This window comes from Callorhinchus milii, unplaced genomic scaffold (genome assembly GCF_018977255.1).
Source record: "Callorhinchus milii isolate IMCB2004 unplaced genomic scaffold, IMCB_Cmil_1.0 Scaffold17, whole genome shotgun sequence".
NCBI lineage: Eukaryota > Metazoa > Chordata > Chondrichthyes > Chimaeriformes > Callorhinchidae > Callorhinchus > Callorhinchus milii.
In genome coordinates this window covers 10,424,528-10,496,616 of record NW_024704758.1, presented here as the reverse complement: position 1 = coordinate 10,496,616, position 72,089 = coordinate 10,424,528, and the positions used below count along the sequence as shown (strand labels likewise).

The 72,089-nt window shown below is 39.2% G+C and overlaps 2 protein-coding genes across 4 annotated transcripts in view; both read right to left on the bottom strand.

Annotated features, from left to right (window-relative positions):
* Window positions 1–10,057, bottom strand: part of alkbh3 (alkB homolog 3, alpha-ketoglutarate dependent dioxygenase) — a 14,277-nt gene extending 4,220 nt beyond the window's left edge. Inside the window, exons 1-8 of one of the 3 annotated variants that reach the window (XM_042341536.1) lie at window positions 9,976–10,057; window positions 8,804–8,922; window positions 8,021–8,118; window positions 5,164–5,198; window positions 2,234–2,281; window positions 898–1,001; window positions 339–427; window positions 29–238 (exon numbers count right to left, since the gene is read on the bottom strand). In XM_042341536.1, coding sequence (XP_042197470.1) covers window positions 29–238; window positions 339–427; window positions 898–1,001; window positions 2,234–2,281; window positions 5,164–5,198; window positions 8,021–8,118; window positions 8,804–8,882 — 663 coding nt within the window. In that variant the 5' untranslated portion in view covers window positions 8,883–8,922; window positions 9,976–10,057. Of the gene's footprint in view, window positions 1–28; window positions 239–338; window positions 428–897; window positions 1,002–2,233; window positions 2,282–5,163; window positions 5,199–8,020; window positions 8,119–8,803; window positions 8,923–9,013; window positions 9,233–9,497; window positions 9,565–9,975 lie in introns of those variants that run through there. The other 2 variants (XM_042341535.1, XM_007887652.2) reach the window with 2 other exon arrangements.
* Window positions 10,058–13,308: 3,251 nt separating this feature from the next.
* On the bottom strand, window positions 13,309–51,518 carry hsd17b12a (hydroxysteroid (17-beta) dehydrogenase 12a). Its single transcript, XM_007887650.2, has 11 exons — window positions 51,274–51,518; window positions 39,713–39,759; window positions 38,462–38,537; window positions 33,876–33,986; window positions 33,420–33,484; window positions 32,467–32,511; window positions 20,675–20,709; window positions 19,648–19,729; window positions 17,617–17,682; window positions 15,222–15,371; window positions 13,309–14,573 (listed from the first exon to the last, which is right to left on the bottom strand). Exons 1-11 carry the CDS (start codon window positions 51,446–51,448, stop codon window positions 14,466–14,468), a joined length of 960 nt encoding a protein of 319 aa, XP_007885841.1. The 5' UTR covers window positions 51,449–51,518; the 3' UTR covers window positions 13,309–14,465.
* Between the last annotated feature and the right edge of the window lie 20,571 nt (window positions 51,519–72,089).

Here is a 72,089-nt window from a genome sequence, read left to right as displayed (position 1 = left end):
AAAAAAAGGTATGAAACACAGTACTTACTGGAGGTGGTTTCTTTCTGAGCTCAAAATTCCTGGTTTCCCCGAAGCTGAGCGATGCAATAATGGGATTCGTTCCCAACGATGGCTCATCATCGCTGTGCCAATCGATGCTGTCCTTGTCATTCCGGTACAGGTTACAAAGCAGGGAGTTAAAGGTGTGTCCAGTTACTTCCTCAATTCGGTCCTTCAACATGGTCAGGAGAGGGTGCCACTAAACAAAGCACAGGCCGCTTACAATGTCAGAATCGTGAGAAAATTCTACACATGAAAGATTAGCAGCATTGTGTTTCAAACAAGGCAAAATGACATACGTGAGGGTTTGGTTTCATGGTTGAACGGGAATACGTATAAGGGAGCTCTCCATACCAGGATGTGAGTCGTGGCTCCTGATATGATCCATCTGCATCATACACATTTATTAATTGAAAACAAATCCATTAGCAAAACAGCCATTATAGACGTAGATTTGTGTAAATTATTTTATATTATTTTATAGTTAGTATTCGTCAGTAAGAGAGGCAAACTGTGACTTGAATTAAGATAGAAAGGAAACGGAAAATAACAGTAAAGAAATGGCATTTAGTGTATAGATTTCATGAGCCACTGAGGCACAGAGAACTGGAAGGTACCAGGCTGAGCCCTGGTGGTTGGCAGAGTGACATTGTGGGAAGGCAGTTCTCAGAGCTAAGGAGGAGAAAAATAGGAAATATTTGTTTTGAACATTCATGGCGTCTCCTGATTTTACTTTCTTAGAATTGAATGCAAAGATATATTATTATTTATTATTAAGATATGGAATATTTACATCATAAATGTTGTACATTAAATAAAAACTGCATAAAGTCTCAGCTATCTCCAGATAAAACAAACCCCGTCTGCTGTTAGTTTTTTGTTCCCAGGGTATTTCCATGTGCAGTTGCTCAAACATCCAATCAGCTTCTTTTGGTTCAATGAAACCAGGTTTCAAACACAGCCTGTTAGGGGATGAAAAAGAAAGCTCAGAATAAGAGATGGAAAAATGGCTCATTTGTTTGTAAAGATGTAAACAATAGATTTTAGAATGACACTCCTAACAAGTATATCTCACAATCTATATTGTGATAGAGTATTTTCCTTTTTACTCCCTGAATAATCTATTCGGTTTCTTGAGAGATGGAGGAATGGACACTTTGCCTTTCTCACTGTAAGTATTCACCTTGTTACATTCATCTCAATTTAAAGCACAAAATTGTTCAGTTAAGTGTCAGCAGCAGTATTCTACCCAAAATCCAAAGTGTGATTTCCTATTTCAGGACAGAATGAAATAAGACTTCTGGAGTCAGTTGTTTGATTCTCAGAAAACTATTCAAGAAAAAAAATACTCCTGCGGTCAAAAAAATCTTTAAAATGAGGACTGTTTCTTTGATCATTTATGACAAAAATTACCCCCTGGTTGCTTACTGGTTAAATGAATTGCCCAGTGTGGTACAAAATCCAGCAAGTCCCATTGTTTATCCCTCGTCTGTGCCTAGTTTATCGATCTCAGCCAGCGGCATTCAGCTCATTTCAAATGACGTCAGTGCTTTTGTGAAATAGTTTGCAGAGAAAGGGAAGAAAGTCATCCAAGGTTTCTGTTCCTGAATGACATGTGCAGACATCATGCCAGTGAAGATTGGGTTTAAATCACATATGTTTCGTTTGTTTGAACATCGGGCTCAGCTTTTATTGCTGACATTCACTGTCCAGATAAAAACAAGGACAGCCACTTAAGCAAAGTGTTGTGGGCTGTGTGTAAAACTGTAGAGCAGCATGAGTTAGCGCTCACAAAGTACACAGTCACTACACTTTACAATGTGTCCTGTGAAGCACTTTGAGACTTCTCAAAGACGTGATAAGGTGCCATATCAAATGCAAGGATTATTATTATTAAATTCTTTAAAGGATGCATCAAGGAAACCTGACACAGCACAAAAAAGGTCAAGATAACAAACCATCATTTTCAGCAAGAACCCTGATTATTTTTTAGTACTGGATTCCTGCATCATCATCACTACATATTTTGGATGAAGTCATGGAAATTCTGAATTTAATGTTTCTGTATCTCCAGGTGCTAGTTATATATCAACAGAACCGTTAATCTTAAAAAAAGTTTGGAGTGAGATCTCCCAAATCAGTCAATCCAAAATAAGTTCACATGCAAACTGGAGAGAAAACCTTCATTCCTTACCTGGAAACACCCGTCTGCCTATTGCTGATGTCATATACACCTTCTTTGCTGAAAAATAAAGAGATTATTTGTTTTGACCGCTGAGCTAGAAACTTGCAAGAATGGTTGGATACACGTTGTGAAATAATGAGTTATGGAGAATAAACCAAGTGGTGACGGATACTTAAATTGAAAATGTCACAACTCCCAAAGTATTGCGTCAAGAATTATGACCCATTTATTTTATATAATTTACTGGTATCTCAATAACCTGTGTATTTTGTTCATACCACACATGAACTAGAACAGTTTTACATTATTTTCTGAAAAAAAATTATTTATCCCCTTCTTTTATGTTCTTCCTCCCACTCACTGTTCCCAAGAGTTGGCAAGCAACGTGAAGTCGATCCTCTGCTAATGCCAGTCTGTAAGAACCATTCATTTACATGTGCAATGCATGAGACAAAGGGCATTGTGTGAATCTCCCAAAATAATGCATATATTTTGCTTTTAACAGTATCCCTATCTCTGTTGTCTTTCAGTCAGGAGGGCAGAATATTTGGGCCTGCAAGTCTTTCACATCTGCATCAACACTGCTCTGTGCAGATTTCCCTGCCCATTTTCTCTTCCTCTCTGAAACATATTCAGTGACTATATTAGGAAATAGTAAAACTTGTTCACAAGACAGAACACTGCGTTTTGACATTTCTGACAGGTAATGAATGGATCCTTATTTGAGCAGTTTTTTGCAATAGGACTTTCCAATTATCTGAGTGGTGTGATTTCATACTCAAGTGTTGGTCCTCTCGGGAGACATGGTAACAAGTGACAGACAACTAATCACCTCTTCCAGTTTGCCATGGGCGGCAATCGAGTGATTTCCTGCACAAGCAAGCCATTTACTGATTGTAGCTTTCAAATTGCTGGCTCAGCTCGAAGGCCTAGAAGCGTGACACCAACAAAAACTGTGACCAAACAAGAATAGTGTCACAACAGCGACACTATTGCAAAGCGTGAGAGCTCTACTGCAAATCACCGTTGCAAGGCAGGGAAAAATACCTCCTGGAGAAGCATCCTCAGCCACTCTCCTGCACTTCCTAGTGGCCAAGTATAAAATAGCATACATACTGCAAAAGGCTTCATTACCTTCTTAACCCAAGATGGTGTGTGTTCAGGGTGGGAGGAATAACACAACAACTTTATTACAAAAGTAATAAAGAGGTTGTATGCTTTTTATTTCAATGCCAATAAGTTTACCGTTTCTCCTGACGGTAACAGAAGTGAACCGTGTGATAAGCTTACAAACTACTCAAGAAATGGATTGTAATATAAGAAGCTGAGAAAATAAAAGTCTTAACGTTAATGATTCACAAAGTACATTGGCCTATATGGTTAAAGCTCAGCAAAAGTTGACATTTAAAACTTAACAAAAGAGTTATGGAGCCAATATAGGTTCCTCTGTAATTATCTTGTCTAATGATATTCTGTTTCCCCCGCCTTGGACATGATTATACAGAACACAGTTTCATTGTATTTTTAAAAATATTTTAACGCCTTCTGTTCCACATAAAGCATCAGATCCCATTCAGAAGAGGGAAATAACCTGAACTATGAACGTTAGAACAGTGCTGGCTTGAAAAGCCCACTGTGGTGCGCAAAGCAGCCTGAGGGAACCTGCCTTTTAGCTTCCCTCTCTTACTGCAGAGAATCCTATCCCATTCTATGCTTTACTATTTCTAACAACAATGGCTGACATGAATAGCTCACCAATTTTATAGCGCTCTGCTTATTCAGACACAAAGCTATAGTTCTTTAAAATGCTACAGCAGTTGGTACAAGACCCAAATGTTTTTTGGTTCGAACGCTTTGGTAAGCTTTTAAAAAAGCAAAATCTGAAACTAATGAAGTGAAGGAAAAGCCAGCCACAAGTGAAGGGAGGACTTGAAGCAATGAGGCATAATATCTTGCCGTGATTTCCACATAAAACTGAAGACAGGAATAAATAGAAACCCAATTACACTGAACTTTGTCTTACTACATTGCCTTTCTTTGTGAAAATCCTCAACATTTCAGTGGTCTTCTCATCTCATTTGGTTCATGCATTCCTGTGATGTAATGTTTAAAAGGCACACAGCTATGAATGAGAAACCTGTAACAAACCATCTCAAAACATACTGAAGAAATCAAAGTTCATATATAGTCATCTGCACAGAGATATTATACAAACACACAGAGGTATAACAATTGAATCACAATTGTGTAAAATCCACATAAACCCTCCTCTTCGACAATGCCTTCAGCCACCCTCCCTTACCCCAACGCCCCACCACCCCCACTCTCTGACTGCCCAGGCCCTTGGGACGTCCTCCCGACGTGAAAGGTGCTATCCAAATGTAATTTTGTATTGTGTTTTACAAAGACATTAAAGACAATCACATCAAATTAAAACCAATCAATTTAATTTCTACTTTAGGTTGGGTGCATCTTTCTGAACGCAGCAGATTTGAAAGGAACAGGAACCTGACACTGATTAATCACAGGACAGTAATGTCACCTTAGGCGGTCAAATGGCATAACCTATGTGACTAATATGATTATCATCTAAACTTTGCGATGGTATCACTTTGCAATCAGAAACCCTTGTTTTCTACGCACAGGAGCACTAGAATTTGTTAACTGAAATGTATCCATTATTTTTCTGAAAGGAAACAGACCCACTTTCCAACTGCACACACAAAAGAGCCCTGTCTGCTTATTGAAGTGGGAGCAGAGGGAACAGGTGAAACCACCACCATGTATGTTTATATGGCATAGAGAAATCACACAGAATCATTTCAGGATCAATTTCAAGGAACAAATAAGAGATCATATTCTGGCGGAGCATAAACATTAGAACAGTGTTCAGGGCTGCTCTCACTAACACTGTGGCAAAATAACATTTATGTACTTACTCAATAATCCTTTCTTCTGGAATTTTACGCTGAACCTGCGAAAACAAGTAACATCATTTTTTTTATTTTCAGAGAATTAGAAAGCACCTTATGTTTTTTTNAATCACTTCACTTGCTAGCATTAAAAATGCATGACTTGTGTTTTGAAAAGCATGCATTTAATTTGCACGATTTGGAAATTGTAACCACAAAGTCATTATTAAAGTGCAACAACAATGTATCATCTTTTAAATAATCAGTGTCTATGTGGTATTCTTTGTTCTCGACAATTCGCTACCCTAAAATGGCTTTTAACTTCAAAGATTTGCAACAAAATACTTCTACAGTACTTCATACTGCCGAGCCTGCCAGCTGCGATGCTTCACACTGTCTTGAGAGTAGGGCCCAGAAACCCAATGTGTTGGTGTCTAAGCTTTCAGGAACCCAGTGCTTCACTGATCTTGAAGTTCGCAGGGCAGGTGTTGGGATAGTGAATGCCAAAGCATTATGTTCCAGCTCTCAGGCTAGAAAGACCAACTCTGACTGTGAAACAATTCATTTTGAGGTTAAAATCTGGAACCTTTTTGGAAGTACCGGGTGCAGCTTTACCAAATTTGTTGCAGCAATACAATCTGGAAGGAATAGAAGGAATCCAGGTTCAATTCCTCCACGCTACTGGAAGAATAATGTCATTAATGGAAGAACAATGTCACTGGGCTGCTGTCATTTAACCCTTACACAAACACTGCGCAGGCTGTCCATACACTCTTCGGAAGCAGCTGATGCATAGGCTGGTGTCAAAAAATATAGTCATTGAAACCTTCACAGAGATTAAAAAAAAGCAGGTTAAATTATTAGAGATGGTGTTTTTTTTAATGATCTTAATATTTGGCCACATCAACTGTAAATTGATACTACTCCCATTTGTTTTTGTTGTTTGTGTAATCACTTGAATTGAAATCGAGAGGGTGCCTCTCTTTCCTCCTCTCCCTTTGCTTTGAGGTGCTCTCTAGCACACTAGTGCAAGAGATCACGAAGGATTAAGAAATTAATTGTATTCCAGCTTCTTGCATAGGAAAAAGTAGAACACATACACTTGTAAACAGAAAACAAAACAAAGCTACCTGTCGCAGCTAAATTACCCGTCCCTGCCGCTCACTCCACAAAACAGAATTACATTCTCTCTCTTGAATCAGCGCAGACAAATCACCCACAGTCTGTGGCCCACACAATAACCTCTCCATTGCGTCACCACCACCCACACAGTCGCCCACACAGCACAGTTATTCACTTACATTTACCCGCGACCAAACTCACCCAGTCATTACCACAAAGCACTTAAACATCAATTAAACACATCACTGACACATGAATCTTGGTTTGCAGACAGCGCGTAGGAAGAAAAATATTTTTAAGACACAATGCGATTTTAAAGAATATTCATGAGGTCGCTATTAATCTGTTAAATTTTCTGCCTTGAAATATAATGTTATTATTAAAATAATCTGTCTACGTACATTTAAGGAAATAAATTCCTTTCATCAGGAAGAATGTGCTTCAGTGTCCAGATGGACTTTACTCAAATTCCATCACTAAATCCACTCCAAGCATAATCTAAATTAGAGACAGAATAGAACCATGCGATCCTAAACCACAAGAGAGACAGAAGTTCATCAGTGTAACTTCTGATCCAAAGAATGGCACCTGTAATGACACAGCGCTCCCTCACTATCACACTGGGCTACTAGCCTAAATTATGAAGCGTGGATGAGAGGGCTCCAACACAGCTGAATGGTATTTAAGTTAACAAAACACAAAATACTGCAGATGCTGGAAATCTGAAACAAAAACAGAGAGACTTCTCCGTCAGAAGGGTCGTAGACCCGAAACGTTGACTCACTTTCCTTTCTCCATAGATGCTGCCTGACCTGCTGAGTTTTGCCAGCTCTCTGTTTTTTAAGTTAATGGCTCTAAAAGTCTTTTATGGCAGAAATTAATCAAATTAATTCACAAGAGCAAAATAGTTCCACACCACTATAATTAGGGGGTAAAACAATGATTATATAGCTCGTTCTATGTGTCTACTATCTTCTCCCCAGAGAACAATGTGAGTATTCTTGGAATGACCCAATAAATATTTGAGAGCCAATCATCACTGGAAATTTATTGAATTAGCTGACAAATCTTGCGCCCACTGTAACCTTTGAATGCCTGAGCACACATCACAATCACAGTCATTCGTTATGTGAAGATGTCATAGCATTGGAATGTGTCAATATGTGGCTTGGATGTGACGTTCTTACGATGGAAACGTCATGACTTGTCCCAGGGTTTCTTCGCCCCAAAATGTCAACAGCACCTTTTAAAGTATTGCGTACTAAAATTACATTTTCTTAAGAACATTTGTTTGAAGCGAATATTTAAATCAGTTAAGCACAGCCCACAACAATAGATGCACTGGAAGCCACATCTCTCCATCTTCACTGGGAACAAACCACACACGAATATATTGCAACACTACACCCACCTTTTTTTCCCCTTCAGCTAACTACCTTAACTCAGTTCTGCCTGAAGTTAACTCTTATTCTTCTAAGAACAAAAGGGCCTTGTTATGCTCCCAGTTGAAATGAGGGATAAAAGCAGGAATATGTCTTACATGTAACTTCATACTGCACTGTATCTGTAACTTGTAGAATGTAAAGCTGAACTCTTATGTAATACACAAACTTCATCTGATTTACATGTACATTTGGGAATAGAATGAAATGTACCATACTCCCAACAAATTGCATCCGACTGTCTGCAAAGTTGGATTTGAGGTACGGAGCAAGTTAGGACTGCACACTGGGAAACACGAAAACAATGTATTTTATCTCACCTCTGTTGGATCTTGAAAAACAAATTTTCTTTCCACTATAGCCTGCTCCTTATGTAGCCAGCGTTCTCCAGCCACATTTTCTGAAGAATGTCTGCTGGCTGAAAGCAAGATTGAAAACTTGTCAAAAAATTGAGAAGATACTCGAATATATATTTATCACCTTTCCACTTTGAATACATGTATTGTTCCAATTGTAATTTTACTGTGTTCACTTCCTTCAATAAGAGTCTAATCACAACTGTACACCTCTCGCAAGGAAATAAAAACACAAATTTACGAGACTGAAAATATTTTTTTATTTGAAACAACCAAGTTTACTAAGAAGCCTGTGATGTAGTACCCAAAATGCCACCATACCCTCAGGATAGCTGTGCTGCAAGTGTAATGCAGCACTCTTCTATATTTCTGAGCCCTTGAGAGCACAGTCAGTATATTTTTCAAAATTAAACTAATAAACTTTTATTTTATTTGCCAGATATGAAAGCAGTTTTCAAGTCCTGTTGATTTCTGTTTTCTAAACATTAAATACAAAGTACAAAGTATACAATGGTAGAAACAAAGATATACAGTTTAATCAAAACTGTACCATTGAGCCAGAACTACAATAGTTTATTTTTCAGGAAAACAAAAACTGTAATGTATTCTACAAGACAAGCAGTCATTCAGCAGCCAAACAAGTCACCGTGACAATGTAAGCTCCTAATTTCCGGCCTCTCCAATAACCAAACCAATTTCTAGAAAAATATGCCCATTTGTTCAGCATTCTTGTTTAATATCTTTCACCTGCTTGTGGCACGCCCGGTTTCTTCATGGGGGCTGCCCACGACCCCTGCACTCGGGCTCGCCGTCTCTTATCGGCCATGAGCTTTATCAAGGTTTTAATTTTTCCAACTCCAGCAACACTGCAAAAAGGAAATGGGATGTGAATTTGAGCTGAAAGCTCTGCTCGACAAAGCCAATTCTGAGCCCATCATTGAGTGAGGTCTGTTATACCTTTTGGGGTCCAATAGACCTTTCAGAGTCCATTGGATCTTTTGGGGTCTGATAGATGGGACCTATAAATTTCTGTTTTCTAAATGTTAAGTATGTACTAAAAATATACAGTGGTAAAAACAAGATATACAGTGGCACTCGGTGATTTAATATGATACAATATAACTATATAATGTTTAACGAGACAGCAACTTGCAAAATTTATCTAAATCAACAAAATACATTTTAAAAAAAAATTATTTGGTCAACTCAATCCACGACTGTTTGTGTGTGGGGGTCATTGCTGGGCGCCATTGGCTGCCGCAGTTTCGTCCACAAAACAATAACGGTCGAGTCACCAGGAGGCGTGAGGAGGCGCGGTATCAAAACCCGAGGAATATTTGCAGACGGCGCGGAGGGTGGGAGCGGGGGGGGGGGGGGGGGGTGTCAAATTTCTCCAGACCTGTGGATTGCTGTTTCGAAAATAGTACAAAACAAAGTCTACCTTCAGTGACTCGGGGACCTTTTGTTGGGATTTTTTTGTGTGTGGTGGAAGGAGATGATGATGATGATGGGGTGGGGGGGGGTCATAAACAGATGATGATGGGGTGGGGGGGGGGGTCACCAACAGATGATGATGGGGTGGGGGGGAGGGTCACCAACAGATGATGATGATGGGGGGGGGGGTCATAAACAGATGATGATGGGGTGGGGGTCATAAACAGATGATGATGGGGTGGGGGGGGGTCAGAAACAGATGATGATGGGGTGGGGGGGGGGTCAGAAACAGATGATGATGATGGGGGGGCGCTACAAAAATGTTTCCATTGCTACTCGATCAGTCTCCGTGTGTGTGTGTGTGTGGCGGATTATTAACCGTTAACTCACGCCTCCCCGTTAAAAGAGACGGTTGTGTGTTGCGGGGGGTTGGGGGGGGTGGGGGGGGGAGGGAGAGGGGGGGGGAGAGAGAAAAAGGTTCACACTCAAAATTTCCTGACGGTTGACGCTCGTGTCGGACATGACGTTGATCAACTTCCGCCCGTGCCACCGCCTCTCCGGCCCCTCCCCACATAGCGGGGCTCCGCGCTCAGGTTCCGGCCGCCCGCGCACGCTCCCGCCCAAAGCCCATCGGACAGTAGCCCAAAAGTAGCCCAATGTTCATTCGTTGCCCTTATTGGTTCCTTATGGTGGTGGTGTGGGGGTGGGTGGTGTGGGGGGGAAGGGGTGAGGGGAGAGGGGGCTATGCAGCAGAGTTGCCCCATTTCAAGTCAGCGCTTTTGAAAGGAAAGCCCCGTAAAGGAAAATAAAAGTCGTCTTTCGTAAAAGGGAACCAAAGGACGTTTTGCACGTCGCGTTACCCTTTTTTGAAGGCCGTTGTTGACAATAATGTGGTTTTTTTTAAAAAAAATGGGTCGATCGTGTAAGGACGACTTTCGGAATCCTGGCGGAAATCCATTTGAGTGCGTTTTTTTTTTGAGAGCAGCGAATTGTCCTATTTGGTGATCACCGGAGGTTACGTTCAAGTCACATTCTCTGTTCTGCCTGTGACCTCGGATTGTTGGATGCTCTTGGAACACAAGTAGAATAATGCTCTGTTGAACACGAGTCTTCCCTCATCTCAATCTCGGACAGACCTTTGGGCAATTTCTTGTTGTGTTGCACAGCCCGCTCAAAGGAACATGATTCATTGCTCTTCCAAAAATAAACTTGACATTGCAAACAATATCATGTGAGATTCTTAGCTTATCACAGCAATGGGAATTTGCTCTTGACGTATTGAATGCATGCTCGTTCAGAGACACTGGGGCGGGGGGGGGGGGGGGTCATGACTCCAATCACTTTGAGGTCAGCCAAAATTGACATTCAAAATTAGCCGACTTTACTCACTGCTAATTTTTTTTATGTAAACAGTTACCCGCGCCACTGGAGGACATTGTCGTGGCTGTGCGAGCAGCTATGAATCTAACAATAATAATATTGCGACTTAATAATCCCACATTACGACTGTTTGTGGGACAAACCTGGGCACAATTAACTGCTGTGTTTCACCCACAAAATATAGTTAAGTCACTTTATGGTATATGAAGCTCTTCGAGAGGTCTCAACAACATGTAACCCTTCAACCTCAGCTCCTGTTGAATGCTGGCAGAAGCAGATTTCCTGTACATATGCTGGACTTACATACAGGGCGAAATCTTGGGCAAGTTTCCTTACTCCACACGCCTAATAATAATCCCTTCAAAACAAAACAATAATAAATTGGTAATTTTCAATCCACGACTGTTTGTGGGACACTGCTGTGCGGAATTGGCTGCCGCGTTCCGTCCACAAATATAGTCAATTCACTTTACAGTTGTTCTGTGAAGCGCTTTGGGACGTCCTCCCGACGTGAAAAGCGCTATATCAAATGCAAGGATTATTATTATTATTAATAGCCTGATCTAGGAACTTCAACCTCCAACTATAATAATACAGAAAGCAAACCGTTCGTTGATAGTTTATGTTTCCTCCTATCGTGCTAAATGCAAAATCTTCATTGAATGCTGTATGCAAACTAATTTCCAGGAGGTAAATTATTCACAGAAGTGTATTGAAATTATGAGGCAGTGTAAATAGAATAAAAATGAACACTATTTTAGCAATAAGTATCTTTATTGTTAGTCACACTTATTAAGCTTTTTTTAAGCAGTTGAAAGATTCTATGATCTGCAACACGAGTTAACACACAATTGAGAGGACAAGCATTTCATCTCCAGGTTATCTCGAACATACATTTGAACACTAGAAAGGTCACAATCCCACATTCACTCAGCATACCCAACTCTATACCATAATCAAATCAGAGAACACGCACTCCCCACGCTTTCTTATTTTACCTGTTCAGCACCATTGCATCGGTATTGTATATTTAAAAATATACACTGACTTTCACTGCCATCAGTTTTTTTTAAATTTAAAAAAAGAAAGCAAACCATAATGATTGTCCATATCAGACTGTGTGCTAGCAGTCAAGTGTCCCATTTGAGCATACATTGAACTGTGAATATAAACAGTGCTTTATTACATCTAGACTTAGCAAAAAGACACATCAGCCCTATCATTCAACACATTTCAATTACTTTAACCATGAAATATTATTAAACACAACAGTCTGAGCTTTGCAGAAATGTCTTGAGTAATTGACGTACAATTAGCAGTGAACAAAAAAGCACCATAATGGCAAGTAGGTCAAAGTACCAGCATATTGAGTATGCAAGATACCAAAAGATGGTACATACAGTACAATAAAGACTTTGTGTGTGCTAGAGCAGATTGATCAAATTTTTTTTCTTTATTACAAGTATTGTAGTATTATACAAGAATACAAGTGTAAACTTATAGAATACACAGTGTAGCTCTAATATACACATTTCCCTAGTTCAAGATGGTGGACTAAAAGGTACAAACTGAGTTGTATATTAAACTGGAACTAAACTCTTATATTCTTCGATATAAATAGGGAGACTGATGTACAGCTGCCCAAACCAGATACATCAGTTAAATAATTCAAGAGCAATTGATAGGATTTTAACCTTTCTGTGTTGCAACTTGTGACTTCTGCCCAACGCCCCCACCCCCATCGATAAATGCAGCAATGAAGCTCGCAGTGAGGTATGTGATCAGTTTTAACTGGTTTTCCAACAGTTTGTTAAATGATGGTCTTGTAAAGTTTCCGAATGAAGACACCTTCAGATAATTAGCGTTTCCTTCCCTACTGGAGATGAGTAATCTTTGAAAATGGTTTAGCACAGCACTGCATAGAGGACTTTTAGAATTAAGCTTTAGGCATTGTTACATGCAGGGTTTGCTGTATCTTGCAAAGATGTCATTTTTAATGTGTTACCAAGCCAAAACAGCCTTAATTTATCCAAAGTTAACTACTACAATCCCAGAGCGCAGAAATATAGAGTGCTGATATTGAATAACATTCTGGACCCTGTGCTGCAATTATCACCTTCAAAAGAATAATTCATATAGAAGTGTCTTCAGCTTGTTTGATTTTATCAGAATAATGACAAGTGACTGCCTTGCCTGTATCCATCACTAGAGGCCTGTTCAGTGCCATCAGTGATGTTGCTCCAGTATGTGAATTGAATATGATTTTGTATTTTTGATACAAACCAATCTTGCTGTGCAGATTTTGCAGAGTATTAACTTATTGCCAGCCCTCAATTTTCTTATGTGGTACTTGGGTTTGAGAAACAAGAATACCGACATCTTGAGCCCCCCATTTCATTATTTTTAAAATTTTAACAAACCAACTTCCAACTTTTTTATTTTTCAGATGGACTCTTCATCTAATTGATTATTTAGTTTGCAACTCTTCATGACATGGCCTTGTAAGCTTCTAAATTGTACAAAGTACTCCCTCTAGTGATAGAAGGAAATCATCATGAACTATTTTTCACCTCGCCTGCATTGAGAAATTCTTGAGTTTCTTGGATTTGTGGGCCTTTCCTCAGAATCTGCTAGGTTGGTCAAGAGAATTCACTAACAGCGAGGAATACTGTGCATTCCAAGTCACCTACACTTAATTAAATAGATGCTGTGGAGAAGCATGGGAATTGATTTGAAGCACCAAAATACAGCAAGGTTCAACACCAGTGAATACACAATATCTAGCTGCATATATTTCCATAAAATGTTTGTTCCAGATCGGCTAACTCCCCTTCCCCTTCCAAATGTAAACAGGGCGTCTGGCACACGTGCTTTTCCGTTAGTAGTCAATGGAACAATCTAGAAGAACAGCTGAAGGTCCCGAGGACCAACATAAGCAAGTATTTCACACTAAAAGTATAATTAATGTCAACATTAGCTTCTAAACTTCAACAGAAAGTATATGCCCAAGATTTTCCTACTTCTTCAATTAAGAAAACTTTTTTCAGTTGATTGATTCTGAAACAAAACAAAAAGCATTCTGCAAAATTACTCTATTTTCTACTTTCAATCTATATTTTATTAGAGTATTTCCTTCCTTGCTATTCCTAATGTTAGGCGAATGACAACAACAGCATTTCATTTATATAAGGAATAATTGAATAAGGAAGACAAAAGTGTATTTTCAATAATTTTTGTAAATGCTTTTGGTGAGAATAGCTCAGAAACAAGACATAAATAAGAAATTGTAATCCTCCTCTTCTCCAGAGTAAAGGACAATGCTTGTATTAGCGAGAAGATAATTTGGGGATTCAACTTCAAATCTGTTACAATATCATAGATATTTAGTATTTTATTTACTTTGAAAGCCAAGAACCCAGGGACTCTGAAGCCAATGTCAGAAATATATAGAAAGTATGTTATGAATCCTTCTCTTCTCCTCCAACCCTATCCCCCAAAATATCTGGTCCCTATTAAAAGAATAAGTTTCAATTAATTTCAAACTTTGCAAAATAAAAAAAAGATCCAAGAATATTGCATTTTATTGCGTAGAAAATCAGTTTTTCTTCTCCTTCTTCAAGTAGCGTGCACGAAAACCTTGGTTCAGCTTCATAGCATATTTAATGGCCAGACAGTCTGGTATCAGGCTTGTCGTAATCCAACCCTAAAAGAAGACATTAAATTATCTAACATATTTTCAGTTTGTAATTTTTCTAAATACGAAATCACCACAAGAACATTCAAATAGAACTTTTGATACATCTTTTGATTTACAAGAACAGCAATTCATATACTTGGGCTTCACACCCATTGAAGGTTTTACCACTATTGACGTATTAGCTAATGTAATGACTCACTTCATCAAGATAACATTGACTGTCATTCAGTACGGGTTAGTGTTTTGTCCACAAAATATACAGTCAATTCACTTTACAGTAATATTCTGTGAAGAACTTTGAGACATCTCAACGATATGATAAGGCGCTATATCAAATGCAAGGATTATTATTATAGTGGCGGTCTGGGCCTGCTCTTTGGTGCACATGTGAAATTATTTTCATCTTTATATTGCGTGAGCGTTAACCATACTGTTCCTTAAAATACTTTTTAAAGGTGGTAACTGAGCGCAGGTGCTGGCTTATGTCCCATTATAGTGCATGAGGTCACTTTCAGCATGTGCAGTATAAAAACATAATATAATACTGGATAGACTTAGGGGAAAACAAGTTAATATTTCAGTAGATTATTGATGAGTTACCGTTCACATCAAAAAATAAAATCCAAGGACCGATGCTAAAGAATACAATCTTACCAATATAGCATGGGGCAGGTAGCCGTGTGTCTGGGTCTGAAGGCCAACCGTGTTTAAGGCAGCTTTCACGTACGTCTCTGGGCTGGGCTTGTCCAGTGTTGGTTTTCGGATCTTACTCAGCTTGGTAGCAACAAAGAATGGCAACACACTCTAAAACAAAAAGAAAGTTTGGAGCAGTATAAACACGGCTGACCAGAAAAAAAAATCACAGATGTACTGTCAACATCCCTTTGACCCAATCTTTTTAAAATTCTAACACACTCAAATTAAAAATTTTAAATATTTAAACTCAAAACTATATTATCATTCATTAAATTCATCAATGTCTTCTATAAATCTAACATGTAACAGATCATCTCCTACATATACAGTATACAGGTATATGGAATGCAGAATGGAATCAATCAACTTCTCTCCATTGACAAGAACTTGGAATTTTAGATTTACTTTTAATACAATTTTGCCATCAAAGTTTGTGTGGACCTCAGATCATGGTGCTGAAAGTTATTTCTTATTGCTGTGAATATAGGAAAACAGACACTTGTGCTTACGTCACTCCAGCTGGGAAATGCGCATGTGGTGATGGGTCAAGAATATATTTTCAATGATTCATTGGGTCTTGACCAATTGCTACATGCGCACTTACCAAGCATTGGAATCACATTGAATTGCGGAAAATGAAGTTCTTCTGCACATGCGGCGACAGATCAAGACTATGTTTCCTGCAATTCAATGTAGCTGGCCAGTAAGTAAACATACGTTGACATGTCAAGACGTCATTTCCCCTGATTCAATGCGGAAATAATGGAGGATAGGAGAGCAGCGTAATAAGTTACGAGATGATTAATACGAATAGTGCAAAGAAATCTAAGTGGTTTTGATAGGAAACTGAATGGGACTTGGGTACATCTACGATTTAGGTGATTATATGATTTATAAAGAGAAGACTGGGGTGAAGGAACAGAGAGACCTGGGGGTTCAGGTAAATGAATCCTTGAAGGTGACAGGACAGGTAGATAAAGCTGTAAAAAGGGCATATGGGATTCTAGGCTTTATAAATAGGGGCATAGAGTACAAAAGTCAGGAGGTTATGATTAACCTATATAAAACACTGGTTAGGCCTCAGTTAGAATACTGAACCCAGGCCGATTCGATCACAACTTTTAAAAACGCGGTGGATGGGTATTTGAGGAAGATGGGTTTGCAGGGTTATGGGGAAACGGCTGGGGAGTGGGATTGACATTACACTGCTCTTTTCAAAGAGCCGGCACAGACTCGATGGGCTGAATGGCCTCTTTTTGTGCTGCACGATTCTATGATTATGCGATTTTTATATAGCACCTCAATTCATACAAAAGGTTGATAGGGGAAAGGAAAACTGGTTTGGTACAGCTATTGAAATATTAACCACTAGATGGCACAAAGCGGGCATATCAGATTAAGTCAACTTGCTCAGCTGTACTAACAGTCCATCACATTAGGGTAACTTGTTTTTCAGTTTTACACATCCCAGCAATATGACACAAGACATTCATGTGAACAAAAGTATGTTTCAGCAAAGTGAAGAAAATACTTTGACTAAAAAAAGTCTAAAATACAGCAAATTTAATGCAAGCACAATTGTAATGTATCCAATTGCAGTTTTAGAATGCTCATTCACTGCTCATTTTTCTCTTGCTAACAGTTGTAGGTTTTGGAACAAAGAATCACAGTCTAATTCTGGTTTTATTGAGAGTGGATATAGGTTTAGTATGCATTTCTCAAAAAATAAAAGCACGCAAAAATGATTGCAAACCTAAGTTATTTAATCTTTGACAGAATTAAGTTAATAACAATAATTTAATTAAGTCTGAACAGCTACAACAGGTCAGTTTTCTGAATTACTGCACTGTCCTGTTTAACCCAATCTTGTTAAGATTAACCCTGTGCGTCAGTGCTTATACAGTCAAGAGATTCAATGCTGTGCCAGAATAGCTATACCAAGAAAATACGACCTCGACCCAACATTCAAACATCTTCAATCATTTAAACATGAAAGACAGTGTTGAAGTTAAAAATTATAGCACAAAGAACCCATTTAAGATTTGACATTGAATCTTAGTAGCTCATAAGAAACTAAACCAAAAACATTCAGATGAATCTGCTGAACTGAAGCTCTAAACCCACTGACAATGGTGGAACATAGTCAATTTACGAATCCTAGATTCAGGGCAAAACTCTTTCCTTCTTCTGACACTGACAAGCAGTGCATGCCTTTTTCTTTCTCTCTTCCATCAGCCATCACCGTCACATTCCTAGGTATGCGAATATGATTTCTGTAGTTGCTATGACAGCAGTAGTTCCTATAGTAACTGTATAGTAACAGGGATACTTAACCAAAATAAGCTCTGCTTACCTGGACAATGATCCCCTTGCCCTTATACTCAGCATGGAGTCCTCGGGAAAAGAAATCCATAAAAGTCTAAGGAAGATCAACAGAAAGTAGGAAAAGGGAGCGAGTTTGACATTATTCCAAGTTTGTCTGTAAATTTTTAACAAACATTATATCATGCTAATAGTGACGTCACAATGTTATGGCAAATATAAAACAGCAGCTGTATTGTTTTGCTTGCCCCTTCTTTAGCTGAGCATTAATCTATTTTTACCATGGGGGAGTTGAGTAAAAAACTCTCCAATAAAGCATTTGCTTACCAACCAGATGGAAACTGGTTTCAAGCCTTGGCTGTTTGTCTCAACAAGGATCACCTTGGTTCGGTCAAATGGATTTCATCAGTTTTGGGATTATGGTTCCAGATGGTAAACAGAGATGGTGGAGGATTCCACATCAGGGGTTGTTTTTTTTTTGCCTTCCTACTGTAAGGATTTGCCATCAACCATTGATGAAAATTGCGGATGGAGAAGACATCCCATATCCACTTACTGAACAAAACCATGAAACCAAAGGTCCAATGGATTTATAGTTCACAAATATTCTTAAAATCTAGTGAAATGGTTATCTTTGAAAAACAGCTCTTGAAATAATTAACTCAAGAGATTTTAAAACCAGGGGGCACATTATAAAGGGGCTTTGGATTGGATCCCAATGGTCATATTTCACACCAACCTTTGGGTACAGATAAAATAGTGCTCATATCTCATTCAATATTAAGCAGCTTAAGTTAGGGTTACCTTCAATAAAAATTCTTTCAACAATGTCATTTCAAACAATGCAAAGCATAACAAAGTAGAGGGATTTAGTTTGAATCCCAATCCACAAAATTTCTGCTCGAAGGCACAATATGTTTGGAGATCCGAAGGTTAGGACAGACAAGTCAACAAACTCAACCTAATGCATGGACATCTTCGTAAAGGTTTAGAAGCAAGTCACAAACTCAACCCTATGCTGCAAGGGTCACTTGATAAGCATACAGGGAAGAGCAAATTATCCCCCAAAACTATTTCAAAATGTTAAGGTGTAGTGGAAGCTTCAGCGCAAAAATAGTAGAATTTGTGCCAGTTACTCTTGCAAAGAGATACAAGAACAGAGGCAAGGTGGTTGCTCCAGGAAAAGCAATTAAGTGTACATGGTTGCTTTCATGTCACTGGATTTTTGGAGACTGAAAAAGACACAGGCTATTCTATTCCAACCAACAACCTATGATGTGCTGAAAGAGTTAACATGGCAAAGACTGCTCATGCTGTAACAAAGAATTTGTTAGGAAACCCCAGTACAATGCAGTAAATTGAGAAAAAGCAAAGCAGCAAGATTTCTGGTTCAGGCAATATAGCAGCAATTGTGACATAATCCTACAGGGGCTTGGGAATTCCAGCATTACAGAGAATTCCCCACACGTGCTCTAGATCTGACACAAGAACTCCCCACTATTCATCCAATTAAAAAGTAATGCAACGAATAGTGATAAATTCTAAGATTAAGGTATTCAAAAGCAATGAATTGTTATAAACGGATTCAAAGAGCAAAGTTGCTTCAGTAAAAGTATTTGTTACAGTGAAACAATACAGAAAGGTGGCTTACTATATCAACTTTATGCAGAAATGATTCATATCAATACCTGCCCTGCTCTACCTCAACTTTGAAATGTTTCAATTGACGAGATTAGCTGTAGCAAACATTTACAGTTTAAAATTGTATAAAGTGAAAATGTTGATAAATAAATGTACACATTTAACTCAAAAGTGAAGTAATGGTTTGAAAACCAATTGAGTTGTTTGAAACAGTGAAAGGAATTAACAAACTCACGACAGTGGACGCCTTTTCCCACAAAACAGGCAACAATAAGTATGTTGAAAGAAAATATACTTTGTTTTGAAAAGAAAAAGCATTTCTCATTCACAAGATTCAACTTGATAATAACAGTTTTAGTAATAATTATGCAGGATGCTAAATAAGAGAAAATAAACTGGGTAGGAATAAAACAACATTTACCTTGGATGCAGAGTAAAGAGTGAGTAAGGGAACAGGATACAATGCACTAGCAGACGATATATTCAAGATGACACCTTTTGACCTTTGGGAAAAAATTATATATACAAATACAGATCATCTTTTGATCCAATGTCGATTCTTGTATTTCTTCAACACAGTAAAAAGTTTGTCACTTTAAAGATCCCCACACACCTTTCTTTAGTTTGGAGACCAAATATCAAAGAAAAGAATTTCTCCAAAACAATTTCCCCTATTGAAAAGATACTATCTGAGCCAATATTCCTCATTCATCCATATTCAGAAAAAAATAAGATTATTGATGTACATACATGTCCTTTTAGGTATCTGAAGTCGAAACAATTCATTGGAAATTTAAGAGAGGGGAAATGGTGAGAAAAATAAAGAAAATAACATTTTGAATGGAGGCAAAGTATTCTGTATAAAAATGTGAAGCATTTTAAATTATCAGTCACATTTTAACAAGCATTATAGACACATGCAATGTAAAACTGGAATACTTTGTATTTACCTATGACAAGGATCTTAATGACACATCACGACTCATTAATTTATGGAATAAACTTAGGTATTTCAATGGTTGCCTGTTGCTGGTACTCTGTGGAACTCAGTTATTTCCCACCCCTCCTGTCCCTTCTTCTTGTAACTGGACAATACCTCACTGTTAACTGTCCAATGAGAAAAAGCTGTGTAGTCATTCACTCTTGCCTGTGCTTACAGCTGCTGAGGTTATCCCTGGGAAAACACCCAAGAGACGGTCCTTAAAATGTCAGAAGAAAACTAGGTTTTTGTGTTACACCGATGACTCAGAATTTTTGTAATCACCTACAGAAAGAAATAACCACAATGCTGAACGGAAGACTTCTCGAGCCTATGAATCATACTCTGCTATGATTCATGTAATGTTACTCAATCACTTAGGCAGAGAGATGAGGCTCATTAGTTATTCTAAATGATTTTTTGAAGGAAGGATTCTCCCTTATGAATAATAATGAGAAGAGTGACTCACCTCTCCACCATACCAGGCAATACCATGCTTGTCATCTGCAGGAGAGAAGAAAAAAAAGCAAGAGATCAAACCATGTTGTTTGCTTTAAAAAGGGGGCCATTTGCAAAATGATGACCTCAGCCAAATTTTTCCCTCATTAAAATTCTGATGGTGACTAAAATAAGTTAAAATGTAACCTCACAATACCTAAACATTCAGTGGAAAATCTTTTAATTCTACAGTAAAATTAATGTATAGCAACCTGCAGAGAAACCTCAGTAAGATTCCCAAATCATTGAAGATTGATGTTATATTGGTGTTGCTGCTTCACAACGAGAGACAAATGCAGATACAAGTTGTCACCAGCAGGTGTAGCAACTACATTGACATAGAGGGACTGAAACACTTAATTTTACATTATATTAGTTATTTGTTGTTGTTCTTGAGAGAAATCTTTAAAAAAAAATTCAGAATACAAACTACTTTGTTTCCCCCTCCCCACAAATGCCGAATGCAAATGAAATGGCATGTTTAGATGACTTACTGTTCTCAGTCTTTTGTATAAAATAATGTATGGTAAGTTAAAATAATGACAGAATTTCAAAGAATGATTTTTTTCAGTTTTATCCTAAAATATTTATCTTGTGATGCAAGTGTGACTATTTCCTCAGTTTACTAAAACACAGCAACAATCTTTATTTGGGTAGGTGAAAATGTTGTCAAATTGGATACATGAAAACATAACAATCGAGCCAAATATTTACAACCAAACATTTAAAAAAAGCTGAACAGATATTTTTAATCCAAAACATATTCTCTAGTGCCTTATTAAGATGCTACAGTGCATATACATGGTTATATTTGGTAATGCACTTTTCGTCAGATGAAACACTGTGTTCTTTTCCTGTTCTGTACTTGCTTATTTACGTTTCACAAGCCATTACGGTCTTCTCCTTCGAAGGGCACAATACAGAAACATTTGCCCATTTTAATGTCTATAGGTGCGGACGTTTATAGTTAAGAATAATTTCAATAATGCATCAAGTCCACAGTATCCTTAAAATGTCAGAAAAATAAACTCGTATGTAGTAGCAATTGTAAGACAAAGAAATTAATCCCCGTCCAGATTTTGCAGGAGATGCTTTTTGGGGGTAAATAAAGATGATATTGGCATAGAATCTGAAAGCTTGGAAATCCAGATGGTGGCTCACAGGGAGCAGGGAATGCACTTGAAGCCAAATTCGCCATAGTAGGGGGTAAGCAGGAGTGGGCAAGAGAAAATCAGAGACAGGGAGGTGCTAGGTCATGGAGGGATTTATAGGTGCATCTGGAAATCGATCTGCTGGGAGTCAGTGGAGCCTGGTGTGTACTGGGGTAATGGAGATTCAGAGTTTGAGTAAACCAAAGTTTAACTATTGACAACAGAATATATTTACCAATTCGGGCACAACAAAATTATTCCTTAAAACATTAACCAAAAGTATCAAATCATTTCAATGCAAAGGATGAAAACTTCAGCATATTTTTCTAGTTTTCTGTTTTTAAGCAGTATTTAAAATATACTAGCATTAATAAGGTATTATTCAAGTGTACCTTTCACCACTTAGAGAAAATGAGAATATTTTTGCTGTCCAGTTATGCAGCAGTAAATAGTTTTCTTACAATCATTATTAACAGGTTTGTGGGTGCAGGTGTTGATTTTGTAACGAACCAAAGGTTGCACGCATGCCACTAATCTCCATGAAAATGGTAGTTACACAGTCAGCATCGCAGGTTGCTCGTATAGTCTGAAAAAACAGCATAGTTGTTTTCGGGTGTTGAAAGAGATGCAAATTTGCATCATACTGTGCAATGCTTTTGTTGTTACAAGCAGGGTGTTCCTAGAATGGTTTTTTTATTAGTGGTTGCTAACCCAGATGTTGGAAAATCCCTCAGTGGGAATCTCTGTGTTTTTTTTAAAAATACAAACATCGGCGCTTCGCCTCCTGAACTATCACTGGATCTTCTTGAATTGGAAGAAAAAGCTGTTTTCAGATTTTTTGACAAACAATTGTTAGCATAAGTGTAACCTCCCTTTTCAGAAACTTAATTTCTTAAAATTCTGCTACGAGAGGTAATTCAGCTGCTGGCAAAGAAAGGGAGCCCTCATTGTGCTTGCACAGAGTAATAACTTCATGTTTGCCAAGGTTTGCGGCGTTTTTCATTAGTCGAGTGATTTTTATGAGTGAGCTGCCAGTTCCACTGGGAACACGCAGCAGCTGAAGTACAATCATTTTATCGCATTCCTGGAACTCCCTTCACTGAGAGCCACTGGCTGCAGACTGACGATAGGGCTTTGCCAATCTCGCTCCATTTTATTTTTGACATGTCAAATGAAACTGGTTATTCATTCCAGACAGAAGTAACGAAATATTAATGATAGTTGGGTCAAAGGAAATGTCTGCCGTTTTTACCTTTCGTGAATAAAATTAAAAAGGCAAAGCTTTCTTGATGCACGGACAATGGAAAATAGTTTATTTCAAAAGCCAAGATTGAAATGCTCTTCAGATTTTCCTTGGTTGCACTCTACTCTCATTTTGGACTCTACATTTTCCCCCAAAGCAGAAACGGCCGAAATTTCTTACAGAATTCAACAATGGTTTGATGGGAAATCAATGGAATGTGAATAAAATTTCTATTCTCCTCAATTTCATCTTCCAGAGATAATGGTAATAATTTGCTTTCAGAGATGCTGTATAATCCAAGGCATAAGTAGCTCACAGCTACCTTATTTATTTAAAAAAAATAAAAACTAGAAAACCATTCGCCTCTATAAGGCACAAACACTATAATCAGCTTCTTGTTTGGTTCCCACAGATGGTAACTACCATGATAACATCGACAATCTGCTAAATGAACGATTTTCCCAGTTGACGAAAAAATGTCTGTTCTATCCAGCTTATCATCCCTGATCAACATCGCTGAACATGTGCTGACGTCCTTGTGCTGCATATCGGCCCTGAGACACCATTTGCGTTTGCAGAATGATACGTACAAGACTTAATAATTGGCATGAGCTCCTGTTTGAGTAAAGCAACCCTGATGGGGCTTTATCACCAATTCAGTCGTCACATATCTAGGAGTTGAATTCTTCTTGCTTTTATGTAAAATGACATTGATGATAATGCATTATGATTTTCCTTTGCATCATGGAAAATAAATAACTAAAATCTATGAGACATTAAGCATCAAAAAAAGTTGTTTTCAATGCTTAATTAGTTGAATTGGATACCACTAGTCTTGAACAGATGTGCTTGGAGGTCACCCCAAGGTTTTGCTCTCATCAACTCAGAACATTATCCATACAGAAAAGGCAGGATTGTTTTGGAGTCAGAAGGTTCAAGAACATGGCATTCACTAACAAATTCTATGCCAGATAAACTTTTCGATGATAAACTACAACATAAGGAACATCCTTCAAAAAGACTACTTTGTGCCTATTAATCTGGATGGGAAGGCACGCAACAGCCACCCCCACCCCATCCATCCCATACGCTAGATTTGAAAATCACTAATACAGCCTTATAAGAATAGATCATAAAGAACATACACAAAAAGGTGCCATTTTACAGATCAACAATACCACTAATGGGAATGAAACCCATCCAGGCCAAGTCTGAAAGACAGGTTAATAGCTGAAATAGAGAACACAAGGGCTTAAGTAAAAGGAGTTAAAATAAAATGAAGAGCTAAGAAAAAGTATTAACATGAATGAATAAAATGGGTAACCATAGAAACTGCTACGCATTCCTGCTTGCTGTAGTTCACCATTGCTTTGGCTACCTTTTTACAGTTCCTGTTAGGGCTGCACATTATATGGTGCGGTCCCAATCAATTGAATCAAAATAAGATGCAACTCCCTTTCCCCCTCAGGCAAAGATGACAATCTTCTGAAAATGTATTAACTAAGAACCACTTTGTAAACCAGAACAGCACAGGTTCACAGTACAACGAAAGTGCAAAATACACAAATTAAGGTTCCTACAGCCCAGCCACAATGAGCCACAACTGTACCTAAAATGAAACCTTGTGGGACATACAAACAAACTGCTGGCACATGTGTCCTCAGTTTAATTTTTTTGCTTACTCTTCATACTAATTAATCTGAATAGCCAGGAGAGAGCAAGCTGGCTTCCGGAGACAATGAATGGGGAAGGCACCAGTTAATTTTCTTGGTGTGCTTCACAGTGAGGTTAAAAGCAAGCGAATGGGACTGAACTTAAAATTATTTCAGAGACAGCACAGGCATGATTTCTATGGTTGAAAACTTCCCAGATTAAAGCAAATGGAGTCAATCCATGACTAGCAGTAGAGGTATGGGAAATCAAGAAATACAAAGGAAAGTACAAAGTACATTGATAAGTATGTTTTTTTATGAGGAGTAGAATGCCTCTATTTGAAAGCAGATGTGTGGACAATTGGTCACAGATGAGGTTTGCCTGTGAAGATGCCATTGTCAAAATACTTGCTGAAATCACCATCTAGATTCACACATGAAGAATGACCACTGAGCTGAGGTATTGGAGGGGGCCCAGTGTCCATAGGTTTACATTTCAGCAAGACAGTCAAGACAGTCAGGGGCAAGAAGCAAAAACACAATAATCTGAAGCAGATAAAAGGAGATCAAAGAGCTTCACAGGATTTAACATAGAAACAGGAGAAGGATATTCAGTCCCTCGAGCCTGTTCCGTCATTCTACAAGATCATGGCTGATTTGTACCTCAACTCCAATTTCCTACCCTTGCCCCAAGTCACTTGATACCCTTATATATCTAGTGATTGTGTATTTCTGTGGGTTAATAAAGGTATATAGGTTGAACTGCAATTAACTACAATTAGTCCTCCATGAAACAAGAGGCTGACCTTTTGTGCTTGTTACAATAAACGGAAATATTGTCTGGCATAAATCTTAATATAAACTCTGTAAATTAAAAATGGACGGAATATGGACACTGGCTCATTGAAGATAGAAATAGCGACTAAAAAATATAGCAGTTTATTTAGAAGAGTGTGAACAGAGAAAGCATGCCAGTAGTTATGCATAGAGAAAAAGGATAATTTTATGGCATTCAATTTTTCTGTAGAGATAAAAGCCTCAATGCTGTACATTATATAAAATGGTAAATTAATTTGTTCCCTCAAGCACCCATACTGACAGCCACAGACTGTTCAGCCTCACTGTTGTACACCCACACAGTCTCTTAGGCACATGCTTACTGCTTCCTCTGCAGTCTCACCTAGCTCGACCTACTGAATGTATTTATCACACAACACAACTGAGAATTAGTTCCTACACTACCAATATTTTATAGTTGTATAGTCACGAAAACCAGCATTGATCTTATCATTATAAAAGGCACAACACTGTATGATTCTGGAGTTCAGAAATAGGCGTATTGTAAGAAAAAATACGGTTACACTGCAATGATTGTCTATCACAGACAGATTTTACATTTCCTGTTGGTATCTGTTGATGGTACTGCAAATTTAGATTTTCCATTAATTTCATTACACCACAACCTGTAGCTTAAATACTCCATCACAAAAGTTATGTATTACTATTCTAAATTTAACAAACACATTTGATACAAGACACTTATACAATGAAACCAGTTTCAAAAATATAGTTGAAAGAATTTGGGTTCCAGCTTCAACTATTCTTGGATACAAAGTAGTGAACATTATTCACATTCAACGTTTAATGCAACAGTATATTAGACTGCAGAGTATAACATATTTGAACAGTCCTTATTGAAAGTTACTCCCCCCAAAAAAAATCATGTATTTGCTCCATCAGGGCATGAAACCAGTTTTGAGCCGGGTGGTCTTTGGGTAACCTTGGTCTTTATTGGTCAGTTATAAATGGACTCAAGAGTTTTGCACACAACTAGTAGATGAATCCCAAATAGAATTTAGACAATTACTAAATCAGAATTACAACAAATTTCATTAAATTTTGTACTTCTGGTTGTATGGAAATAACTGCTCCTAGTTTTCATTTTCAACAAGCGAATTCTTAAATCTGTTCATAGTGCACAATATGAAGTATCCTTGTAGTACTTCATTCATGCACAGTCGGAAGCAATCTCCAGTGTCCTCCTTTAGCTATTGAAATGAACAGTAACCTCCCGAGTGAACTTACAAAGTTAACAGCAAGTAACTTTTTAATCAATAGACCAATGTACTCTTTGCTCAAAATTCTCCAATTAATAAAAACAGAAACACTATAAACAACCTCACATCATATAAATGTGTATGTATGTGTGCGTGGAGGAGGGTAAAACAGAAATAGAAATAAGTTACAGTAACTGGGCTGGGAAAAAATAAGGTAATAAATTTAATCTGCAGAATACACAGAGGATCAGATGGTAAAACAATTGTTTAAATAACAGTACTTTCAGCACTCGTGTGTGAATTGGAAATATGTACAGCTAAATGCAGAGAAGGGAATTGCCGAATATCTACTGGCACTCTATGAGTTAATGTACATAATAATTGCAGAATCTATTCTTGTCACTGGATGGCACTACGAACAACTATACCGATAAAATGATGGTTCAATCCTGATTCCAGCCGATTGGTGGCTCTCTGCAGAATGACAGCATACTGCTGTTTCAGCAAACTTGCATCAAAAATACCAGGAATTGGGTACTGTTGTACAACAAATGAATATTGAAATTTACTTGGAAATGGAAACAAAATCCATTCTTTATTGTTGCCTTCATTTGTGGAGTCCTGTAACTCAGTGGTTAGAGCACTCGCTTTGCAAGTGAGAGACTTGGGTTCGATTCCTGGCAGGGTGAAACTTTGGGCAACTTTCCTTACTCCACACGCCTAATAATAATCCCTCAAGAAAAGAACAGTAATAAATTGGTCATTTCAATCTACGACTGTTTGTGGGACACTGCTGCGTGCAATTGGCTGCCGCATTTCACCCACAAATATAGTCAATTCACTTTACAGTTTATTCTGTGAAGTGCTTTGTGATGTCTAGAAGATGTGAAAAGCACTATATCAAATGCAAGGATTATTATTTGGCATTTACTCACAATACTAATCTTTGCGTTTAGGATCATGTACGGGAAGTTACATCAGTACAAGATAAATGGCATGTTTACAGATTATGCCCACAGGTAATGAATACATTTCCTGCAAACAATTATTGTTCAATGTACTCACGTTTGAAGAAATATAGAATACATAAAATAGGTTGAAATTGGTGCACACTAAACATACTCCAGTTTGTATGAACTGAAATCAAAGGACAGAACAGAAGAACATAAGAATTTGCTAGGCGAGAGAAGACCAAGGTCCATCAAGTTCGCCTACATCCATCTTGGCAGTTGCTTGTCATGTCCCAAACTATATATTGTATCTTGAGATATTATTTTCCAACAGAAATCTATCTGATTTGTTCAGGAAACAAACAACACTTTCTGCTTCCACCGTCACCCTAAGGAACCTGTTCCATAAGTTTACTACTCGCTCATTGAAGTAGTGTTCTGGAGTTTTGTTCTGAATTTACTCCCCTTGAATTGCAGGCTACGTCCTCTGGCTCTATGTTTATATAAATCACTCATCGATGCTGTGCCACCATTTTAACACTGAGAAATCAATTATCCTTGTAGGAGCACGTTTCCTTCACTGTATAATGAAGGTCACACTGTGCATTGTTGCTGAAATATGAAAATAAAAAATCATTCATTTCTTCAAATCCATATTACTGCATTAAACAACAAAGTACATTTGTAGAGTGCCTTTCATGTAAGGAGGACCTCCCAAGGCGCTGGACAGTCAAGGATTTGGACCCGAGCCGGGAGTTGGGATCAGGAGCAGTGGAGAGCAGGCAGGGTGGAGGTAGGAGGGTGCCTGAAGGCACGGTCAAAGAGGAGAGTCATGAGACAGGCCTTGAAGGGAAGCAAAGGAGGGGGTGAGGGGCCGACTTGAGTTCCAAATGGTGGGGGCAGAAAGTCTGAAGGTCCAACTGCCGATGGTGGAGCGGGCAGCGAGGAGGACAGACATGAAAGCAGGCTAGAATCCACTGAGAAGAGGGAGCGGACAGGTCGGTATGGTATGGGTCCCAAAAACACATGGATTACAAGTTTCTCTTGCGGAATTTTTTTTTACAAAGCAGAAGAGATGATCTGAGTTTTGAAACTCAATTTAAGTACATTTTTTTAAAAACCACCTGAGTACTTCCACATCGCTGAATTGTGCTTCCCCCCTAATGCAGCCCGTGTTCTAGAAAGTTAAACTTAAAGAGAATCGTGTAAATCACTGCTGAGAAGTAGCATTGTGAGTAGATGTTGGCAGAGTACTGCAAGGTCATCGTTTGTGAAGCCAAACACTTCACACTTACTGCTTGAGAGAAGCAGTGCTGCACGGCTTTTTCTACTTATTGCCTTCAAACCTATGTACCCCATAACAAGACAAGCAGCGGGAAAGGTTGCTGGACAGCGATTTTTAAATGGCAAACTATGCGGTTTTAGCTGGTTAGACTCCAGCAGTACCCCAACGCACACTCTGGGATCCCCAAGCCTGGGCTCTTGGCAACCTACACTTAATACTTTCTGGAATTAGGTAAGCAGGATGCATCCTTCCAGAGAGTGCTCATTCAATTCTAACAATCGATTTCAGGGATTTCCACGTGTAGGTGGGATGCATGGAAATCTCAGCTTGGTTTGGATACTCTTGTGCATGGTGATGGGTTTCTGCATGTGTCAGACACCCGGCTGACCAAAATAAAATAACCCACAGCATGGTTGTACCAGGCACGACATCCTTGTATCATTTTGGGTCTCCTATTTGTTTAAAAGGTAGCCAAGGCCAATTATTAAGTTGTTTTTATGAACTGCATGTACATTTTCTTTACTTAATTTCAGAAACTTCTGCCAGCTTCCCCCACCCCAAAAATTACATGTTTTTTGGTGTACTCAACTATTAAGACAGTTCCCAAAGAGAATGAAGAGACCTTGGTTGAGATGCTGCAATCTAGGACCACACTAGTGTTGGTAATTGTAGATTATCTCCACTTTTGCTGAATGTCTAAGGTGAGAACACATTTGTGTTTCAGCAGATGTCATAAATCCAGCATGTGCCCATCCCTTTGGAAATCCACAGGGAACATGGCTTAAAGTGAAATCAAGGTAGCAAAGGCTGAAAAATGCAATGTGTGAAGCCACCCCACATCAATTACTAAGATTAACCTATTTGGGGGATTAAAGTTAGGATTTTCCTGATCCTTATGTTTTATAACCAAGACAGGGAGTGGCCTATCCATTGAGTTATTGGGGATTTTGTGGATGTTTGACAACAAGTTCAGTTGGTCAACACAAGCTATCATCTCTAAATAATGATTGGCTTTTCAAGAACATTCCCAATAAAAGCAGATAAATAGTAAGACACAGTTAAACATTCTGAAGCTACAAAGGACAAATTATATATCAGATACCTAACCACATAACTGATTAAAATGGCAAATCATTGTTAGAGATGTTCTGCCAAATGGGGAAGTTAAAAGAGCAGTCACAGAAAATTCCTCAAAGAACTGTTGATACAACAGTTTGCACAACCCAGGATTACTGATGCCAAGAATGAAGAGAAGCAGCTATCAATGATGCACAAGGTTCACCTTGAACCTACTCTCTTTCTCTCCGCCCCCTTCCAAAAACCCACACCAATATTTTATGAAATGGATTAGACCGATTTCATTGTTGCAGAGTCAAGATAATAAAATCTGGCCTTGGGCACAAGAAACATCAAGCTGGATTTGACAAATGAGGTTAGTGCTTTTCATAAAGGTATTTCTCATTGCTGGGGTTCTTCGCTGTAGGATTGACATCCAAAACAGTATAATATACAATTATTGAGCCAGTCATGTCTGTTCCATTATGTTTGATCTTTCAAGTCCGCAGAAATTTGTCTTTCACGCACACACCACTATCATCTGATACTTCAACTATTTATCACAATTTTAATGGAGGATCATGTGGGAAGAGGGAGCAGGAATTTTGTAAGTGCCTGAGCTGAGTATACCCATGTCAATGTTCGTCCCTGGGTTCTCTGGGATGTGAACTGCTGCTAATCCTTGGAGAAATAGAATTAAAGGGTGGGGTCATGTGATCAAATCAGCAATGAAAGGGCATGAATTTCTTTAAAAAAGACACTAATTGGCTCTGGTTGATTTCTCCCCCTCCCACGGGTGGTTGACAATTTATTATAATACAAATTAACAAATAAACCAACACCATAAAACATAGACTAAAAGTTGCATCCAAATGAAAGCTTTTATGGAGATAATAATAATCTTTGCATTTGATATAGTGCCTAATCACATCTTCGATATGTCTCAAAGCGCTTTGCAGGATATACTGTAAAGTGTAGTGATTTGTGTATTACGTGGGTATTATGTGGGTGAAACAAAATTATGAAAAGGTCTGGTCCATGCATAACTTTTGTTGACTCTCAACATAGAATAGCACTGCAGCTCCATAAGATATATAGCAGTTTCCCAAGGCAGTTAACTTTTATTTTTGTCTCACTAAATTAAAGTACAATTGCAGAATCAGTTGTTGCCACTGAAAATCTGAAAACTCTGCAGAAATCCTTCAAATTGGATATTTTAACACCTTCCCACTTCTTCCAATCTGCGCAATTTAGTTTTTTTTGTAAATCGCTTTTCAATTGCGCGCACACACATACACAAACAAAAATTACAGCAACTAGAGTATGAAAACATATATGAACCAGGTGATCCTGTGAGCTGGGAGAGTGTGATTGTGATGCACGCCAACCTTTGTAGTGCCCCACAGCTAGAGATAAACCAAAGAGAGCAGAAAGAAAACTGCCTGTCCACCCACTCACTGCAATTAGCCTGCACTATGGAAACATTTAGTGGACATTCAGCTCATCAAGTATGTACCAGTGGATAATCACGCCAGACAGCAGTTATTCTAGGTAAAGATTGTATTATAGAACTGATACATTCATGATTACAATCCACATATTCTCAAGGCATCATTGAGAAAAATCATCGTATAGAGAAAATCTAGTCTTCTCTTCCCCAGCTAATTAATGGACTATTAAATTACTTTTAAATTTGTGGAAGGAAGATGCTTCAGGTTAATTATCATTTCAGGAAGTAGAGAGGAGGAGCGAAGAAGAAAAGCATGTGATATCTTTGATTTTGAACAGGCAGACTCGATGGGCCCAATGGTCCTTTTCCCAATGCATTCTTTTTTCTTAATTGGACATTATTTACATATCACACATTAAATGTTGAGGTCTTCAGTTAAATGTTGCAAGTTCCTCATGTGCAAACTGGTCAGTGGAGAAGTCCAAAGATAACCCAATTATAATGGCCAGGATCTGGTATTCCTGCAACCTCAATTATATTGCTCTACATTATAGAAGTTATAGACCTCCAACAACTATTTGCATTTATATAGCATCTTTCAAGTTGGGAGGATGACCCAAGGCACAAGATACCTCCGAGCTGTGGGTTCGAGTCAAGAGGGGTGGAGGGCAAGCGGTGGCAGGATGATTGAACACATGGTCAAAGAGGAAGGTCTTGCAACGTGCCTTGAAGGAAGCAAAGGAGTGGGCAAACAAAAAACCAAGGTTCCATACTGGCTCGGTGAGGTGGGATACTGCATCCATGAATAGTGATGCTGTCGGTGCCTGAGGTGAGAAAACACTGACAGGAGCCAAGCAAGGGGGCCTAGGTCTTGTTGACTTCAAAGCACTTCAAAAGTTAAAATATAAATTTGTTTTACCTTACAGACCGATATTACATTCACATTGATCATCTTGTTGATTATCTGCGAAGGGAAGGAAAAAACACTGTTAGTTTCGCATTTAATGTTTTCAACTTTAAAAAAAATCGATAACAGCATAACCAAAATATTTCCAGGACAGGTTTGTTTTTAAACAAATCAAAGCAAGCAACTGCGCCTTTTATGCATCCATCACAAGAGCAGCAATTTTTAAAAAAACAAATGGGCAAAACCTAAAGGACTCTTTTTTCACAATTTTCTCGTCTCCTTGAGTTTTGATTTTTTTCCATTTTCCAGATGTGGGGCACCTTTCAGAAATAATGACCCTTGCATTTGATATAGCGCCTTTTACATCAGAAGGATGTTGCAAAGCTTCCCATGATTTACTGGAAGTGTAGTGTCTGTATTTCGTAGGCAAATGTAGCAGACAATTTTTACACTGCAATGTCCTGCAATGAAGTGAATGACCAATTTTATCTTGGGGATTGTTGCCCTGGACAATGAGAGAACCTCCATTTTCTTTTCAAATGGTGCCAGAATATTAACAGAATGAACAATTGTGAGGAGATCCAAACGGCAAAACATGGTGATAGAAGTTACAAACTGAAAACATCCCTGGTAAATTAATTTGAATAATAATTCAGAGTGGTATCTTAATTGCTAAAATCGTTAAGACAGGGACAATTGTGGAGTACAGGTAAGTGATGCCTAGTAAGAAGCTCACTACTTGAACCAAATCAGTCCTGAACAGAAACAGCATATATTGGGTGTGAGATGAGTAGTGATTCATTTTGGACCTTGGCCGCTGAAACCATTTTGAAGAGATGGTTTCACCAGGAAATCCATTTGTACTTCTGAGGTATAAATGAGATGGTGCAAACTGATTCAGCATCCTCAGCCCCAATCAGAAAAAATATATAAAAAATGTATTTAAAAACAGCTCAAATACTTACATTATCCAGACCAGGTACATCCAGGAAATACTCCGGGTACTCATATGAAATTCCCACATTGTTAACTGAAGGAAATTAAAGTATCACGTGAAGTTATGTTGCACTCTCAACACTCTGCCATCCTCGATTCACAATATTTATCATTGATCATGCAAAAAACATATAAGTGAATATTTGTTAACAAACATCATGTTTTAGTCCCCTATATTTCCATTAATTCGGTGGTGAATGCAACAACAAAATTATGCAAATTCTTTGTGAGGATTTAGCCCCCTCTCCCACTTTCCACATATTAGAGCAATATTCTGTCCTTATGTGGAAGGTAAATTAATGAATAGAGATAAATTGCCCAAACACCTAGATAATGTAATTACCTTAGAGTATCATCACAATGGAAAATAGTTTTGGATTTTGAACATTTAATGCACAATATGTACAAAATTCTGCAAAACATACCTAAGACCCCAATCTCCAATCCAGTCAAACCAGTTTCAATGACACTGTATATTTCTTGTCCTTCCCCAAAGTCCACAGCAATGGTTTTTGCTTCAACCTTGAACTTGTCCTCTGAAAATCAACGATATGTTAGCATTTGGCAATTAATTCCAACACAAGCAAACAATGTAATTAACAACTGACCAAGTATGTCACTGTGGAGGAATACAGTAGATAGTTTCAAGGTAACAGAACAGATTCATTCGAGTCACAGGAGCATAGGGATCAGGAATGTCTACTTCAGTCTTTTTAGCATATAAAACTAGTTTACTATTAACTATAATGGCACAAAACCTTTTAATTTTGAAACCTTTGATACTTTTCAAACCATCCATTGGTCGATTTCAAATATCTGGTTACTAAGATCCTATTTAGCATATTTCCATTTCTGTGGTCGTCAGGGACTTTTACAATCTAGGGGTGGGAATAAATATTGCAAAATAGGTTAACATTAAGTTAGTTAAGTGAATTAAATACCTCCCCCCCCACCGATACGTGCATCGTGAAAAGCTACTTCCAACCATTTTAGCCAGAACCTACGCACAAAGGTAAAAAAAAAGTCAAACCATTGTGGGTATTTAACGGACCATGGTTTTCTCAATAAACAACAGGTTCTCAATAAACAAAACAGGTATTCCAGCATTAAAATGCCTCAAAGATTATTTTTAAGAAAACACAGGGATCAGGCTCGTCTAAAGCACCTGCTTTTTAAAATAAGCAAATTTTTCTTTGGCCTTTTTGCCTGAATGCTTTTTTATATTGGCTAGGAATACTAATGCTTGAGATTCATTGGCGACAAACCCACGGCCCAGGGGGGTGGGGGGTGTGGTCAAGAAGTGGCCTGCCGAAAAATCACACCTGTCTAGATAAGTCTGCATTAAATCAATATTTTCTTTCTAGAAGTTACTGAGCAGCGATATTTATAGTGTGGCCATAAATCAAGAAATATTCAATCAAGAAAAAAATATTTGGTTGGAAGACCAAAACTGTTGGCCACTACTGATCTAGATTCTTGCCCCAGCTTTAGATCTACTATTGATAGCAGATGTCAACTATAGTATAATAAAACAACAAAAGAGGAAACAAATTTGACAAAGTGAAGGGATAATGAATGCGTTAGTTGATCCTACCACATTAGACCACCACTGTGTGCCTTCAAACCCAACATCTTTTTAACGTGGTCCAAGTTGCTGTTCAGAAAAATGCTATAATAGTTACTTAAGGGCTAATTTAAATTACAAAATGATGTTAATGAAATATTAGGATGAGTTTTACAGTCTGTAGTCCTAAAAATATATACATACAGGTCAGAGGCTTGTGAAAGGATATCCTCTTAAAATTAAAAGCACTATTTATAGTGTTAGTATGCATCAGCTCTTTTCTGTGTTTGCGCTCAAATTAACAGAATTTTAATTGCCTTGATAATTTGCTTATATATTATACACATGGAACAATCTGACCTTTGCTGAACAGCTGTTTGCAGTCATTTTCCTGAGGCCGTGTGCGCGATTTTGTCACGCTTGTTGATTTAGTCTTCAAATCCAGCAGGAGAACAGACTTGAACACTCTTTTACAAAAAAAGGCTTTTTCTTTAGTGTTTTCTTTATTACACTGACTATTTTTGTAAAATAATTTCAGTGAAATCAATTGCATTAAGTTTAATAGTTTAAAAATATCCCCCAAATAATGTTCCAAGCACACAAACTATTATATATGATTAAAAACAGACAGCTGACCAAACAAAGGAACTGATGACTGTTGATATAATATAAAAAGCCATCTGCAGCCTTCTCCGAACAATGGATAAAATGCCATTTAAAAATATCGAATCACTGGAGGCTTTTCTGACTATTCACAAATTTTCCATTTATAGAATGAGTAATTCAGAGAAAGATATTTCCTGCTCCCATAAGTCTTAGCTCCATTCACTTAAAACATATCCCATACTGCTCTTCTCCATTCATGCAGAAATGTGAATCCAGTTCAGTGGATAATGTTCAAGACTAATGCCAGCAGCTTTGCCATAAAGTCACTGTATTATTTAAAATTCCCTAGGAAGCTGCTGCCATTTATAAACTTGTAAACTTCATCAAACCTATATTAAGCACAACGGAATTTTTCCACCACATAGAAAGTAAATCTTATTCAGAAAACAGTAAAGGAAGTTGGATGAAAGAGCAGAATTTAGCAGTGAATTACGTTGTTCAGAGCATCTCTTACTTCCTCACTAATCTACACTGCTGAAGATAGGAAATCAAATGGCATCATATTCATTAATATTCAACTGTCACTAATAGTCTGTACTTTGATCTGGAGAAAAAAACTGATCATTCATCATATACAGAGTAACTTAGAAACATTTCACATTCTTTCTATCAAAAGTAAATGGACAATTATAGGAAAAGTCACTCAAGTCCATGTTTACACATCTCCTTGTGACTTTTTATTGAGTGCTACAGCGAGAAACAATGGACATTGTCCAGGATGTTATATTTTGCAGAGACCAAAGAAAAGTCTTGAAACTTATATTAAGTGTTCTGTGGTGAAAATCTCCTTAGGAAAATTCCCAGGAAACTGTATTGTTTTAGCAGCCACCAAGTGATAGTGGATTATTTTTGTCATTTCAACCTGTAGAAGTTACACCGCATTAAATATTTTTTTGTTGAAATCAGCAATGGAAAAAAAATAAGGTTTTATTATCACTAAACTGATTGAAAAAAACCCAGCTGTTAAATGTATTTTAAATAGATGTTGTTTTAGAAAGTGGTGAATCCAAAACAATTAAAATATTACTTGGTTGTGGGAGTGGTGACCCCTGAAGTGTCACTACATTGGCAGTGTCCTGGTATTCCATAACTCTGCCATTTTTAAGTGCTAATGGAAGATTTTATATATATACGTTAAGGGTTAAGTAAGCTGTGGGCGAAATCAACATTTTTTTCCACTGAAGAAAAGATCTGGTTATTTGTACCATTCGAGTTAGGCACTTAATGCACAACTTTAATAACAAAAAAAATCTGATTTCACTCCTTAAGAATCAGGATGTTGAAAAATTAATTTTGGTGTAAAAGATTTGAATTGACCACGAAAGTAAACTATATATGTGAATGAAGTTCACATATATAGTGTCTAGAACATCTTAAAGCATTATTTCACAGTAATTTTGGTCATATGTAGTGGCAGTTTTGTAGGTAAAAGAATAATGATGCAGCTTGGAACGAGGAAATGTTTATAGCAAAGTAGTAAAAGTTTACCCTTATTGTCTCAAGTTTGAAAAATAATTGAATAACTTCACTAGCAATACAACGTATTGTAAGTTATTAATTCTATCCAGTGTTTGTTTTTCAAAATCAGAAACTTACAAATTGTCAACTATTTATCATGACAAACCAAATCAGTTTATTCCTTTAGAAAACTACAATTCTCAAGCTGCACTGTGTGCAAAGAGCAAGGCTGATTATTGCAATGTTAATGTTTAAATATAACCTCAATGTCTTAGAAATAGAAGATCCACATAAAAGGTTTAAAAGTCCTCCATTCAAATTGCCAGAGGCTCCAAGAATGTCACTGACTATTATACCTGCACAGTTATATTTAGCCCCAAAATCAAACTGTTTGAAGGTCACAAAATCCAGCTAGTTACAGGCTCTCATTTAATTGTACTCTACAAATATTTTTGGAATATACAAAGAAAATGTATGAAAAGAAACTTGCACTTCCTTTGAAAAGTTTTGGATGTTGAAAGGCAAATTGTAGATTTCCATTAATTTTTCTTGAAGACATTTTCTAAAGTTTAAGTCCGGTTCTACAAGTGCAGGAGAGTGCCAAATTATTCAAGAATGTGTTATTCAATAGAGCTGAAGCCAATATTGTCCTCGCCCCACATACAGAATAGAACCCCATCTACTACACCAGTTGCAGTACATAAATTCCCAAGCAACATTATAACTAGATACGACTGGTGATCCAACAGTTCTGCATTCACTACGCACATGCTCAGAAAGATAGCTGATCTTTCAGTACATAGCAGTATATTTCTCGGCAGCACATAAGAGGTGACATTGGCAGTGTCATGATATCCCGGAACTCTGCCATTTTCAAGAGCCAACAGCCATCCATATATTAAATTTTTTGGTAAATGACTGATGACGAGCCACGCTGCTTCATTATTATCATGGAGTACTGAGGAAGTACCCAGTTCAAATACCTAACCACCATGGAAAATCGAATTTTATCCAGTTTTCCATTTACAAATGTGTCACCTTTGAGCCAACTGAGCCCCAGAGGCACCTCTTACCTTCCTCCTTCCACCCCTAAGATTCATATGTAGTTTGGGAAATGGGAGGTAGCAGACTTCTGGGATGGGATGGGTTAGGGAAAGGGAAAAGAAAATATACACTATTCAGGCTGATATATGAAGCATGATTACATGAGATTTACCAAAGTACTGCTGGTACTTTAAAAACGACCTCAGCACCATTCAACAGGGAGAATGTAAGACAAAAATGATAGATTGGAAAAATTTACTTCTTTGACCATAAACTTACTGATGTCTGAAGCAACTTGATCCAGTTTTTCCTGAGATCTGCTGATAAGGACAATATTCATACCACGTTTCGCAAGCTGATGTGCAGAGAATACAAGAGTCAGGTTTACAAATAACATATTTGGAAATACACAAGGAACAAATACAACCTTTTCAGTTCAGTGTAAATTGCAGAAATATCTTTATTTAATATATAATACAACACATTCCAAAATATTTTGAAATGTTAACAATCACAGGGCCTTTATTTACCAAATGGTGATAATGCAATTCATACAAACATAAAGCGATAAAGTACGCAGTTGCCTAATTTAACAAAATAAGGAAATTCGTCAAATGTACTGTCCAAGAAAAAGGAAGTCTCTCGGCATCTGAGCTGACTCTGGAACAAACATCTGCCTTGTTCAGGTCAAATAAAGGCCATTGAGGTAATGTAGAGTTTGGGTGAGCAACTCCATTCGACAATTGTGCGTACATTTGTACTCAAGGTACAATTCTTCTTGTACTTAACACTGTTGGGTCAACATTGCCGGAGGAGATTTACTTCCATTGACAGTTAAAACATCACTCATTTAGTTTGCCAGATCATCATGCTCATGCCATCTACTGAATTACTCATACTGAATGGTCTTGTGACAGTGGAAAGAATGACTGCAGCAGTAACACTGGAAGACATGGGTTTAGGCACATCACCGCACAATACCTCAAAAAGCTGCTCAATAAGCTGCAACATTCCCTCTGAAATACAGCAGATACCTGAGCAGCAAATATGGTTTTAAAATTGCCAGACTGCAGAGCAAAGCCTGACATGGTGTCTAAAAACTGACAATGTGCAAAAATGTTGGCTGTAGATCAGGTGAGACAATGAACACGGCCTCAGAAAGACCATAGTCTCAGCCCCAATTTGCACTTAAAGAGTTAAAACCTCTTCTGCTGTCCAACTCTAGTACCAGCTATAAACATGGTTAGCTTGCACAGGGAGAGTGAAAATATGCATACTGCTTCAAGTAAAACCGATTAATAATAAAGTAGCCATAAATAGATTGAGATAATGTGGCCAGACTTGCTGAAGACAAAACAATTTACATTTATATAGTGTCCTTCAAGTAGGATAACATCTCGGAGTACTTAAAATTGTTGATGTGGAACTTTGTACCGGTGAAGATGAGAACACTTTAGACATCAAGCTCAAGGAGGTGGAAGCAAAGGAGATGCTTCCAACTCAGAAAAATCAATATATTTTTGAACATACCTCTTTTGCATAAGCCTTTCCAATTCCATCAGTTGCACCTGTAACAACTGAAACAAAGAATAAAAATTAAAAATTTGAATACAGTAAAGACAATCTAAAATATACAATACATGCTAATGGATAGCTGAGTGAGCTCCAGATTGTTGCATCCAATCGAGAATTGATGTTAGATGCAAAGATACACTAGATGATACCAGGGATGAGTGGTATGACATAAGTAAAGACTGGAGAAACTGGGCCAATTTTCACTGGAACAGAGAAGGTTGAGGAGGTCTTTGAAATTATGAGTGGTTTTGATAAGAGTCGATAGGGAGAAATTATTTCCACTGGTCTGTGAGTCAGGCATCAATTTAAGATAATTAACAGAAGAACAAAGGGAATATTAGGTGGAATTGTTTTACACAGAGGGTTGTTAGGATGTGAATCAGTGGTCAAGACAGAATCCATATTAGCTTTCAAGAGGAAACTTGATAGATATCTAAAAAGGAGTAATTTGTAGGCTATAGTGTAAAGGCAGATAAATAGGACTGAATGGATTTTCAAAGAGCTAGCACAAGCATGATGGACCGAATGGCCTTCGTTAGAGCTTTATATATCTACTGCAATAATTCCATATGTAAACAAACCCAGAATTGGAGTTCACACAATCCAGTACAGAAGTATTCTACTGGTGTTACTCCTATCCACCCTCAAATTCATACAAAACAATCAAGTTTAGCTTGATGCATAACTGAAGAGGCAGGGATATTTTCAGTAAACATCAGGTGCATTTTAGAGTTGTAATAGTATAAATAAAATACTCAGCAACATCAACATTTGAAGGCAATGGAATTATGAATTTAGTCCTTTAACCCCAGGATTGAAGAAACACAATTATCTAAATGACAAGGTTCTTAAGGAGTTGTACACTGTCAAGTCTGCAGAATATATGCTGGGGTTAACTAAATTAAGAACTTAAAAGCAAACACTATTTAGATATATCACAGTTCCACATCACTAGTAATATCCATTTCACTTGAGTTACTTGCTCCTCTTCTATTCAGCGCCTTGTGACGTCTTCCTGACCTGAAAGGCACTATATAAATGTAATGTTGTTGTGATTGTGGGTTGAAAGATCTCACAATGCAGAAGAACCAAAACATGACCTTGTCTGCCCACTGGAACAACCACCTGAACAGCCAATGTAGCAAACACACCAGTTCTTGGGTGCCCATAAATTCACGTGGGTTTGTGGAAGAAATCATAGGATGGGGAGGGAGGGATTTGCATTTTATATCAACTTTTTGAGAAATATAGAGTCCCGGAGCATAGTGTTTAGCGGGCTCACCTCATAAGCAAGAGGACACGGGTTTAATTCCTGGGAAGGGCGAATCCTTAGGAAGTTTTGTTACTCCACATGGCTCTGCTTACCTAGCAGTATGTAGGTGATTGGCGAATCGCTTTCTTGGGTAGTAATCCCTCAAAAAAAAGTCACTCAATCCACGATTGTTGTGAGACATTGTTGTGTGCAATTGGCTGCTAAAGAAGGTCTGTGAACTTGAGCTGTGACCAATAAATTGAACTGAAACCTTTGTTCAGACACAAAATAGATGAGGAGCCCAAAAGAGCTAAATTAGACGCTCAAATTCCAGAGAGGTATCGAGATCACTAAATCTGACTATCATGTTTCAACCCCTCTAGGTGCACCCGCCCTACCGTTGCAACCTCCCGTAATCCAACTGCCTTGGCTGCTCCCTCCTCTCAGCTGACACCAGCCTGATCATGTCTCCTGCCCGATCTGCCCATTGGTGGAGCTTTCAACTATTCTGCCCCTACTCCATCCCAGAGTTCAACCTCCTGAGCCCCTACTTGTCCACCTTTAGAGCATAGTAAAAAGATCTATCTGTTTAACCTTGCTTTTGGTCACCTTCTATTGTCATTAAGTGCTCCAGGATGCTATCCCGTGTGAAGGGCACTATTATAAATGCAAGTTGTTGCTGTCGTCAACCACCCCACCCCCATCACTTGTGTTCCCAGTGAAGAACTTTGAGATGTATAAGTAGCGCAAGAACAAAATCATATTCTGATTTCTGCAGTTCAGGAATCCAACACTATACCTCCTTTGGATTTTAAAAAAAGGATTATTTTGTTAGAAGCAGCAAGAGATATTACACAACATTTTCTTAAAATCTGTGTTAAATTACATATTCAATCTAATTTATTGAAAAAAAACACCATTGTAGAATTGGCAAAAGTAACCAACAAATTGCTCAAATATTCCTGTCACAGCAAGAGACATTCTGCACGTATGAATGGAAAATTTGTTTCTGCTGCTTCTATCTTCAACCCGCTAGGAGCAAAGCTATTTTTAGAATGGATCCAATCACTCCTGTATAAATGCATAATCAAAAAAACCAATTGTGTACACCAGAGATATTTTTAGCTCGATGCTTTTATTTTTGGCATCGCCCACCGAATTGCATACTGCAAAGCTCACGCCTGATCGCTTTAGCTGTTCTGGGCAGGTTCTTGTGACCTTTATCTGAATGCCTGAATGCAGGAACACTCCATTGATTAACGACTAATACCACTGCAATCGTGACAGCTGCACCTCAACTAAGTGCAAAGGTCCAACTGTCAGGGGCTGCAGCATTTCTCTTGGGGGTCTATTACATTGAAAGAAATTACTATTTCAATCCCTCTGCTGCTATAAATAGACGTTCCCAATTGATTCATGCGAACGGGGCACAAGCTTTTCTGTGCCTGATTTAGAAACCACTGAAATCCCCAGCGTGTAGACTAACGCAACCAGACACGTGTTGGCGCATATTTATCAAGGAACAAAGCAGCCTGTGCACTCGTGCTGCAAGTTAATAAGTCGTTGTATTAGAATGAATCCACCAAGGAATTTCTTGAATAAAAAANCACAAAAGTTGGGGAGGCGAACTGAACAGCAACCATCAACAGCAACTGAACCCAAAGGGCTCTGCAGCCTAAAGATACACTTCAAAATTAAAGATCAACTCTTATCCCCCCCACCCTTAACCCTCACGTGTGGCCAACGAATACGCAGTGACAAGTCACCCGTGGCAGACGACAATAAATGGGTGCGTAAGCAGTTGCACAGGGACCATGAATGGACGCACTGACTCTAAAGATCTTCAAATCAAGGCTGAATGCGTGAAGTAAAACGATTGGTATCTCATCAAAATGTTCTACTTCAATAAAGGAGAGAAAGAGGGAGAGAAAAAAAAACTTGCCTCTGTCGCATTTATAGAAATTGATGGCCTGTCATCTAGATGCTGATGAATATTTTACAAGCTAAAAATGGCATTCAAGTCTAAAAATAACTTGTACTGCAGCCCAGTCAGATGGGATGGCTCACTGTACTGGAATACCTTAGTATGCTGCTACTGAATTCAGTAGATTTTTCTTACAGTTATATGCGCTAGCCTTGCTGAAATGGAAAACAAAGAATATACTTGGAGCAGACGACAAACACACATGCAAACATATTAATTTGCAATCTGAAGACTTGACAAAAATCTCTAATTACATAATTCTATAATGGTTGAGTGCAGAATACCGCATGTACACCTTGGGAGTTACAACCCCTGGACTAAGACTAACGCAGTTCAGGGTTAAAATAACAGGTACTGCAATATGTTGCATCAACATTGCAGGTGAAGAGATAAATCCTCCCCATTAATAACCAAAATGACAGAAATGTTGCACAATGTATGAAAATATTCACAATGAACAAATCTACAGTGGCTAATACTTAGGTTTAGTAAAAATTTATTTTTTCTGAATTTTCAATAACAGATTTTTTGGGGTCAGCTGGGTGTCTGACACATGCGGAAACCCATCACCATGTTTATTATTATTATTATTATTATTATTTGACATAGTGCCTTATCAAGCCTTCGAGACATCTCAAACAGCTTCACAGAATACACTGCAAAGTGAATTGACTGTATATTTTGTGGGTGTATATTATTAGCCGCAGATTGGCAGGAACCAAGGCTTAGGGACTCCAGAGTGGGCAGCGCAATGACGACTCGAAGCACCGCTTGATGAGCCATTGAGATTAGTGAGATCCCTCTGAAATTATCGGTCTCACTTGGGTCACCCATCCTGGGGATAGAAACCGCAATTGCACTCTGGGACATTGAAGGAGTCGTGGAGTCCGTGCCTCAAAGAGAATAATAAATAATAATAATAATCCTTGCATTTGATATAGTGCTTTTCGCATCTTCTATTGAACTGTTGACCAGCATTAGGAGGGCAACTCCAAGGCAGTTTGGAGGTTCCTGGCTTAGATCTGTAAGATCCTCACCGTTCTCCATCTCTTCCCTCAGAGGAGCTTTTAGGAACTCAGCATTGAGGCCGTCAGCACAAGCTGCCTTGCCATTGGCAAGGATCCACAGTGCGGGGTCCACCTCCTCCCAACGGATTGGGTCATTAAGGCCTTCAATCTGTCCCACCCCTCCTGCCAGTTCTTCCAATCTCCAAGCAGATGGATCTCTGCTACCGCCTGTTGAGTTTGATGCCAACTCTGCGTAATACTCTCTCCAGACCCCAAGGGTACCCTTATAGGTCTGTTCCCATACCAACATTCGACAAGTCTGGTGTTCTGTTGTCATAGAACCCATCCTTCAGATAAGTCATTAAACAGAATTCCAGGTTTCCTATTCTGGTGCATATTAAAGATCCAATGGTACTATCTTGACTCAGAGGAAGTCTAACATTCCAAATTCACTCACTGGTCATTCATCTAATTGTTGTTTGACCAATGTTCCTGGTAAAAATATGCCTCATTTAAGTTACCACACTACAAAGTAAATCACATGTTAAGTTTTGGGGAACTTTAATACAATAAGGCTAAATATAGCAGCTCACACAGAAAAGAAAATTGATCTTTGTAAAACAAAATCTGTTCTGGAAATTCCAGATCATTGCTCTTAGATTAGGTAGGTGGTTAAACTTTCTCAAGTCTTCAAATAGTCTTCAATTGGCCAAGAAAGCAGCAAAACCTGATCCATTAAGATTCTAAGCTGGAGAATCTACTGATTCTTTATTGAGAATTGCAAGTGAGGGGCAAATGTCCATCATGCATTACATCACCAAAATTAAAAAGGAGAGCAAGCCAGATAATTCTAGGGTTTGTGGTTTAGTAATAATTCTTCTTAGAAGTTGTAAATTGTAGGAGAAAGAAGGAGACCTTCTATCGTGAAGTCCTAAAAATTATGCAGGAGATGGCTTGGGATTTTTTTTAGTTTTTTGTCAAACTCTAAGTACCAGATGGCTCAAAACCATAAAGGGTAAATTTGTTTTACTTTAATGTTCATTTTACCTCTGGACCAAGGGATTTCTGCTGCTCTCCTTTCACTCTCCGCTATCCTGACTCCAGCAGCATTCTAAGGTTGACAAGCTGTGAATAGAGCCCCAGATGTGGTGTAGCATCACTGCTGATGACCACTAGTAACCTTTTAAACATTCTCCAAAATGGTACAATGGCGATTTCAATATATTGAAATAGTATTCGCAATTTGTTTAACCCGTATGCAGGTTCAAATTTACTAGGCAATGATCCTCAAAGAGATTAAGCTCAATTTCTAGCTTGAAGTGGAGTAAAGGTTCCGAAATGGAATAAGTGGAATAACTGAATGGTGGAGTTGAATAGAATACAACAACAAGATTACATTTGTATAAGCACCTTGTACGTCGGGAGGACGTCCCAAGGTGCTGGGCAGTGTACAGCATTTCAGGAGCTGAGGTCGTAGGGGGGGGAGGAGGAGGGAAGGGGGGGCGGCCGATGGTTGAATAGGAGGGTCTTGAGGCAGGACTTGAAGGAGGCTAAGGAGGGGGCGAGGCAAAGTGATTGGGGGATGGAATTCCAGAGGTTGGGGGCAGATTGGCTGAAGGCTCTCCCGTTAATGGTGGGGCGGGTGGGTCGGGGGATGCGGAGCAGGCCAGAGCCGGCTGAGCGGAGGCAGAGGGCGGGTTGGTAGGGGGTTAGGCGGTCGCAGAGGTAGGATGGAGCGAGGCCATGGAGGGCTTTGTAGGTGAGAACCAGGATCTTGAACTGGATCCTCTAAAGGATAGGGAGCCAATGGAGTTGGGCGAGAATGGAGAAGGTGGGGTCATGGAGTTTGGTGCGGGACAGGACATGGGCTGCAGAGTTCTGGATTATCTGCAACCTGTGGAGGGAGAAGTTGGGAAGGCCGACAAGCAGGGCATTTGCATAGTCGAGTCTGGAAGTGATGAAGGCATGAACAAGAGTTTCAGCGGCCTGAGGGGTGAGGTAGTGGCGGAGTCGGGCGATGTTACAGAGGTGAGTGAAGGCAGAGCGGATTATGGCTTGGATGTGGGGAAGAAAGGACAGAAAAGAATACCCTGAAGTTTAGTTTGATCGTCTTTAAGAAACAGGGAATTGATGCATCGCTTTTCCTCAAATGAACAAATGTGCACAATAGGGCAGATAGTAAGTACATGATGAGCTTTCCTTGCTTTATGTTCTTAATATCATACTGCAATTTAGAGCACAGCGCCAAGGTTAGGAAAGTTGGCAGCAAAGAAAACCACGAATGTACATCCATTTTACCAGCAAAAATTAATAAAGTAGCAACAATATACTCTTCAACCATATATCTATTAAAAGAAAACTGCATTGTACAAAGTATAGTTTCTGTTTTGGAAGGCAAACACAACTGTCATTCTTCACTATTATGAAATTACCAGTTAATCCATGCGACAATAAATATTTTACCCTCCAATATTTGATATATTAACAAAAATGCATTTTTTTTTAAAATCACATTGAAATGTCATAGTTAAGTCCAAATCCTGGAATGTCCAGCATCTTGGGGTGTCCTCCCAACGTGAAAGGCGCTGCACAAATGTATTTGTTGTTGTTGTCTTACAACATTTGGGAGCATAGAACTCAGTGACAAAATGGGTCTTATTAGAAATCCTGATGTTTTTGTAATATTTATCAAAGAATTCTAATTTGACAGAAAATTCACTTCAACCACACTGGAAGAGCAGTGACAGAAGGTTCCTTTGGGCACTGAACTATTGTCAGCACGCTACATTCACCAGCCCTGATGATAGCACGTGTCTCAGCCTCTGTTCCATTCACGTGACCAGCACACTCCGTTCAAACCCAGTCAGAACAACTCACCATTCACAGGAATTAGACCTGCAGCTCACCGCAAGTCTCATGCCCAAGGCTCACTGCATCATTCACGATTCACAAAAGCAACTCAGCCACAGATCACTCTTTGTTCAGAATTTTCTATTTCAGCATTTGTAAAATTATGAATGCAACCTTACCAATGGATTATTATCTTGATAATGACCATTGCATTCAAATCAGTTTATCGATTTTTACAACTACACCATCAATTACCTTCTTCGCCTCCCAAGAAAACCCACGACCATGTTCTTTTACGTAGCCCACCATCTTCTCTTTAGAAGTAATAACTTTTTGCAATTTGGCCGAAGATAATTATTTCAGGTAACATGGAAAACAACTTGGTGAAACATGGTTCATTCATACCCAGTTGATGTGCAATCAAAAGCAGAATCCTAAAATACATTGCTCATCAATCTGTATAATGTGCTATTTATGACATCGGAAATAGAACTGCAGAAAAAAATCATTGTTCCTCAAAATAGTAGGAACAAATTCATTTTAATTCTGCCATAGATGGGTAGAAAATAGTTAGCTTTCTACAAAAAAAATCCTTTAAGGAAGATTATCCTTTAATCTTAATTTAAGGATTTTTACAGATTTCTAATTTATCAGAATAAAAACTTATTTTTTATTGTAGATCTACGTATTCTGCTAGTTTCAATTACACATTAGTTTCTCTTCAAAATTTTCTTTGACTAAAAATAAAGGTGCAACCGTGGGCTTTTAAAGTGGGGAGGCAGGGGGTGATATGGAAGCAACTCCAGGATGTAACCCCCCCAACCCCTCTGCCTTCAAAAACCTGCCTCAGGACTCTGCCACTGTGTTTTCAGTCACTTTCCTCCAATTCTCTCCCTCCTCCACCACCTCCAAGTCCCACTGTGTTTGATTTTCCACTCTGTCCTATGTGAAATATGTTTTAAAAGTACAAGTTGTATGTTTTCAATGAGAAACTAATGTAGAATTAAAACGAGAGGACTGATACTTTACCCTTCATGCCCTCACTTCTCCCTACTTCTATGTTCTTCCCCAGCCTCAATGTTCTTCTCCAGAATCTTCTGCTCGCACTCTCCATGTGGTACTCTCAGTCCTGCTGAGTGTACATCAATCCCTCTGCCCCACCTTCAGTCATAATGCCCCATCTTCACCTCCCCCCGCCCTTCAAACCCCACCTAAGGACCTACCACTTTGACAACAACAACAAATTATTTTTGTATTGTGTCTTTCATGTCAGGAGGACATCCCAAGGCGCTGGATAGTCGGGGATTTAGACCCAAGCAGGGGATTGGGATCAGGAGGGGTGGAGGCCAGGGAGGGTAGGGATAGAAATGGATGGCCACACAATTTCAAAAGACACAAGTAACAGATTTTTTTAAAAAATGGCAAAACAATTTCCAGAGCCCTTGAAGCGCAAGTGCCTAAGATAGACGGTCACTTGCAGCATCTGAGCAACACCACCCACACATAGCACTAGGACACTGCAATTGGTCTCAGTGCTCCAAGCTAGGCCAAGGAAAATCGTTCAGGATTCCTACGCCTGATCACTGTCCAGCAACATCTACTAGAACTAGTTAAAATTCATGCAGGTTTATCTGGCTGAGAAGGAAGATAAACTAGTGTTCCCTCTACAAACTGCTGGAAAGTGTAGGTTTAGACATCAGATGAAAGAATGACAACTTGGGCAAGGCACTGGAGAGTTTCCTGTGTTCTCCAAATTTTATTACAAGTTTAGCTTCTTTAGGTTTATTTATGATACAGCATGATTAATTCAAATATGTACTGAATTGGGAAAGAGGTTTTGGTGTTCCTTCAAAAACGTCCACTCCAAACTGATGAACATTATCCATACCATGAATTAGAGATCATAGTCACAAATCACTATGACATTAAATAGGTTTTATTTGATATTCTGAATCAAAGGGGGTATTCAAAACAATTCTAAATCAAGGTCTAACATTTAGATAACGTCTTATTTAGTCAACACTTATCTGGAAGTGTATAGGTACATGAAGAAACTAATCATCTTTAAACGTAAATTCCAAGTGGTAGACACAATCTCCATAACCCTGACACTATAATCATAATAAATTCGATAATAGTTCTGTTCCAAAAAGATGCGAGGCCAGCACTCTAACACTGAGGAGGAAGGAGTGAAACATTGTTTGAATTCTGCAGAGCAATATTTCCAGATTGCAGCATTTCACTGATACCATGGGACTGCAAGGTTTGAAAGAAGAAAAAAATCTTATCTGGATAACTGCCAACACTTAAAACTTTGCTCTCATCTAAATCCAAAATATTGCCCTGGCTTAATAATAATAATCCTTGTATTTGACATAGCGCTTTTCAAGTCTTCTGGACGTCTCAAAGCGCTTCACAGAATATACTGTAAAGTGAATTGACTGTATATTTGTGGGTGAAACGCGGCAGCAATTGTGCACAGCAGTGTCCCACAAACAGTCGTGGATTAAAATGACCAATTTTATTAATGTTTTTTTCTTGAGGGATTATTATCAGGCATGTGGAGCAAGGAAACTTGCCCAAGGTTTCGTCCTTCCACGAATCAAGCCCAGGTCTCTTGCTTGCTAGGTGTGCTCTATTCACTGAGCTACAGGACTCCACACAGGCTTGTCACAGAAAGCAAAAAAACAGTAAATTGACTAAATATTTAAAAATCAATGATAGTAATTTCTGGCAAAAATAAATTTTGCTTTTTGTGTTGCGGGCGATCTAGCAGCAGATCACTGAATGGCTCTGGAACTCCAGTGCCTTCGCCTTGCTTCCTCTCTTTCCTCCTTCAAGGCCGGTCTCTTTGACCGTGCCTTCAGCTCCCCTCTTGACTCTCTACCCCCTCCTCGCTCCCTCCCTTCCCTCACCCTGACCATTTCCCCCATGCTTGGGTCCTGACCCAACTGTCCAGCACCTTGGGACGTCCTCCCGACGTGAAAGGCGTTCTATAAATGAAATCTTGTTGTTGAAGAGTTAAAGAGGAGATCGTGGTCTGTGTTGATATGTGAGTAAATTGATAGTTCTTACCCAGGCCTCCAGATGGTGCTCTACACTATATTTCATTTGAACTGAAGGAAAAATACTCGTCAAAGAACAGTAACTGTTGACAAAAAGGCTGGACTATCACTGATAATTCAATCAGTGAGGTGTCTATCCTGAAAAAAGCAGAACACTTTCGACAATGTATAAATCAGTTCCAAACTTCGTGCCAATGTGGTTGGATCAAATTAGATCTTCCAACCAATATCGATTTTCGTAAATGTAAAAGTTTGCAAACATCCTCAACAGAAATGAACCAGAACAAAACAGTAAAAAAACTGGACGCATAACGATACTTGCTGGACACAGACATTGCCTGGAGAGCTGGAGGCCATATCTTAAGAATCACATTACCTTAACTATACTAAAACTGAATTAGTAATGAGGTGTGACACACATTCACACTGAAACACCAAGAAAATAGGGGACAGGGTCCGATCGCTTCCAAACTGCCCCCTCGCTCCACTTTCCAAAGTATTACCCAAACGTGGCAGCCTTGTGGGAATGAAAACCATTTCGGTTCGCAAACGCGAACACGACAAACACCGCATCGCGTTAATCGCTCGGACCCTCAAGAGGCCAAACTGTCTTACGTCGCACTCGCTTACTGCAAATTAAGCATCGAAAACAAGGAAAGGAAAGGCTCGTCAACTTGGGCAGCACAAGCCCTGGTCCGGCTTTTGGGACTGTTGATGGCAGAGATTTAAACGCAAAGGGGCAATGAGTGAGTGAGTGAGTGAGCGAGGAATCCAGTTTAGCAACGCAATGTTTGAATACGTTCACCTCTCTCACTTTGGCACGTTTTCTCTTCGTTGGAGGGTGGGGGACGAATGGCTCTCAGTAAACTCGGGGCGTGTGAGAAAGCAAGGAACGGGAACAGGAACAACTGGTTCCCCTCCACCCCCCNAAAAAAAAGAGATAGGATGACCAGAAGCGAGTGAGCAAGAAAAAAAAGAGAGAGAGACGGTTAACAAATAAGGGAGAGAGAGATTTAACTGATGACGAGGAGAGAGACCACCAGACCGGGACCGGGACCGGTGAGTGACCTGGTTGAGGGAATGTCATCGGGGGGGCGAGAGAAGGTGACTGGCGACCAACCTGTCCGCCTAACCCGGTGCGCGCGAGAGGTTGGAGATCAAAACGGGGGTCAGGGCGAAGGGGGGAAAATCACCTGATATACAACTTAACAGAGAGAGAGAGAGAGAAAAAAAAACACCCCCATCACCAGCTGCTGAACCCCAGGCACAGGGGCCGGAGCTGCGGGACTTTCTGCGCTGTCGGGTGTCTGTCAGGGCCTCCCGGGCCCCCTCCCTCCCTCTCTCACTCACTCACTCACCTGCCCAGCGGCCGCACCGCTCCACCGCGAGGCCGTGCCCCAGCAGGTACACTCGCGCCCCGTGCAGCAGCAGCCCGTAGGCCGCTCTCAGCGCCACCCAGGTCACGGACAGCACCCCAGCCCAGTAGAAGAGCTGAGGCGCCGGGAGAGATCCCAACTGCAGCGCGCAGACCATCGCTCGAGCTGCGCCGTCACCAACCGCCACAGACCACAAGAGCGACCGGAAACCACCGCCCCCACCCACCCACCTCGCGCTTCGCCCGCCCGCCCGCCCGCCCTGGATTTCCGCGCCCGCTATTGGCTGAAGGCCCCGTCGATCGCTGGCGAGCGGCCAGCGGTTTCCGGGTCGCGCGGTGCGCGGTGGGAAACGCAGTTCGTCAGGGACCCGGACTCGCTGGCACTCGGCGCTTGCCTCCCCCCGAACTACATATCCCACAAAGCATCGCGGCCCGAATGCCCTTCGCCCTCCGCCGCCGCTCTCCAATTGGATGGGGGGGGGGGAGACACACACACACATCTCGCGAGAGCGCATCGCTGTCACCGGCAGCAACACGGAAGTGATGGCTGAGCTGAAGCTGAGCCCAAGTTTTTATTTTTTCTTTTAAAAAAAAAGGCTCGAAACTCACTCGCTTTGGATGATCTCTCTCTCCCCCCCCACCCCCCCCCCCACCCCACGCCCTCTCTGCCCCCAAAACATTTTTAGGCATTTTTTTTTATTTTCGCCCAACTCCCTTTCTAGAACTTCATGGAACAATTTCTGTGGCTGCTCCAACTTGTTCTCTCTCTCTCTCTCTTTCTCTCTCTCTCTATATATATTATATATACTTTCAGTTCCTCCCCACCCCTTAAAAATGTGTTGGAAACAAGTGATTTGGGTGTTTTTTTTTACTATATTAAAAAAAAGTTCCCCTTTTTTTGGTCCCTTTCCCTCCCCTCCTCCAAAAAAAAAATAATCAATCTCGGTTTTTATTTTGTTCTCTAAAAAAGTAGTGTTTTTTTTATGCTGATCCACTTTTTATTTGCTTTTTATTCCCTGGAATGGAATTGAATGGAATGAACAGCATTGACACACACACAGAGAGAGAGAGAGAGAAATCACTGTGTCTGATAAAATCTTGGATTTCACTCACATCTGTGTCTTACTTTGCTCCCACCGAGTGTTTATAACCTGTTCTTGAAATACTACATTTCTCCCAACAACAACAAAACACAAACCACCACCACCACCACCACACACACACACACACACACACCAGCAATAAGCATTGCATTCACGTTACTTTTTTTGTGGTTACAATTAAAAGAGACACAACACAGGCAACTGTTGGGTTGTGTGGTGATTCCTCGTGACGAAACGCCTGTTGTGTTGCCTGAAAATACGATATAACGTGCAGAGAGGCGAAGAAAACAACATTTTCCAAAAGATTACTTTAATTCATAGTGTGTGTGTATATATATATACACACAGATATGTCATTCCTGGTATCTTGCTCTCTAACAGACTTTAGAACCAGGTATTGCAAACAAAAAAACGTATCTCCTGGTTTTGTGATTCATTGCTGTCTTTTATAAAATAATAACAACCCATATTTATTCATTTACTCTTTTAAAAAAATGAAATGTTACCACCCAATAACACAGTCACATCCACTTTTGCAAATAAGACCAGGAAAATAAAACATCACAGTGCCTGCCCTGCATGTGTCACGTCTCCCAGCAGTCATTACATATTTTAAATTCTATTTATTCCTACATATTATTTCGGAAAAGACCACGATTGCAGAAATGGCACACTTACAACATCAAAACTAGCTTTATTTGTACAAAACACCTTCAAGCAAAACGTCTCCTCCATGCACACTGAGAACAAAGCACGTCATGCAGGGCAAAAGCTGCACAATAGCCAATTCGGACCTAATTAACAAACCACTAATATCAATAAGTCCTCAGTAATTGCAGGAGAATTGTGCAAACATGCTGGACACTAAAATAAATTTATATTCCCCTTATTATCAAGTGATTAAAACAATACAGTGGAGGAACCTCTGTCTACCTGTTTATTTAATTCATACTCAGTTTATGGCTTTGGTATCCAACTGGAAATATTAATTACATTTTTTTTTAAATTGAGGGAAATTATATACCACATGGTTCTATTCATTTTCAGCAAACGCATAAGGTACAGTCAGCATGTAATGCTTCCCCTTTGCTACGTTTATCAGAATTATATACTGCTGCTGTATTTGTCAGAATATTGTGCTACTCTCACATGCTGCCTTACATCTGTGCCAAATTATACTTTGCAAATATATCACTGAATGGGTTCTATTTGTTCCAATAAGTTCTTTTGCACTTGAAAGAATAAAACGATCTCCGAATGTTCCCTGTCAAATTTTGCAAGCTCTCCCTTGAAACACACGCCCGTTATTTGATGTACGACACATATTGTACCTGTCAAGAATTTACTCAAGACAAATTTGTGGAATGTGCACCCTCGGTTTCATATTAATTCTTCGAGCCTTTATTTTTTTTTCTGTGGCTTTGTGTTTGTTTCGAATAACATAGCCCACCAAACAGAAGCTTCTGCCAGCAAATCATTTCAGAAGAAATCTGATAAGACTACAGAACTCCACAACAATCAAAAGTACAATTGTACAAAAGGTAGCAAATCACTGACTCTCTCCTCAGGTCTACAGGTATTTCTAAATAGCTTCAAAATCATTCAAAATACCAAATATGTTGTATGCAATTTCTGCAAGCAGTAACAAGCCTTGCTGCATATCATATAAATAAATACTCTCGAAACTGCTGGAGAATCAGTTACTCTTCCTATATGGTTTCACAGGACGATTTTATTTATAAAAACATCCATATTAGGGGTACAGCATTTGGTTTGGGCTTTGGAGATGCAAAACAATTCATGTTTTAACTTTCAAAGAACCTCAAATCTTTGTGTCTTCTGTTATTGTTTTGCAAAGGGTATGCCTGGCAACTGAACTCTGACGGTGCTACAATATAATACTACAATATAATACTGTATAATATATTCTTTTACATAAGATCTGGTACCCTTCCATCATTTACAATTCTATATTTTTCATTTTCCAATATTAAAGACCTAATATTGTATGTTAGTTGCCCAGCTGATTAAAAATCAGTCTGTTCAAAATATTAGTTTTAACCTTCACTATTATTTAACATTATCAGGCTTATTCAACTAAATACAAATATTGTTTCTCTATGATAGAGTAGTTTTCTTTTTAAATGATATGATACGTAAACATTTTGTTCCAGAGACGTAACATTTATTCTCCAAGATAAATAACAACACAACTATCAAAACAAAGAAAAAAAACCCTACATTTTAATGTCTTTACTTGGGCAAATATACAATAAAAATATTATTTCTCCAGCCAGCGTTCAAGTAAATGTTTAAACAACAATTCTAAAGAACACAGATCATCCCACTCTGCATATCTTTTATGTAACATGTTAAAATTCCAAATTATATTTTAAGTTTGTGCTTTCTGCAGTTATATATTCAAGCTTAAATATCTTCATGCAATAGTTGAGAGATTCTAGGGAAGCTAAGGTAAGCTTGTTTCAATCAGCTGTTACGTATCATCTGTTTTCAAGACTTTCTTTTACTGATGATTTTAATATTTATCAGTGGTTTAAAATAATTTACAGAACTGACAATACAATTCAAGCTCTAACTTATAACTCAAGGGTCTCTTTTTAATAATCTATATAAAGGGAGGAGTTTTTAAAATTTATCTTAAAGATGATATTACATCATAAGCTCTAAAGCCTTTCTTTTACTTCCCATCTTTAATATTTTTATCATTTGGATAACATAACAAATTACAAGATTACATGTTTACAAGGCTTTTTTTTTAAACTTAAAGACTTTAAGACTTTTGCCTATTAAAACATGTAATTGCTCCAGAGTGAATGCTGTTTCTTATTCTAAATATACTCTTGTCAGCCTGTGATTTTACAAAACATATAGATGCAAATTAAATTCCCCTTTCCAACTCTTTCTTCTTCTTTTCACCTGAAATATGGTTCCATGGACACTGGCAGCTATTTCACACTGACCAGGACCAACTTACAGTATCAATTGACAAACCTGAGTCCTCCCTAAACTGCATTGGACCACTTATAATGTACATTAATGTCAAGGTACTTTTGTTGTATTTTATGAATAATAAAAGCATAATAGCCTGAATATCTCTTTTGGATACTTATTTAATTTTTGTGTCCTGCTCTCGAAGAAATCTCCAGGAGGCAGTCTGAGAATCAAATTGGTGCGAATGACTGCAGTCCAACTCCTGTTTAATTGCAACCGAAGCAAAGTCAACTTTTCAACCTAAAATTAATTATATTTTAAAAGGTTCTAAGGTGGCCAATTGGACCATTATATGTACTTTAAATAATATGAAAACTGAACTGCTATTTAGTGTTGGTGAATGGAGATCTGCGCAGGAGCCTTAACCGAGCTCTTTAATTTGGATTTATTCCTGGTTGAGAATGATTTGAAGCAAGTGCTACAAATGTAGTTCCTTGCTCCAAGGGCTTTGGTTCTGGTGAAAGACCAAACAGCGTACTTGCTCATTGGACCATCAGGGAATCCTCAAGACATTCTGTTTAAAATAAAACACTGAGTATAGATTATATAAAGTTTCTTGTTGTTAATATTATGACATGGATGTCTTAACATTGTCTCTTTTTCAGATGAGCGTTAAAGATCCCAATAGATTTCCTCCTGGAGTCCTGGTCAACACTCCACAAGATTAATTGGTTATTTACCTCATGGCTGTTTGTGGGACTTTGCTATGTGCAAATTAACCTTTGCATTTGCCTATTAAAACAATCACTACACATGGCAGTAATTACTGTGAAGCACATTTGAGAATTTCTTAATTACTGGTGTTATAAAAATAAAACTTCCTTCTTTCTTAAACATAATGCACTCTACTTTGATTTGTCCACAGGTTGACTTGGCTATTTACATTTTAAAGTAGTTATTGGGGTACTTGTATCATGATTATAAATCAAAGAGGTACTAAATCAGGCATCAAACTTTCTTTATTTCTGTTGCATATTAAAGTAACTTTATCTGAACTTATTTGCAATTAGCTTACTCTGCATTGTATTTCATCACTAAATGTAGTCTGCTTGACAAAATAAAATTATACCTACAAACATAAATGATTGGATAATCAATTGGCATGTTTTTAAAACATGCAGTTTATGCAAAGTTTCTTTGTCAACTTATTTATTGTAAAGATAATCAATCCCCTTTGTCACATTAACGTATACTAAAGTGTTTTGTATCATAAGTATGTTCCCATCTCATTTCTAGATTATACGGATCTGGTAATCTAGAAAAGAAACTTTTGGATTGTATTAGAGTTACTTATGTCGAATCATTTGCAACCTTTACAAATACGTCGACCACTATTCAAATTATAATCTATATTTAGATTTAAAGTTGACTTTTGTGATCTATATAATTTTTAAATCTCTTTTTAATCCCCTGCCTTTACCATTATTAAAAAAGCAAATAAGACATGCGGGTAAAGCACGTAGTTAAATGAAGACAAAGGGTTAAAGCCACAATTTGGGTTCAAATAAGTAACACATACATGCCACTGGCTGTACAGAAACCAACACTAGTTTCAAAAAAAATTCTGTGTCCTGTTGTGCAGGACGTTTCATTAAGAATTGAAAAGAGGCATATAGAACCTGAGGCAAAATGTAAGGCAAGCTTCGAAGATAGCTCTCTATCACTTTAAAGTATATAAACCGACGGAGCTCTCTGGAAACCTTTCCAGTTAAACTTCCTTAATTGCCACGTCTGACTAGCATATTCGGTTTTCAGCATTTATTTTTCGTGGTCTCTTTTTCAAAATGAAGTAAAAGCAGCGTGGCAAGTATTAGGTGCAATTGAGAAGAAATACAAGTAGAAACCCGATAAAGGGATACTCCTAATTTGCGATTTATCCCACTGTACTGTTGTCCAGTCAGCCCTTACTAATCCAACAATTTTCAAATACTGGTTTATATAATCTATGTAGGAGCTCCTCATTGAGATTCATACTTGTATTCTGATCAAAAAGACCAATAAAATACTGTTGATTTCTTTCCAGGAGTTTTAAAGAAAACATATGGAATCCTATAAAGTTATTGTATTAGGTATAACTGTCGTCTGTATTTTCAGATAATTCTGCAGTACAGTTTTGAAATGCTGCCATATTTTATTGGGGGAGTTATCCCTGATGTTACCTCCACAAATATTTCTTTGGATTTTGAAATAATATAAGACATGCAATTATCTGCCGAAAACTAAAAATGTAACAGAGAAAGTAGCAGAATTCCTGCATTTAGTAACTAATATTTCCAGTGCATCGTTTTCTGTTGTTTGCTTTACTTTCACCTGTGCTGCAACTAACAACCTTACAAGCGCTTTCACAAACCTAACAGAAACCAGACACCCAGCTCTGCAGAATCCTTGGCACTTTCTTCTCCTTTCTACTTCCTTTTCGTATATCAAATGCGATGATTAATATTATTATTAATAGCATCCATGCTATTACTTGTTAGCAATTGTCTTTCTTGAATTCAAATGCTACCTCTAAAGCAATTTTCTTGACATGAAAACTTGCTCTTTTTTGTGTTTAGCTCCTAAATAAGTACTAAAATTTTATTCCTCTTCAATTTGTAATTATATTGACAATACAGCACTGTGCTAATACCGTTCTTTCCTTTCAAGAAAGTTTGTGTTTCCTTATTAAGTATTTACTGGCTTACCAAATTCTAGGCTAGAATTTCTAGAATTCTACCTTCTTTACTGCAGACAATGAGTCGACCTCTCCAGACTATTCCAGTTTGCGTTATTTCTTAATGCTGCTGCTTGACCCAAACAGGTAACTCGATAAATAATCACTCATTATTTTACAAGTATGGATTTGCATCCATTAACTTCGATGACAGCAATAAATGTTTGACTCTGTAAAACCCGAATCTTTTTTCAGAAGGCTCTTTAGAATCAAAACTATACTTAAAAGAAAAAAATATATAGGTTCCACTTTGTCTCACTTCTTAAGTTACTTCAATAGCCTGTCCACAGATCCTTCACAAGTTAATTTAGTGCTGCCAAACTCAAACATACTGAATCAGTATTTATTAGACCCACTCCCATTTAGGTTATTATTAGGTTGGGTTATTATTATTTGGGGTATCATCTGGGCTAAGAATTTGTGGATAAAGTTATTAAAATTTATATTATCATTTCAAGTACCTACAAAAACAGTTAGCTTACTGAGTTAAATATTCTTAATACCCCTTCCTTTTTTAGTTTCCTCAGTTGACCCAAATTATACATAAATCTGTATGAATGAACCAGACTCCTCATCTGTGTAAAATAACCTTTAAGAGTTGACTTCTCCACAAAACCATAAGAATGTATTTGTTTGATGAGAATCTGGACAGCAATTTGGTAGCTTTATAAAAAACAACTCTTATCTGAGAGCTGTGTTGCACTGTTAAGACTGTGACTTGCTCAGTTATATAAAAGGTAATTAAAAAAATGTAAAGCAATTTTAAATGGCTGTTATAATACATCCAGACTCTGTTTTACCTTTATATATAGGGATGTTCTTGTGTCGTTACAAACTTCATATACTTTTAGAATCACTCTTCTGCATGTTGTCAATATCGAAGCAGGGCTTGATAGGAAAACGTCTGTCAGCTGGGGGTAAAAAAAGAAACGTACATTTACCGGATAATGAATAAAGCACATCTCCACAATAAACTGTCGACGAGCTGAACAAAATCATTGATGTTTTGCGTAAATGCCCAAATGGTTTTTGAGACATTCTGTAGTCAAAGAATAACTAGTCAGTGTTCAATTGAGCAGCTCAAGAATTTTCCAATCCTTGTGGCAATTTGGTTTAAATTTAACCAGTTAGATTGTTAATTTCAAACATTTGAGTAAATTATTTCATACATAAGGATAATATTTTCAATAGATTGTGAATGGAAGTTTTTTTGTAGGTATTTTACCTACTGTAGAAATAATTAATTCACCAATGATTCAGAAATACTTCATGTCAGCCATTACCTCTTATACAATATAATAATTTGGTCACTCAATCCACGACTGTTTGTGGGACACTGCTGTGTACAATTGGCTGCCACGTTTCACCCACAAATATATAGTCAATTCACTGTACAGTATATTCTGTGAAGCGCTTTGAGACGTCTAGAAGTTCTGGAACGCTCTATATCAAATGCAAGGATTATTATTAATATTATTATTATGCAAGTGCCTCGTAACTTTAGTTAGGACACAATGGTCAAGATAAAACAGGTTACACTACATAGAAAATGTTAGTATAGAAAGTTAAGACAGTTTAGAAGTTTAAGAATCCATTCTGGACACTGCAATGCATTTTAATACTTAGTTTTTAGGGCGTCATTAATTAGACATTATTGACAATACATTACTCAAGTTTGAGTCAAAGATGATGTATTACAATAAGCTCTTTATAAAATGAGAACAATCTCTCAAATAATATGTTGAGGATTATATCATTTGTGCTACGCAGTAAAGTTACTTCACCAAGACATTCTAGATTATACTGCCATGAACTAAATAACAACAATAGTGTCTTAACACATTGTCGAAACATTTCAAAGTACTTCACAACATTTTCTGTAAAGTTCATTTGCCGTATATTTGTAAGTGAATGTGGCAGCCAATTTGCACCGCATTGTCTCACAAACAGTCATCAAATGAATGACCATTTTTAGTATAAAATAATAAATAATCCTTGCATTTGCTATTGCACCATTTATGTTGGGGGGACATCACAAAGTGCTTCACAGCAAAGGTAGTCGCTATAATTTGAGGACAAATGCCAACAGCCAATTTGCAAACGGCAATGTCCTGCAAAAAGCTATGCGGCGAATGACCAGGATAAATTCCCTTTTCTTTCTGCTATTGCCATGGGATCTTTAATATCCACCTGAAGAGACAAATTGGATGTCTCATCCAAAGGACGGCATCTCCAATAATGGAGTGCTCCCTCAGCACTGTATTGATGCCTCAGCCGAGAATATGTGATCTGTTATCCAGAGAATTGTTGGTCGGGACATTGGGAGAAACTCCCTGTTTTTGATTTCATGCCGTGAGAACTTAAACGTCCAGTGTATATACATTACATTTCTTGAATGTCTACTGTTCATTTCTTTTAATTTATCCTTATTTTACCTACCAGGCTTAAATATTAAAACATTCACTCATATAACTATAATAACTTAGAATACTGTGTGCATTTCTGGTCCCCACATTATAGAAGGGACGTAGAGGCACTGGCGAGGGTGCAAAGGAGATTCACAAGGATGATCCCAAAACTGAGAGGTTATACCTATCAGGAAAGGCTGAACATGCTTGAAATCTTTTAAGATAGATAGATTTCTTATTGCAAAAAGGGATTAAGGGATATGGGGATAAGGTTGGGTCAGGTTATTAGCTGGAGTTAGATTAGAAGATCAGCCATAATTGAATGGCGGGGCAGAGGCTCGAAGGGCCGAATGGCCTACTCCTGCTCCTACATGTTATGTTATGTCACTCCAAGACTCCAAAATATTAAATTATGCTATGTTTCCATTGGAATTAAACAATTCAAAACTACTAATCGAACTCAAGCTTCTGCAATATTCTTCTACTTTGTTTCTGGATATTCGGCATCTTATAATTGTTAATGCTTCAAGCTATCAGCAGTTAAAAAGTAAGTACAACCCATCTTTTTAAAATAGTATTTCTGCACTGTATCAGATGTAGCTCATAGCAACATTAAAACTATAAAGAAAATAACAAATCCAATTCAATTTTCCTTTGGATACCAATACTTTAATTCTGCTTTGTCTGAAATATCCATTATTATTCCAATTGATGGATGCAACTCCAAATCTGCCCATATAACTATAATAACTTAGAATACTGTGTGCAGTTCTGGTTCCCACATTATAGAAGGGACGTAGAGGCACTGGCGAGGGTGCAAAGGAGATTCACAAAGATGATCCCAGAACTGAGAGGTTATACCTATCAGGAAAGGCTGAACATGCTTGAAATCTTTTCTCTTGAAAAGAGGGGGATAAAGGGTAACCTGATAGAGGTCTTTAAAATTATGAAAGGTTTTGATAGGGTAGACATAGGGAAGATGTTGCCAGCTGGGGGGGAGACCAAAACCAGGGGCCATCAATATAAAATAATCACAAATAGATCAATTAGGGAAGTTTCTTCACACAGAGAGTAGTGGGAATGTGGAACATGCTACCACAAAGAGTTGTTGAGGCAAATAGGATAGATGTATTTAAGGGAAAGCTGGATATGTACATGAGGGAGAAAAGAATAGAAGGTTATGCTTGAAGGCTTAGTTGAGGAAGGGCAGGAGGAGGCTCATGTGGAGCATAAACACCGGTATAGACCAGTTGGGCCGAATAGCCTGTTTCTGTGCTGTATATTCTAATGTATAATACACTGCAATAATATACTCTAATTGCAACATACTATGATAATATATACATGATTTGTTTGGAATACTAACAAGATTAGAAGGCCTGACAACTAATCAACTAATTAATACATCACAAGATTGGTTTGGATGAAGAAGACCTTTGGTCGGTCTGATCTCACCCTACCATTTTCACATCACCGTATTAAGCTGTTATCTAAATGCGTCCAGTCTCCTTCCTGATAATCTTCTCCATTTCTGAGGCCACACCACCTGGTTACACATTTCATCAAACCCCTTTACTATCCCTATCGCGTTCTATCCCTTTACTCCTCCAGATCCTTCTCCTCCTTCGAGCGCCTCACTCTTTACCATCCCTCCAATTTTTTCCTTAAAATTCTTCTCATCTATCATGCCCCCAAAGCTTCCAGCACTTTGCTCTCTGATATCTCTACCCTCCCCTATCTTCCCTCTGCCTTTGCCTCTGCCTCAGGCTCGACGATGCTAACTCCCTGCTTGTTGGTTTTCCCAACTCTTCCCTCCATAAACTGCAGATTATTCAGAACTCTCCAGCACATGACTTCTCCCATACCAAGCTCCATGAACTATCACTCGCACCCTCACCCAGGTTCACTAGCTCCCCACACCCCCAGAGGATAGAGTTCAAAATCTTCGTCTATGCTTTCAAAGCCATCTGCGGCCCTACTCCTCCCTACCTCTGTGGTCTGCTACCTCCATACTGCCCTGTCCACTCCTTCTACTCATGGGCTCTGGCCCATTACATGTCTCCCACCCTTTGGAACTCCATCCCACAATCCCTTCACCTCACCCCCTCCCTTGCCTCCTTCAAGACTCTCCTCTTTGACCATGCCTTCAGTCACTCTCCTATCTCTATCCACCCTGCCTTCCAACCCTCTTCATCTCAACCCCCAGCTCCTGTCCAGTAGCTTGAGACATCCTTGTGATGTGAAAGGCACTAACACCTATAATTTGTTGTTGTTATAATCATTAATTTGTCATTGAGTAAAGAAATATTTCCTGGTACCTGTCTTTAAGTTACCCTTTCGAACTCTAAACCTACGTTCTTTTGTTCTACTGTCTTGGTACATCTGAAAGCTTTGTTCTGGGTTTACTTTTTCAATCCCATTTAAAACTTTATGTACCTAATTCCAACAAACACATCCAATGATCTGACATGTAATAATACATCATACGTGCAATAGTATAGACTTAGTTTAGACACTTAGACATATAATGTCTGTGACACTGCAGCCATTTCAAATATTATTATTAGCCATCTCAAATTGCATAATTGTCTGAAGACAAACAAAATATCTTCTACTAATTGGTTTCCAGATAGTCTAACATCTTAAGTATATGTATAAGACTTTTAGATAATAAAAATGAGCATTACAAGGCAGCCTGTGGTGCATGCGGAGATAATGCTAGGTTAGTAAGTTATTGTTTACAAGATTGTGGCATGAATGAGTCATGGTAAACATCATATCTCTTAAATCTTAAAAAGAGAAATAATGTATGTTGCTCAGGCTATACTGCAGAATTAATGCGATTTAGTATAAATTACTTTAATCTGATCATGATGATACACATGATATTTTCTTTCGCACTCCAAAATGATCTCTGGGTGTGTCACTGAACTCATTGATTCCAGAAAAAATATTATTTATCTTAAGAATAACTAGGACGCTGAAGTTCTAATGGTGACTTTTCTTCTTAATTTATCCCTGAATTTAAATGGAAGCTTTAAAAATCTCCTTGGATTATTAGATGATTTAGCATCCTACCTGTGCAATAGAAAAGGGCAAGAAATGGTGACTATGAGAAAGTAGTTTGGGTAAGGCTTAAAAATTGCTTGCTTGTTAGAGTGTTTCATTGCAACAGTTTGGATTAAAATGTTGTGCATATTTTTTAAATCTGGAAACTCTTACAGCACAGGAAGAGTGTTTGGCAACTGTGGTACCAATGTTATTTCAATCACCGCAAGTTTTCTCTGACCATACGTAAGATCCCCACTTAACCTTGCATTTTTGAAATATAAAGCTGTTTCTTTTTCAAAGGAAACCCAGTTTCACCACACGTGCAATCTGCAAAATAATATAGATTGAATAGAACTGAGTCATTTGCGTTAGTATTTCGGAGTATTGAAGCATAATTTCAGTATAGCATCATAGATCCATGCTCAACTGTAGAAACACGGTGTAACACCCACCCCCACCCCCCAAAAAAAATTACGTCTTGAGACGTCTAGAAGATGTGAAAAGCGCTACATCAAATGCAAGGATTCTTATTATTATTACAAAGTAGTACTTGTGCAAATAGTTATAAGTTTATATCTATCCACATAACCATTCAGAAAGGCAAATGGAGCCCCATTACGTGGGCCCATTTCACCCACAAGTACACAGTAATTCACTTTATAGTATATTCTGTGAAACGCTTTGAGACGTCTAGAAGACGTGAAAAGTGCTGTGTCAAATGCAAGGATTATTATTATACCTATTACGTCAATATCGATAACATAATCCTTAACTTTGGATGACCATTCTCTGTGAACATTATATGTAGGATATAGTAGAAGGACTACATATACTATGATATCTAGTACTTATACATTAAATATATTTCTGATTAGTTGTTTCATACAGTATATACACGTTTTCATGTTGTATATTTTTCTCTCTTATACCTTAGTCTTCAAAATAACTACTTAGCTCTTGATGTTTTATCTGTGGACCTTTGCTATAATATCTAATGTATATAGGCTCATCTTTGCTGCAGATAATGCTAATTGAAAGGGTTAAGCAAATATGGCATAAAGCTTTTCTTTGCCTACAAAAACCGACGTTTCACTTGCATTGGGGCTGATACAAATTCGGACAAGTGGTCTCAAGTCATGAAATACAACTTTTTGACAACAAAGTCCATGCTTTTTTTTAAAAAAAAAAGAATAAGAAGACAGGAGGTTTTAAATGAGACATAAGCTGCTGCTCACAGGTCCTCAGGGTTGCAGTCAGGAAGGACACCCAGAAAGTCAAAGTCAATTCCACTTTGTCAAAGTCGAAAAGGAGAAAAACACTCTAATCTTCGGTCACCTCTCAACATCCCACAGGTTTACAGAGAGGAAAAGTGATTGACTTTTAAGCACAGTGCAGGTCACACCAAAGCTGGGGAGCTCCTGCCCGCAGAGAGAGAGAGAGAGAGAGAGAGAGGGAGGAGAGAAAGTTATGGGCATTTAATGAAATCATCTTTCCAGTACCATCGGGAAAAAGAAAAAAAAAAAGAAAAGATTTCGAAAACAAACTGCGTGCGTTATTTTGCTCTTAATTCTTTCATCCAATCTCAGAGTTGGTTCGTTCCTATGCACCAAACCCGTCGTCCTGACACTTCCTAAAGATCTGAGGAGGTTTTACATCTCCTCTCAGTAACGTCCGTGAACTTCAGAACAGGAATGTTAACGGTGTCGGGGATCCGAGAGGGGATGTGCGGGGAATCCATCGCGGAATTCTCGGGACTGAGTTGCAAAACCGACAATAAATAGTCGCGATTCTGTGGTTTTGGGGCGAATGACACCCACTCGTCTCCCTTTTTCGTGCGTGTGATTTGAACCGATGGAAGGGATTGGGAGGCGACTTGGATTGGGCACAACTTTCCCAATCCACCACCTCCAAGTGGGTGAAAGAGCCACTTGGCTCTCGGCAGAGCCGGTGTTCGGGACCGAGATGGGGAATTTCTGGGCTCTGAAACGTTCCCCCACACCCCCACCCACCACACACCCCACAAAAAAAAAAGGGTGTGGGGTCGGGCTCTCCCGGTGATGCCGTGACCGACCCGCATCAGCTCTCTCTGAGCTGCGGGAGGCGCGGATGCGCTGCGCTGTGGGTACCATCTCCGCTTCTGCCCTTCTCGCTGCATCGCCTTCACAGCGCTCGACCTGATCCCAATCGATGGATACAGCTGTTTCTGGGGCCGGGGACAGGCGGTGTTTATTATTATTATTATTATTATTATCAGGACAAGAACATTCTCTCTCTCTATATATATATATGTATGTGTGTGTGTATATAATAAAGAATAAACGGGTTGAGGAGCGACAGGGGAGAGATATAGATATATATAGAGAGAGAGAGATGGAGAGATGGATAGAGAGAGAAGAGAGCAGTGCCTTCAGACTCCACTGGATCTCAGACAACGCGTACTTTTCCTCTGCCCATTTCACGGGAAAGTTTGCAACTTTTGGCTGTATGTCTCCCTGTTTATCTTTGCTCCCCACCCAACCAACCATCCCACCCCCCACCCACCCCCACCCCATCTCCACCCCACCCTCGTCCTTCAGCTGTACCAGACATCAACCGGGAACGGACCCCTCTCCCCACTCCCCACACACACACACACACACACACACAAAATAAACCCCACGATCGTAACGGTGACCGTGTGAGTTAACTGTTAGGTTCGTTTCACAGCCATTTTGTCCGCCTTTTCCAAACTCAGTTAAATAAATACATCTCGTCACCGGCGGATCGTGTGAATTCCTGATCTCTCTCACTCGGTGGGTGAGTGCGATGGAGATGGATGGATGGTGTGTGTCCCCCTCCCCTCCCCACACCCCAAGTGAAACTTTTTCCTTTCCTTGCTCCTTTTTTTTTTACACACAGGTGATAGTGTTTGTGCCCAAATCAGTGGGTGGTGGTGGTGGTGATGATGGGGAGGATGGGGGGGGGGGGGGGGTTGTGATGGGAACTGTGGTACCCAAAGGCCTAGGACAGTGTGTGGGTTTTTTTTTTTTTTGGGGGGGGGGGTGGATGGATGGAGTTTGGGGGGAAAAAAAGTTAGGGAAATGGAAATGCTTTTGCAATTAAAGATCTGATGAAGAGGAGAGGTCGGTTGCTGATTCCTGTGCGGCGGCGGCCGGAGTTGCTGTCAGTCCAGAGTCAGAGCAGAGCAGAGGAGCGCCTGTTCTCCAAAGGCATTCATTCATTGCTTCCTTTCTCGACGTTAGTGTCCTCCGCGAATGCTTTTTGGGGTAAGGGCTTCCCGGGTATAGAGTCACATACAGCAAGCCCAGACCGCAAAAAGATTCGAGAAAGACTCATCGAATTGCTGAGGATCCAGTTCGCCCAGGAGAGAGATGGAGAGGGACACACACACACACACACACACACACAGAGACACACACAGACAGATGTAGAGAGGAAACACACAGAGAGCCAAACACCACCACCACCCCCCCACCAAAAAAAAAAAAATCCAAAGGCTGCAGAAAGGCAAAGATCTTGGTTCCAGCTTGCAGCTCTCGCTCTCTTTCTCTCTTCCCTTCAGATGGAGCTGTTCATTGGATAGGGTTGTCCCCCTCTCTCGCTCTCTCTCTCTCTCTCTCTCCACACACACACACACACACATACACACGACGTGTCTGGATCTACCCAACACTCCGCGCCATCCATCCTGACAGACACGATCCAAGCTCTCTCGCTCTTTCTTTCTCTCTCTCTCTCTCTCTCTCTCTCAACATCTTCCTCCGAGGCACTGCCTACACCCAATTCACACAGACATACGTCCCACTCACATATGCATCATCAGCAGCAGCAGTTGCAGCAGATATTATAAAGGTAAAGGTCTAATGCATATATATATATATAGATAGATATAGATATATATATATCTCCCTACATATACAGGGAGAGAAATGAACTCTCCATCATTCCCCAGCAAGAATCACACACTACTGTATCTTCTCCAGAGCCGGGAGCCTGTGCTGCAGACTAGTGGCGCTGCGTAAAAGAGGAAACTTGCACCCTGACCAGTAAATAAATAGACTGGCGCGCAAGCTCATTGGTACCCACCGAGTCGTCATCGCCCAATCCCAAAAAGGCTGGTTTCAGGACCCCCCTTTTTGAAAAAAAAATTCCACTCCCAATTACACCCATTTGTACCACAGGTTTAAAGCTCCGGTTTATTGGCAAACGCAGAGAGAGAGAGAGAGAGAGAGACAGACACACATCGTCTCTTTCTTTGCAACGACGCCCAGTTCACAAAGCAGTGGAGCAATTTGCAGAGAATATGATGGTTTTACGTGGAGGAAGTTGGATGGAGGAGGAAGGGGTGACCGACCGTAAAAACAAAAAAAAAACGTCGGTGATGTCACTGTTTTGGACACACTGTCTGGAAGGGTTTTAAGGTCATTATTCTGCCAAACACCAGTCGGTCAGTCAGTCAGTCAGTCAATCAATCAATCAATCAATCAGTCAATCAGTCAACACAAGCCCACCTTCGCGTCTCAGGTTATATCCAAAGAACTGGCAAAGTTTCAATAATTATCCCCAAACTGTTGACTGGGCCACGCTGCAGTTATTATTATTATTATTATTATCATTATTATTGTTGTTATTTACAGTATTGCATGATAATGCAATGCAACATCAAGGCACTTTGACTGAGTTAGTTAAAAGTAAAGCGACAGGAACTTATCCCCCCCCCCACACAAAAAAAAAAGCTCCCACATCACCAGGGGATCAGCAATATTGTCCTTAAATTAGCATTAACAATGCAATATGAAAAGGATGAATGTCACGCCGAGACAATTTGCAATGCACCGCAGGAAAGTATAAATGAGCACAAGGCGCAAATGTTTTGAAAACTCTTAATCCAACTTACCCTCTTGAAATCCATTTCCTTTCCTGGAACAAAAGCGCCCTAAAGCCTCGGTTGCAAATGGTACACTAGAATGCCTCTCACCCCACGGAAAGTATATAAGTTGGTGCACGATGTGTGGGAGGGTCACGATCTTGGTAAATCAGGTATTCCACGAGCACTCTTTCACTCCCCTCTTGGTGTGGATGGTAACGATGATAATAATAATAATCATCATCATCATGTATATATATATATATATAAAAAAAGAAACGAGGAGCAGATCGCCCCGGTGCACGGCACAGGATTGCTTTGCAAAGTTCTGATTGGGAGCCTTTCATTTTAGGGATGTATCAAGTCACGATTTTCCCCGGTTCCGAGTGAACTGTGACTGGGGCCATGACGCATCCACGCAGATTACTCACTTAACAGTCACGACTTTGAAACCATGCTGTTCCACGATCCACGGTGGTGGTGGTGGTGGTGCTGTGTGTGTGTGTGTGTGGGGGGGGGGAGGGAGGGAGAGAGGGGAGAACTTACACCGCCACTTCTAAATTATTTAAAGCACTAAATAACCTGAGACGAGGTGACCGAATTTTCGCCCAAGATTTGTGATCAGGGCAATCGAAAGGCTGCTTTTTATATGGAAAGCCACTCTGGGAGAGGGAGAGAGGGGGAGGGGGAGGGATGGGGGGGGGGGGATTGGAGGAAATCACTGCACCTGTTTATTTCATTGCATATGTGACCAGATCTCTCAGCAAACCTTAGCAACAGAGCGCAGACCTGCGACCTGTTTGAGCGTTAGTTAGCATTGGGCCATGATCACAATGTTAACTAACGTGATGCAAACTCTGTTGTTTTGTCAGCGAAAGCTGAGTGGTTTCAGGGCAGGATAGTCAGCATGATCTTATTGGGCAGTGTGTTGCTGTGTGCAAACGTTGATCCTATGGATGCCCATGTGTCAGGTACAGTAGTGTGTCTATGTTTCTCTGTGTATGTCCACTTCCATGCATGCTTGACTGATGCACGCTTCTATAATCTCTATTTTTTGAACCTCCCCCATGTGTCTCTTGGTTGTCATCTCCTGTTGTATTGCTAATTCCACGAACGGCACTTTTAAAGTTGCTGCTGAATGCATGCCCTTTAAATCGTCTATCAAACCTCTGAATCCGATTTACACCCAAGTCTGGCTCACACCCACTTCGTCAGTTCGTCTGTGCAGATGATCAGATCCTTTATTTAACTGTCGCGCAATCCATGTGGTCTGTGTACACCCGCACTTTTATTACCCATCTTGGTGCACACACACACACCTAATAATAATATACTGTGGTATATATTTACATATCTATGTTCCCTTTCTTCTGCACTGTATAGCTGTATGTGGAAACCACTGTTGGTAAAGGTTTTGTCGATTAACGTGGTGCGTAATGGGTGCAAGGGAGTTTATTTTTATGCAAAAGTCTATCTTTAATGTTACCAGCATCCACTCAACTGCTCGCTAACGTATATTAATGATGGATACGAGCCCTGCCTTCTTCCAAGCACGACTGTCCAGACAAGAGTACTGGGTCACATGGATTGCCTGGAGCACCACTTTACAGTTCAGTGCGTACAACCTGATCACAACAACTCCAACTGAAATAGTTATTCCACCAACTCATCCAGTGAGGATGGGACGAAGGACAGTGAAGAGAGAGAAAGAGAGTCGCTGTATGATGCATAATTGTGGAAACAGTAAAGGGATAGAAAGGATGAGGTGGGAGAAGGAAGCTAAATAAAGCACAGTATAGCCTCTTGGTCTACAAATCTCCATCAGGTAGTGAATTCAAAAATATACGCGGGAAATGGCTGGGGTGGGGGTGGGGGTGAGAGAGAAAAAATACACACTTGTGGCATATGCAGTAAAATGAATATAACGTTAGTCCCTGTCCGCAGTGTTCAAGTGGAAGTATCAGATTCCCCTTCCAGTTCACTGTTATCAGGACAGTGGGAAAGACTGAGGAATGCATTACGTCTCCGCGTGTTACTGTTGTCACAACAGTGCCAGAGAGAGAGAGGAGAGAGAGAGAGAGAGAGAGAGAGAAACACTTGCAAAGTTCTACCTACAGTTATAATTTGGACTGCAAGAAAGAACCCCTCCCATGTCACCTCCTTAGCACCACCTTCTACTATTGCAGCAAAAACCTCTGTCAGGTCACCACTTGGTCGTGAAACCGCGAGAGCAGTAGCAAAAATAATATATATATATATGAAAAAAACACACTGCTGTTCCTTCGTGGAAGAAAGACAGAGCGATAAAAAATATCACCTCCACATCTACAGGGTAATCTTGCAAAATACCTGCCAGGGGGGCTCGACTCGAGGAGTTTACTTACTCTTTTCCTTGGTGCGAAACGTCATTGCTTCCATACAACCGGTTTGCTATGCAAATGGAAATGAATGCAAAAAAAAAGCAAAACAAACAACAAAACCAAATCTCACATTGATGTTGAATTTGCCTCGAAAACCTCTCTCTCTCTCTCTCTCTCTCTCTGTGTGCCTCTCTCTCCAGCTTGCACAGCTTACTTGCTGGTGTGTGTGTGTGTGTGTGTGTGTTTATATAAAATATAAAAAAAAGGACTCAATAGCGCCGACAGAGAGCGAGTTCCAGCTGCTATTGATTCAAAAAAACATTTTTTTTTTTTTGCAACCATAAAGGGTGGATTCCCAGCTATCTACCTGCCGCCACCGCCTCGGATGTACATGCACCAAAATAAACATGCATGCAATGCACTTTCAGAAATACTCCTGAGCAACATGGGTTATTAGGGTGCAAGTGAGTGAGAGATGCTGTTGGATTTATTTGTTTAAAAAATGCATTGACTTGGGGGGGGTGGGTGGGGGGGGTGGGAGGGAGAAACTTGAAAGAATTGCACATGCGATTGCTTACTTACCATCATCGCTCAGCATTGCACTCCCTGTCCGAGGAGAGAGAGAGAGAGAGAGAGAGAGAGAAAAAAAAAGATCTTCCAGTAATTAATTTCCTGATTGAGTTGCAACATTGCGGTCGACTCCAGGTTTCCTCCGCCCGCGCTCCCTTTTTTATACCAGTGCATCCCTCCGTCTATTTCTGGATCACCATCAGACCCTGGTGCTATTTTTAGCAAGTGGTCCAAAAAAAAAATGCTACTCACAAAGGCATTTCGCGGGAACGTTACGTACAAACCATTAAATGAACATTAAGGTTCCCCCCCCCCACCTGCACTCCCCCCCCCCCCACCCCAAACACATTACCCTCCCATCCTCTCTGTTTAACTGCTCGCATCTGACCCGTTTTACTTACATCATTGCACAGATTTTTTTCCTTTTTTTAAAAAAAAATACCTCGACGCCTTGAACCTACCTTTCTTGTTCATATCGTGCATCTCACAAGCTCTCTCTCTCTCTCTCTGTCTCTCTCTCTGTCTCTCTCTCTGTCTATGTGTGGTGTGTGTGTGTGTGGTGTGTGTGCTTACAAGTAAGTGGTTGCAAATATATATGTATGGGCCTGTCTGCTTTATTGGTCTCTTTCTTTTTTTAAAAAAAATCTGCAATCTTAAACATTTCCGATTGTATGATCTATTATCACATTTCCTTTTTTTTTTCCAAAGTACTTTG

Excerpts from the sequence above, each read along its gene's own strand:
- hsd17b12a (XM_007887650.2), bottom strand. The coding sequence starts at position 51,448 with ATGGTCTGCGCGCTGCAGTTGGGATCTCTCCCGGCGCCTCAGCTCTTC. Across the intron at positions 39,760-51,273 it reads GCGGTGCGGCCGCTGGGCAG|TTGTTACAGGTGCAACTGAT; the intron begins GTGAGTGAGTGA and ends TCTTTGTTTCAG. Across the intron at positions 19,730-20,674 it reads TTGCCTGGTATGGTGGAGAG|GTCAAAAGGTGTCATCTTGA; the intron begins GTGAGTCACTCT and ends TTTTTCCCAAAG.